The sequence below is a fragment of the Mauremys mutica genome, chromosome 4 (assembly GCF_020497125.1).
Source record: "Mauremys mutica isolate MM-2020 ecotype Southern chromosome 4, ASM2049712v1, whole genome shotgun sequence".
Classification (NCBI taxonomy): Eukaryota; Metazoa; Chordata; order Testudines; family Geoemydidae; genus Mauremys; species Mauremys mutica.
In genome coordinates, this window is record NC_059075.1 from 78,647,329 (window position 1) to 78,719,417 (window position 72,089).

Sequence of the window (72,089 nt, forward strand, 5' to 3'; positions counted from 1 at the left end):
AATTCTGAAAAATCGAAAGGGGGGATTTGCAAACACATGGCATATGTCTACAAAGCAATTAAACACCAGCCGCTGGCATGTCAGCTGACTTGGATTCAGGGGGCTGTAAAACTCTGGTGTAGATATTTGGCCTCAGGGTGGAGCCTGAGTTCTGGGACCCCACAATGGGGAAGGGTGCCACAGCCCATATTCCAACCCAAGCCCAAACATCTGCAGCCTGAGCCCCATAAGCCCTTTGTCAGCTGACAAGCTGTGTTTAATTGCCCTGCTATATGTTGAGCTCAACTATGGCTTCAAGTACCTGTGCAATTGTCTATCGATCAAACAACTGGTTGATGGTTCCCAGTAATGCTTTCCAGTAAAACAGTATCCCATCTCAGCCTTGCTCCTCCTCTCAATAGATTTTGATGTGTTGACATCATGGATGACTTTTCTCTCAGACCAATAACATGTTGAGGGAAAGGGAGAAGAGGGGAACATGGGAGAAAGATGAGCATGGGGAGGGCACACAGCCCCGGGCATGGAGGGAGAATGGGGAGACCGGAGAATGGGAGGCATACAGAACCTCTGGTAGGGGGAGATTAGGGGACCCAGAGAGGTAGGGAGAGGGCACACAGAGCCCCAACACGGAGCTATGGTGGGAATGGGGGTTGCATACAGTATGGGAGTTGCAGTACAGGCATGAGTATGACAATGGGGGGCACTGGTATAGAGGGAGGGAATGGGGGTACATTGAACCCCTGGCAGGGGAAAATTTGGGGGGATTGCAGAGAGTCCCTGCAATAGATAAGGATAAGAGGTAGCATACATGGAGCTTGTGGGTTGGAATGAAGGAATTTAAGGAGCCTCTGGCGTGTATAATGAGTTTGTCCTACAGAAGCTACAAAGCATAAGATCCCCTATTTATATTAAACACTTGAATCCTCCCATAGCCAGAGACTACCTCAAGTGAATAGGAGCTGTGCAAAACAGCCAGAAGGAGTATGTTTTCTATGTGCTTGTGACATACCCAGTAGCACTACTGCAGCACTAAAGTTCACGATTTGCTAATGTCTAAGAAGTCTTGTAAAAAAAGTTGCTGGCTTATGATTAACAGAGAAGCAGCTTTTGCAAGGTGAAATGTGCTTTTTAGGACAAAATTGTGGTTCCATTTAAGTCAAAAAGAGTTTTGCTATTAACTTCAAGGAAATCAAGATTTGGCTCTCAATCTTTTGAGCGATTACTACTTCTATGGTTTAGACCGATGAATTGCCACATGCTGTGAAGGTTCATTGGAGTTATTCTGATCTGATGATATTCAGGAAGCATCTTAGAAACCTAAATTGAAAGCGAAGTAGGCCACCTTAAAAAAATAAATTTGATCTGTAGCATGATATATGAGATGTATATTTTAAAATGTGAATTTAGTTAACTTATTTCACACCCTGAGATTTATTTTGTGTGTCTGCATCATAAATGATTCTTGTTTATTATGCAACAGATTATGGCTTGCAAAAAGCATACATTCCACATTGTTGTACATGTCTAAATAAAAGTGTCTTGGCACATTTGGAGCCTCTCCAATATCACAGTTTAATAATAATAATAATAAAATTATATTTGATTTATATAGCAGTTTCTATACTAAAGGATTCCAATTTTTTTTACGAAGTATGCACCCAGAACTGAAGTCCTTACTCAGACAAGTGGTCCCATTAACTTATTGGCCCATGTGAGTGATGGCTGAAGGACATATCATATATAACATATATGGAGTAATAGCTTGACTACAACAATGAATCATTGCAGGAGAAGAGGATGGTAGCCTGTCAGACAAGAAAAGCTTTGCAAACAGAAAAAAGAGGAGGGAAGTCCTGGGAGAAATCTCTACTATTAGCAAAATGCCACTTGGTCTTTGGGGCTAACAAGTCGGTTGGTGTTATTTAGCATAGTTGTACTGAAGTCAATGGAGTATCAAAAATTTACGTCACTAGAGGCTCTTGATTCTTATGCAAATTATGCAAAACTGACAGGGCATTGGCTTTTAAGGTTTCATAATCTGAACAAAACAAATGTACCTCAGAATACTGAAGGGCTGAGTTAACACAGCTAAGATTTGAGCTTTGTGCCTAGAAAACAGCTATACATGTCCATCCTAATGGTTTGGTCCCTAGAGCCATCTCTTCCAGCAGTAACTACTGCAATAGTGCTGGTCTTTGGGTAAATAGTCTACAAAAACATGTATGGTATGATGAAACATGGTTTATGCAAGTACACAGACACATTAAAAGTTTAAGCTCCTGACTCTGGTCTCACTTACACCTGCAGGAACTCCAGAGAAATCAAGGGTGTTAGCTGTCATAGCTTTTGAATGCCTCTTCTCTGGAGTGTTTTCTTAGGTGGAACCTCTGGGTCTTCATTGCTTTGCAGCTTTGTAATTGCTCTGTTCCTCTGCAGGACAGAGCAGCTTAGCTAGGAAGGGTGATAGATGGATCCTTTCAAAATAACAGAAATTAGTAGGTTCATATATTTCTCTCCCATGAGATTTCCAGCCTATTTTTACAGGCCCATGAGATCTGCACAACACTTCAGAGAAGCAACTGAAATTTTGGAGACATATTTGAACAAACCAACCTCTGAACCTTTTGAGGTTTGTTATTCCTTAATGCGTGATCTCATTTTCAGTTAAGTTATGGTTACTGCTGCTAGACTGCAGTTTCCTTATATTTTATCATGGCCTCTAGGAAAGAAGATTCTCTCAATGATTTCTGAACAGACTAATCCAGTTGAAAGAGCAGAAGTGGAAAAATTAGCAGTGTGGAGAGCAGCACTGCTGAATTTGAGATGTTATAGATATGTTGGGTCAGATCCTCAGCTGATTCCAATGCCTTTATTTATTGATTCCAGTTTAGTTATGTTGTGTTACACCCACTTTGGCTCAGGAGATGTACGTACTATGTACTCATATCAGAACTTGAGGTCCAAATGGCTCTGAGCTTGGGGGAAATTTGTTCCACTTCCAAACTTCATCTAATATGTGAATCAAACCCAAGATCCACACCCCAACTCTGAAGAAGTCTGTATCTAGATCTTAACTCAGAGACTTAGGTTCCCCACTGATACTGCTATCTTCTGCTTTACAAATGCACACCCTTTTTTTCCCTTTCAGCTGATTAATGTATAGGGTTTCATTAATATCAGCCCTTTGTAATGACTCACTTATTCAACTGAAATGGAGTATGAAAAAATAAGCCAAGAGGATACTCTAAAAGGACTGGACTCAAATTATGTCTATTAGCCATTGGTTCTCATTTGGGCCAATGTAGAGCCACATTTGGGGGGGGGAAGCGATTAGAGAGATTTTGCCTAAAATGGAGCAATCCCTTAAGAAGCAGAGCTATAAGGATTATATTCAGTTTCTATGCAGAAGGAACAAGTATAGAGGAGACTTCATGGGCCCTCTGCTTTCCCTTGTATATCTGAGAAAGAGCCAACTGACCTGGCAACAGTGGTAGAGTATCTATTTTCTTCTTGAAGGCAGAACTCTTTGGGGAATCCTAAAGGTATACAATGTGTAATTGAACACAAGCATTTCCCCAAGTATTTTTCTTATAACTCCTGAATTCCGACTGAAATCACATCATTACTCCATGCATGGCAGAAGCCACTCTATATTCTTACCAAATCCCGCTCAGAGTGCCAATCAAAATGCATTCACGCTGTGTCTGAGAGTACAGTACCTCTGTCTAATTAAATGGGTAACTTAGGAGAAACATGCTCCTGCAAAATGGGAGCACTGCTTTTTCAGCAGATGTCACTGTATTTCTCTGTGGAGCAAACACTCTGATGTGTGTTCAGACTATTAAGCTACCTGTGTAAGGAAGAAAATAGAGACAAAAATCTGCTTACTACTGCAGTGTTCCACTCCTGCAGTAGCTGTTAGGCTGAAGATCTTGTTGTGTCCTCAGAAATGCATGTCACCTTCCAGTTCTCTTGTTTGTACACTGTTGCCGTAACACAAAACTTCAATGAGCACTCATGCTGCAACTTCAAGTCTGATGACTTAGTTTCCCTTACTGATCATCATAAAATGTACATAGAGACTAGCAGTCAAAGCTGGTCAGTGATTTAGAGAAGTATCCCTTTCTTAAATTCAGCTTTGTTAAATTAATATTATAATATGTATGTTTTATAGTTAGAACAAGCGTGTTAGGGTATGTCATCACTGCAGAGTTAACCCAGGCTCCTATTCGGCTGTTGCCCCAACAACCCTCCCATAAACACACACACAAAACACTCTCACCGAAGTTTGTTGGTGCTTTAAACCTGGGCTAACTGGCCCAGATGGGAGTATAGGCTAGAGTCCAGGTGTTGCATTCACCTGGGCTGGTAACCTGCCAGCCTTGCAACGAGGATGCATGCTAAATCACTCAAGTGCTGATAGTCTTCCAGTGTCGTCTCACAATTCCCCCCATACACCCAGGAGGACAGACAAGTTCTCACACAATTTTCTGGGAAAGAAATTTGCTGGTTCAACCTATTACAGCAGAAAGAAACATGGGATATGCCCCCAGAAGTCCTAGCAACACACGTGGGTGAGTGTAAAGCCAGTGAAGATTCAGTAATTTGAGCGTGGCTTTGAAATCTGGCTGCGGACACCCAGACTAGGGTAATCTGGGGGTTTAGACATAGGTGCTGATCTCCTGGGTTAATTCTGCAGAGAATACACACCCTTAACTATTAAAGCAGACAGGTAGGAGTGAGGATGTGGGCTCTGTTCCCATTGCTTCATAGCAGTGTTATGAGGTTTAATCAACTAATGTCTGCAAAGCACTTTTAATCCTCTTCTTGGACCTACTAGGCAATATGTAACTGAGAACTGATGTTTTTTTTAACAATTGATTTTTAAAGTCATTAATGTATTACTGCTCTTTATGTAATTGATCATTAAGACTTTAAAATTTGATCTTGCAGTCCTTACTCAGACAACTCTCCCATGGAGATCAATACAGAACTGGGCAGTCCAACTCATCATTCTTCACATTTGATTAGCACTGCAGAGAGGTGAAAAAACTTACCCTTAAAGGGGTTCCTTTCTCTTCCCATTTAGGATAATTATGAAAGTCATCATTAAAATCTATTTATATTTCACACTCTATTGATCTCCCACTGCATAGCCAATCATTTAAAGCATTCTGGCAAATATATTAAAGACTTCATAACCGAGCAGTGTATATAGAAAACAGAGGGTGACAAGACTTTGTTCTGAATATTTAAAACCCTATTTCAAAGGAAGCTTTTTTCAATACTTGTGTTTTATTGCTTTCAAGGCATCCAGCCTTGGACATTCCATAGTCAGTTGTTATTAACATAGGACCAGATCACTTCTTCTGCCTTTGTAGGCAGAGAGGATGAAAACTCAGCAAATCGCTATTTGGGGCACCTGGAATGGAGACATTCTGCCTCATTCGTATCATTCCTCCCTGACATCCAGGGAAGATGTGGTCACCCAACCTCCGTCATTCTTGTTAGCCAGAAAGTTTGTTTTTCTTCTCCAAATTCCTTGATGCCAGTACCTTCAATTTGGGAAGGGACCTAGTTATTATATGTCACCCAGGAAAACTTATACAGAAATAAAATTCTAGTATTCATAATACAGATCCCCCTTCTTTGTGGCTTCAGAGAGACCAAGATGCAAGAGAACTCATGAGTTGTGTACTTAATTGCTAACTAACTGTTCTCATATTTGGCTGTAGAATTGAGGTTTGACATTTGTTACTTTGTTTGACTAGTATTTCTGGAGGATCTCTTCACAAGAGCATTGATTTGGAGCAGGGAAGGGTTAGGGAAGAAACGGGATCAGGGCAGATCTATCATCTATTGGTATTATCAGCTACAGAGAAACTCTGCTTTTGTTCCACATCCTGTGGTGGAGGATTCCTTTCCTACAGACACGGGATTAAAAAAACAACAACACCATTTAAAGCAAAGTTAACTCAATTGAGTTAGCTTAATTTGATTACTAATTAATTAATTTGAAACTCCCCTTAACACCCGTCGTTCAGTAGCACAAATTGGAGGGTCCTGGGAAGGGATGAATGCGCCCTCACCCAAGGGTTTTTCACTTGTTTGAAGTTCTATAGGCCATGGAGCTGGGGGACAATGGTCCAACCACCTTTAAGCAGTGGTCCCACACTAAATCAGGTTCTGTACTAAACTATCTTGCAACACATCTGCAATTTGTCCCATCCACCCCTCCATACAGATGGAGGGGAAGCCAGGCAAAACTTCAGTGAGTTGTGTTTCAAGCTGGCACATGGGGAGTCCATTCCTGTACAGCAGAGCACAGGAGAGTCCTCAGAGAATTTGATTTCTGGTGGCATCAGCTCACGCACTATATGGGTAAAAGAAAGTGGAGGTGCACCAGCTGAGTGAGGCCTAGGATCCCTGTGGGAGGAGCAAGGGGATCAGAATACACCTGAATGTGGTCTCTGCTGTGGGGGTGGGGACCAGAATTTGCTCCTTCCCAAGCAATACCTGAATTGGCACCACTTCATCATCTATAATATGACCAGCTAATATGATCATTAGTATTAATCTGAGCCTAACTTGGGTATTAAGGATTGTTTCCAATTGTATCATATCATCATAGGACTATAAGGGACCTTGAGAGATCATCTACTCCAATCCCCTTCACTCATGGCACGGCTAAGTATTATCTAGACAATCCCTGACTAGTGATTGTCTAACCTGCTCTTAAAAATCTGTAATAATGGAAGTTCCACAACCTCCCTGGGAAATTTATTCCAGTGTTTAACTACCCTGACAGTTAGGAAGCTTTTTCTTAATGTCAAACGTAAACCACCCTTGCAGCAATTTAAGCCTGTTGTTTCTTGTCCTATCCTCAGAGCCTAAGGAGAATATTTTTCTCCCGCCTCCTTGTAACAACCTTTTATGTTCTTGAAAGCCGTCATCATGTCCCCCCTCTAGACTAAACAAACCCATTTTTTCAATCTTTCCTCATAGGTCATGTTTTCTAGACCGTCAATCAATTTTGTAGCTTTTCTCTGGACTTTCTCCAATTTGTCCACATCTTTTCTAAAATGTGGTACCCAGAACTGGACACAATTCTCCAGATGAGGCCTAATAAGCATAGAGTAGACCAGAAGAATTACTTCTCTCATCTTGCTTACAACACTCCTGCTAATACATCCCAGAAAGATGTTTGCTTTTTCTTCAACAGTGTTACACTGTTGACTCATGTTTAGCTTGTGACCCACTATGACCCCCAATCCCTTTCCAGAGTACTCCTTCCTAAGCAGTCATTTCCCATTTTGTATGTGTGCAACTGATTGTTCCTTCCTAAGTGGAGTACTTTGCATTTGTCCTTATTGAATTTCATCCTATTTACTTCAGACCTTTTCTCCATTTTTACCAGATCATTTTGAATTATAATCATATCCTCCAAAGCACTTGCAACCCCTCCCAGGTTGGTATCATCCACAAACTTTATAAGTTTGTTTATAACTTTATAACTCTATGCCATTAGAATATTATCATTTTAATTTGATTGAGCTAGCTCAGCTGTTCCATCGTGTAGGCAGAGCCTCAGGAGCTTGTGGGACCCAAAACACATAGCTAAAACAGTTGCAGAGTGATATTCATGTCAATCATTATGTTGACTAACACTCTTGGAACCTGAACATACATAAGATTCATTGTAGCACATGCCGTATTCACAATGAAAAATGAAATCAGCTATTCAGCTCGGTCAGAGCTTGCAACCTTGAAGAAAAGTTCACTGTATCTCCATTTGTATCTATAAAAACTAATTACCAGAGAGTTTGTTCAAGTAGTTTCATAATGGAAAATGGAAAAACTATCCAGATATCTTACATAACCCATTTCAGCTGTATATCTTTTAAGCAAGTACAAAATATTCAAACAAACAAATGCTCAAATGGCTGACCTTTCAAGAAATTAGGCTCGCCTTTCCTTCTCTGCTTTCCCTTCAAGTGACTATCTTTCCGATGCAATGAAAACTGATAATCTGAAATCAGAAGGAAGATGTTTAAGAGCTCTGAGAATAAATTCAATTTCCGGACTGGCTTTAAGGGTCAAGATATTTCTCAGAAGACTCTTAAAACCCTGATCCCAGATAGCAATATTCAATGAAAATCATCATGAAATAGAAAATGCTGTAGATTTTTATGGAAGATTAATATCCTTCATTCGTGGACCAAAATGCAAGATATTAATAACTAAACTGTCTTGAGACTGTGCAGGTATTGAAAATCACAAGACTGTATACTGGATCATCCCTGCTGTTTAATTTGACTAGGACACAATATATTGGCTCCTTTGATTTACAAAATTAGCTCTTTGAACAGCTTTCAGCTTTCACAATAAACTTTATTGCCTCATAATAGGCTATTAAGCCTGTGGACTCTGTACAAGCATCCAAGGATCTTCTGTTGAGTCATCTGGTCAGTTGTTAAAGCCCTATATAGAAAAAAGTAGAGTGATTTCTGATGATTCATACTGACAGGTGGATCTTATTGATAGTGCTTGTTGGGAATTTTTCATTTTTCCATGGGAAAATTTCAATTTTCTCTTAGGAAAATTTAAACAAAATATTTTGGGGGGGGTTAGCGCATGATGCACCATAGCCATAGATTCTTCTGACTCCTACCTACCCTCAACAAGCTGGGAGAAAGTGGTGCATTATGGAAGATGTAGTCTAACTAGAGAACCCAAACCATAGATGAGAATGGGAGCATATGGCACCCAAACTACAACTTCAATGAGGCCGCAGCCTGATTGTGAATTGAAATATTTCATTTTTGTCCAAAATATTTGGATTTTCAATATTTTTCCAAAAAAGTCAAGATCTTCCACGACGGACGGGTGAAAAATGCATTTTCCAACCAGTTCTATGTATTATAAAGTTAGGAGCCATATGAAAATTTGGATCTGAAAATGGGTTTGGAGAGGGTATCTCTTGGAAATTCAACTTGTGCATTCATGTATATATGCTTACACTAGGTATCTACAAATACTTGCACTAACACTATTAATAAGATAACTCCTGTGATGGTGAGTTTTAGAATCACACCTTAGTCCCTACAATGGGATTTGTGGCTGCAAATTCTAGAGTTTCCATGTGCAGGTGTTTATTATTTTCAATAGTCTGAGAGAGCATCAGAATTTGCACAGAACAAATCTGAATGCATATATTTAAGTGTGCAAATTTGTGTACATGCACGAGGGGGCTGATCTTTGCTAATTTGCCCCATAATGTAACAAGTGGAAATAATAAATACATACAGATTACACATGGTATTTCCATCAGTGTCATGCCAGGTATTTGCCACATATGTCGCTGTACATCAGGCAGGAAAGGCAATCTGAATTTAGGAAAAACAGAGCAAAACTAAGATTAAACTGTCTATCAGGAAGTTTAGACTTGAAATTAGATGAAGGTTTCTAACCATCAGAGGAGTGAAGTTCTGGAACAGCCTTCCAAGGGGAGTAGTGGGAGCAAAAGACATATCTGGCTTCAAGATTAAGCTTGATAAATTTATGGAGGGGATGGTATAATGGGATAGCCTAATTTTGGCAATTAATTCGTCTTTGACTACTAGCAGTAAATATGCCTAATGGCTTGTGATGGGATGTTAGATGGGGTGGGATCTGATTTACTACAGAAAATTCTTTCCTGGGTGTCTGGCTGGTGAGTCTTGCCCACATGTTCAGGGTTTAGCTGATTGCCATATTTGGGGTCGGGAAGGAATTTTCCTCCAGGGCAGATTGGCAGAAGCCCTGGGGTTTTTTCGCCTTCCTCTGTAGCGTGGGGCACGGGTCACTTGCTGGCAGGTTCTCTGCACCTTGAAGTCTTTAAACCATGATTTGAGGACTTCAGTGGCTCATACACAAGTTTGATACAGGAGTGGGTGGGTGGGTGGGTGCATTGTGCAGGAGGTCAGACTAGATGATCATAATGGTCCCTTCTGACCTTAAAATCTATGATTCTATGAAAGAACCGGGGTCCAGCACCAAGAGTCTGAGGGCTAATAAATACAAAAGCAGGATCAGCAGGAGAAAACATAGACAAAAAATAGACATTGTGACAAAAGACAAGAACCTCAGGCACATAACTAGCAGAGACAGTGACTTAGGCCCCGGTGATGTATTGGATCTACTAGCAGCCACAAACAGATATTAGAGTCAATACCAACGAGAAAAAGAAAATATAGTGAATGATAAACTAGTTTGGTGGCTTCTAGGTACTAACACACAAGGAGAAGGAATCATTCTGGAAAGAAAACCACAGCATGGAGATTTGGCATAGTATTTTTTAATGTATAATTTTGGAGTTTGTTGTTCTGTCATAAGTAAATAAATATTTAAGAATAATTGAAGGCAAATATATACTGTATACAATATTTATTTTCTTTATGGCCCAAATTTTCATCTGATCACCTTTTCTGTCAGCACAATTTATGATTCAGCTAGGTAGTAGGAAGTGCAGAAACTCAGGCTATGTCTACACTACCACAGTAAGTCGACCTACGCTATGCAACTCCAGCTATGTGAATAACGTAGCTGGAGTCGACGTACCTGAGGTCGAGTTACCGCTGGGGTCTACACCGCGGGGGGTTGATGGGAGAAAATCTCTTGTCGAGTTACCCTACTCTTCTCATTGGAGGTAGAGTACAGGGGTTGACTGAAGAGCGATCTGCAGTCGGTTTGGCAGGTCTTTAGTAGACCTGCTAAATCAACCAACAGTGGATCGATCTCAGAGCATTGATCCTGGCTGTAGTGTAGACTTGCCCTCAGATTTGCACCTGCAATTCAGACATAGGTGCCAATCTAGTGGTACAAACTACTCCTGCCAAAGGGATGCCACCCTTTTGAAAAATTGGCATCTATGTTGCTTGCATAGAAGTACCTATCAGATCATAGGAATGTGAAACAACATTCCTATTATTATACTTTATTTTATATACATAGGGTCAAGTCATTTTGAAAACAGTGAATGAATGAGTGAATGAATGAATTCCATTAACATGTGTCAACTGGTATGTTGTGAAAATATGGAAGGGGAGAGAAACTGTATAGGATTAATTTATATCTCTCTCTCATTATTCCTGTGGGATCCTGTAGTCTGGTTTCTCCAAAAAATATATTCTAGCAAACTCACTAATATCAATAACTCTTATATGTGGCCTACCTTTATTATAGCCTTCCCATGACTCCATTGTTGTCATTTGTTTTGTTTTATTTTTTGCTAGAGTGCTGTGTTGATTTATATATTTGAATTTGATTTTTAATGTGCACTTTCCACAGAGTTTAGGCACATGTAAAAACAATTTTAAACATACATGCAAAATTATAGAGACATTGAAAACAAGGTTATATGCTCCCACTCAACTCATAATTCCACCCCATTCCTCTCTCTAACACAAAGGAAAACAACCCTCTCAATTTAATCTACCCTCCTCATTGTGAATTGAAATATTTCATTTTTGTCAAAATATTTGGATTTTCAATATTTCATTTTTGGCAAATAGTACATGAGAAGTGTCCTGCAACCCCTACAATCAGCTTCAGTTAGCACACTGAAGTTTCCACAACAAAGCAGTGCCACCATTTGTCCAAATTAGGGCTTGATTTTCAGAGCTGCTAAGCACCAGTAACTCCAGATGAAGCCAGTTGGAGCTGCAGGTGCTCAGAACCTCTGGAAATCAGATCTGTATTGTATAAAAGAAGCCCAAGATTAGAGAAGTAAAGAAACACTTTCAGTTAAAGTACAAGATTTCTTCTTTCATCAAGAACATTTTTCAATCCCTTTAAATTGCTGTGTGGTGTAATATGTTATAATACATAATTCCCTCAATTTTATCTGGTTTCCAGATCCCTTAGGGCAGTGGTCCTCAACCTTTTCAGACTACTGTTCAGAAGTCTGATTTGTCTTGCATACCCCCAAGTTTCACCTCAGTTAAAATCTACTTGCTTACAAAATCAGGCTTAAAAATACAAAAGTATCACAGCACAATATTACTGAAAGATTGCTTACTTTCTCATTTTTACCATATCATTTATAAAATAAATCAACTGGAATACATATATTCTACTTACATTTCAGTGTGTAGTATATAGTGCAGTATAAACAAGTCATTGTCTGTATGAAATTTTAGTTTGTACTGACTTCACTAGTGCTTTTTAGGTAGCCTGTTGTACAACTAGGCAAATATCTAGATGAGCTGATGTACGCCCTGGAAGATTTGCAAACCCCTAGAGATCTGCAAACCCTGGTTGAGAATCACTGCCTTAAGGAGTGGCTTTGCTGTTTATCTTTTTCGTTGATTTTTATCAATTGATTTTCCAAATCCAGTCCAAACTGGCAGAGGCCAAAAGTCATTTTCATTGATAGCCATCTATCTTCACAATTAGCACTAACTGATGTTCTTATTTGCAGAAACCAAAGATTGCATGGGTCTTGGTAACCAAGCACCCTCTTCACTTCCAGGTGTAGTATGGTTTGAGGTTGTGCTAGATTAGGAGACATCTGTACTGTTGATGGTCATGCCAGATCTTTTCAATTTAGCGAGGACTTCATTCTACTAAATTGTCAAATTAGCACCATTCAGCATAAAATATGGAAATATTTTGCTAATTTGTGTCGATTTAGCCAAAATATTTTGGTTAAAAAAATAAAAATGTTTAATTTTGACATTTTCAAAGCTAAATGTTTCAACTTTTTGGTTCAAAATTTATTTTGTTTTATTATAAAAAAAAATCCAAAGCATTTAAAAAATGCTTGAAGTCAAAACAAAACACTTCATTTCAGGTAAAAAATAAAGTTATTCTTGACCCTAAATGTTTTGTTCTGTTTTGTTTTTTACTTTTTGATTCTTAGAAATTAAAAAAACAAACAAACAAACAAACAATTTTATATTTGGGAACTGCCACTTAACCAAAAAGTCTGTTATTAACCCAGCTCCAATGTAGGCCTTGGTTTCTCTGTGGAGGCTGCTGAAAAAGATGTCCATTAGTATCAAACAAAACTGCTTTGTTTTGTGATGTGAACGTCTATGGAAAAAATTTCAAGCTGAGATTCCTAAAGTTCAGCCCCTAAATCAGTGGTGAGCAAACTTTTTGGCCTGAGGGCCACATTGGGTTTCGTAAATTGTATGGCAAGTCAGTTAGGGGAGGGGGTCGTGGCCCGGCCCCTGCCTCCTATCTGCCCCCCACAAGTACTCCTTCCCCATCCAAACCCCCTGTTCCCTGATGCCCCCTCTCAGACCCCTGCCCCATCCACCCCCCCCCGCTCCCTGTCCCCTGACCGCCCCCGGATCTCTGCTGCCCATCCAACCCCTCCTCTCATTCCTGATGCCGCCCCCCGAGACCCCTGCCCCATCCAACCACCCCTTCTCCCTGTCCCCTGACTGCCCCTGGAACCCCTGCCCCCATTCAACCCACTGTTCCCCCCAACCACCCCGACCCCTATCCGCACCTCCGCCCCCTGACCACCACTCTGATCTCCCCTGCCCTTTATCCAAAACCCCTGCTCCTTGCCCCCTTACCATGCTGCCTGGAGCACTGGTGGCTGGCGGCGCTACAGCGGCACTGCCCAGCTGGAGCTGGGCCATGCCGCTGCTGCCACCACACAGCACAGCACTGCGCTGCCCCAGGAGCTCACAGCCCCACCGCCCAGAGCATTGCACCGGCAGAGGAGCAAGTGAGCTGAGGCTGTGGAGGGAGGGGAGACAGCATAGGAGGAGCCAATGGTGAGTCTCCTAGGCCAGGATCTCGAGGGCCGGGCAGGACGGTCCCGTGGGTTGGATGTAGCCCACGGTCCGTAGTTTGCCCACCTCTGCCCTAAATCCATATTTAGACCTTTCATTGACCTTTGGTCTGATTTTTGAGGTGCTGAAGCCCCTGAGTTCCTCTTGAATATAGCGGGAGGTCTGGGCTCAGTACCTCAAAAAATCAGACCACCAACTTGAAAAAATTGACTTTATAGGCTACGAAAGCTGTTGGTCATTACTAATTTGGCGAGGAGTTGAACTAGTGATCCACAGGAGACGTGAAAGGCCCCATCATGGCTACTGTGATGTTGCCAATAATTGCAGAAGTGAACTGATGGCCTGATCCTTCAATATCCGGAGCACCTGAGACAGATGCTGATCACTCTCAAGGAGTCGAGAGCACTCAGCATTTTACTGGATCAGTCCCTAATTGCTGGTATATACTTACCTAATGATTCTCTTACTTGCTCATAATCCTCCTGTTGTTGTACTTCGCTTATACAACTGCCTGTTTTTGTGTTTGTTTGTTTGTTTGTATGATCAGTGCCTGATGCCTTCTGCCATCTCCTTCTGAGATGGCCTTCCTTTCTCTCAGTTCCTTGCTCTTTCCCTTTGCTTGGTTGGCTCTGCCTCCTGCTGCCACTAGCCAGCTTAGCTAACTAGTAATATTATATCTGCAGTACAATTCTGTCCTCTTTCATGACTCAAGTGCTTAGCTTGTCTATCTCTGATACATGAGATTGGCTTTACTGTGCCAACTTACATCCTTCTCAGATCTTTCTTCCAAATACTAAATCTGCCTATGAGAGTTTGGAATCTAAATCAGTTTAGACCACAACTTCCTTTCATCCTCTTCAGTTCCCTGTGGCTTTTGTAAGGGGAAGAAAATGTTTGTATTATACTTAGAGCAAGGAAATTGAAATAAGGAGACCTGGAATCTATTCCTGGCTCTGCCACTGACTCACTTTTGTGACTTTGGGCAACTTAATTAACTGTCCACTCGTTTTAGGTAACCTCAATTTCTGGGCATTCTTATTTGCACACCTCCTGTATGCAACTAAAATAATTGGACACTTGAAAATGTAGGATTTAGCTTCTCTATACCTCAGTTCCTGATTTAGAAAATAAAGTCACTTCAGTAACTCAGGCAGAGGTCAGGGTCCTATTACAGGAGTAGGAAGGTGAGGTTCTGTGGCCTGCAATGTACAGGAGGTCAGACTAGATTATGATGGTCTCTTCGGGCCTTAAAGTCTAAGAGGCTATGAGTTAGTAGCACTGCTTATCCCTCTTTCAGGAAAAATGTGAAGCTAAATTCATTAATGTTTAATGAGCTTTAAGAGTCTTGGAAAGAGACTTCTATAGACATTTGCAGTATTAATTAATAATAAGTATATGATTATAAAAACTGCATACAAAACTATATTAAAAGAACATTATTATGATTGCAAAGTCAAGCACTAAAACGTTAGGAAATGCCAGAATTGAGGTTGCACTGGCAACATTAAATTTGCCTGCCCCCTTGTGCATATGCATTAGGATACAGTCTTTAATTACATGATCACATATATTTTCCACGGGACTCCTGCATCATTCAAATCCACAGATGAGCAGCTATTTCATATTTTGTTTTATCTTCATTGTTCAGTGTGGGGCTCCATGCCTTATGTACTGCATTCAGTTCAAACCCTGCTGTAAATACAGAATTATTAACTTCCTCGTTGGATTATCTGTGTTGCTCCCTAATGTAGCTTCTGGATGCTTTGCAAGCATGAACTAGGCTTCCTAACACCCCTCTGGGTGGAGTTGCATGTTTGGAGCACATCAGGAGCTTCACAATTTGCACTAGCTTCCAGTAAGTTTCCAGGTGGAAACCAAGGTGTTAGTTTTAAGCCATAAATCTCTAAATAATTTGGGACCTGGCAATCTGACAGATCACTTCTCTCCCCGTAATATACTGCCACAGTTGAGATCAGCAGAGATACTTGAGCTGCAACTCTCTCAATATAAATGAGAGAGAGCAGCTGGCCGGGTGTTCTCTGTGAGGATCTTCAGTTTTGGAAATCATTCCCCCACCACGTGATCCAGATTTGTTAAACTTTTGGGTGTGTTGCAAAGCCCATCCCCTTCCCTCCTCTTTCTTAAGGCCATTGAAGAGGATGGTGGGCTGTGGTGGATATATTTATGGGCTTCATTACTTCATTTTGTTATTTTAATGTATGACCATTAAACACTGAACATTGGTGAGGCACTGTTAGCTGTATTTTAGAAATGTGCAGAAAGAAATAAAATAAATACTGCTAATCTTGCAAATATTCATTCCAATTGTTTTTTGGGGGATTTTTTATATTGTTTTGACTATGTTTGCTGTCCTTTTGTGTTTGCTTTTTGTATATATTCTAGCAAGTATGTTTACAGGCAGGAATATTTGCTGAAACAGGGAATTGTAAGCAAATATTGCACAATATTTGTAGAAAACACTTTTCTAACTCATACTTTCACTGGAAACCTAATTGTGAGAGTTCCACTCATCCCATAATAGAACAGAAAAGTATGGGACCATGTGGTTCACAAGTCCAGTCAAAGAGCTTGAAGACTGATTCTCAAGTATTTGTAACTCACTGTATATGAAGAAGTTATAGACAGAGAATTATTCTCTGAAATTATTCAACCATTTTTAATTTGGCAAAAATCAAGAGACTCCCAATCTGTTCATAGCCAGGTAACAAACACACAAAAAAGGATGGCAGTCCTTGAATATATTTTTCTTTGGATATTATTTTCCCAGCTCTATTTAAAGTCCTCACTCCTTACCCCTTTTCTTCATGTAAAAGATTACCAGGGCTGCTATAATTTTGTAAAATATATTCACATATATTTGAATACTTTATTTTAATATTGTTCATAACTAAGAATGGAGAAACTAGATTTGGAAGAAATAATAATAAAACAGTCCTAAGCTTTGTCTAAAACTTGCAATGAAATGAACTTGTCACTGGCCCTCAGGCAGAGATGAGCCTATATGTCACAATGCAGCCCTTAGTCATCATCAATGCCAAATTAACTGGTCTAATTTATTGAAATGCCATATAGCACAAAAAAATGCTGGATGAGGGGGAAGAAGTGAATAAATGCATGCTTTGTATCTTTCATCTTGATGTACAGTAAAGTAACTGAGCTAACATAATGTCAGCTGTACGCTGGCTCTCAAGATAAACTTGACATATAACAGTGACAGCTCTGTGACTGTCCTTGGATGAACTTGGGAGTTAATGTTTTCTTCCTCTATGCTCATGAAAACTTGACCTCTGTGCTTATGACTGTGCAAGGTTGTTTATTTCCTCATACACTTTCTACTACAAGGTTCTTTTATAAGGAAAATAGAATTAAAGTAAAATTTTGCCGTAGAACTTTTTCATTATGATGGGATTACTCATGACTCTTTGATTAGCTCTTGTGGCTCAAGGTGGGGGTTACAGGCTGAGCTGAGTGAAGCAGACACTCTACACTATCATGCTAGCATATTGTGTATTGCCACTTAAAACAGTTCATGCATGATCATCATCAGGGTAGCTCCTGCTCTCAGGGCCACCAGAGGCTGAGATGAGGAATTCTGTGCCAGCCACAGAACAAGACCTGTTGCAGTATAACTCCTGTTATAAAGAGTATGCTTTTCAATATTTAATGCACTCAACTCTAAGACTGGGTAAATCCTAGTGTTCCTTTGTTCTAGTGAGTGGGGCCTGTTTATTAAAAGTAATCAAGATGTTACCCACATGCCGTGAGAAAATTTTGGACCCCAGTCACCTTCAATCGATCTATCTTAATCCAGGGCATCATGTGTAATGTGATTATATGTGGCTGCACAAATGACTAAATCATTTAATTGTATTACCAGTCACCATAAAATGCTGTTGTATTTTGTTCTTGAGTGACTCCAGCCAGTCTTTTACCATCCTTGCATCATCCCTTTCATCTATTTCTTTTGTTCTATATTTTGCTTCAAGGAAGAGCACAGTAAATGTCCTCAGTAGAGCTGGTCAGGAATTTTCTGGCAATGTTTTTTGTTATAAAATTCCAATTTGTCAAAACTATTCATAATTTAAGGTTGATTTCTGATTAAGCTCTTGACTTGAAAAAAAGTTGGGAAATATTTTGAAATTGTCAAAATGTATAATTTTGACCTTTCTGAAACAAAAACAGGTTTTTTCATTTGAAATGACTTGTCATTTAGAAAGTTAAATTAAATAGGTATAAAAGGTTAAAAAAGAAAAGGTTGAAATAAAAATAAAGTGTTTTGACAATTTCAAAATTACACATTTTGATTGACCTGAACTGAAGTTTGTTTTGGTTTTTCAGTTCACTATTATTTTTAAACGCCAATATTAATTTGAATTCTCAATAATATTGGAGGGACAGGAAAGCTGTTTGCCACCTGGCTCTATTCCTAATCTTGTTCCCATGCTCCTGCCCTTGAAGGGACAAAGAAGATTTTTCAAAACTAAGCATTGAGGACAGAGCAATCACCAGTTCATATGGAATTGCTCTGAGCAGGTCAACATGAATCTGCTGAACATTTTATGTTTGGCTCGTGGGGAGGGGAGACATGCAAAACATTCTAAGGCATGATTAAAATTGATTGAAACAGGAGGGACAGCTCAGAATAGCAGCCAAGAAGGAGGGGAGATGTGTGAGAGCACAACTTACTTCAACCAGGCAGAAGAGGGGGAGCTCCCCTTTTCTTTGAGCATAGAGGAGGTGGGAACTGTGCTACCTCTTCTCTGTCTAGCTCTAACTCCTGCTTCTGCATCACTTGACTTTGTCACAGGGGAGAATGCATGGCCCACTGGAGGAATGGAGGAGCAGGGGCAGCTAGTGACAAAAAAGGTCATAGTGTTTAAAAGGAGAAAAATACAAGGCACCTTTTGCCAGCTGCCAGTCAGGCTGTTCTATAACCCTGAGTTGTTTATTTTCTCTGACTTCTCTTACCTTTTTCTCTCAGTAAATCCTTCACCATACATAATTCTTATAGGTGCTAAATATGGCAGCCTCTTGCATTACATTATAATGCAAAAAGCAATTTGCTTTATCACAATATTGTTCTCTTCTTTTATGTGATGGGTGATAATAACTTGTTGTTTTTGGTCACCAGAAATAATTTTATAACAAGTTGGGTATTTAAAATAAATATGCCGTACAATCTTTTTTTATCTGTGGGTCTTTAGGGAAACCAAAAAAATATTTGGATAAACTGGTAGGGAAAGGAGTTGGATGATTTTAAAGGACGCAAGCCAGCTAATATGACCCCTTTAAAACTATCTGATGTGAAATGCCAGACAGCATCCTGTTTGCCAAACTACCAGACTACAGAATGCAGTCCCTGGCCCTGGAAAGCATCAGTGGTTCTTCACCATACTCCAAATTTTCAGGAACCCATAGGACAGTGATAACTATTGTACGGCCCTGTATGATGTAGCCAATTTTTGTTTATTCGGAGTTTTGGTTGTATAAGATCATACGGTGCAAAATATATGACTTTACCAATTCTAAAGAAATTAACACGTGCACTGGTGTCTCTTCATAAAGAACAGATACAGACAGCACTTCATTACCAGTTGTTCAAGATGAATATTTTATATCTTGTTAGTGCCTATGGCATACTGCAGGGAGAACAGAGGTTTAAAAAGCCCGCTCCTAAGCAACCAGAGAAGCTAGCAAACAGGAGCAGCTAACAGGGGAGTTTTGCAAGGGGGGGGTCCCGATGAAGAAGGAGCAACTACATGACCCTTGGAGCAAGTTTGTTGCTTTAGTGTGTGTATTCGTGTTTGCGGTGTGCTTGTTGCTTGACTGAAGTATATTGTGTTGTCTGTTTGTTTGGGGGATCATGTGCTAAGCCTAGCAGCCTGCTAGGCAGGGGCAGCTGTAGGTATTTTGCCGCCCCAAGCACGGCAGGCAGGCTGCCTTCAGCAGCTTGCCTGCGGGAGGTCCCTAGTCCCGTGGATTTGGCAGCACGCTAGGTAAGAGATTGAAGTCCAGGACCTCCATGGTAGCATTCTCTGAAATGCTTCCAGTTCTACGCATAGGGCCAGTTAGACAAGCAGAACTACAGGGTCTCAATGCGTGGATAAGATGATGTTATAGAGAGAAGGAGTTTAGATTTATTAGAAACTGGGGAAACTTTTGGGAAATGGGCAGCCTACACAGGAAGGATGGCCTCCATCTAAACCAAAATGGAACCAGATTGCTGGCACATAAAATTAAGAAGGTTATAGAGCAGTTTTTAAATGAAGAGCTAGGAGAAAGCCAACAGATGCAGAGGAGCATGTGGTTCAGACAGAGACATTGCTTAGGGGAAGATCTATTAATGGGGATTCTCTTTATCCTAATAAGGAGGAGAGGATGGAAAATGATAAAATACAGGTAGGATCTGATGAGAAAAAGTCAAATGAAAAAGAGTCCCATTCAATTACATCACATAATGGCAGACAGCTAAAAAGTGACAATTTTTTAAGGCTTATATACAGATGCTAGGAGTCTAAATGGTAAAATGGATGAACTTGAGTGCCTCATATTAAATGAGGATATTGGTATGATAGGCATCACAGAAACTTGGTGGAATGAGGATAATCTATGTGATACAGTTATAACCTGGGTACAAGATATATCGGAAGAACAAAATAGATCATACTGGTGGGGGAATGGCATTATACGTGAAAGAAAGCATAGAGTCAAATGAAGTAAAAATCTTAAATGAACAAAACAGTATCATAGAATCTCTATGGATAGTAATTCTGTGCTTAAATAATATGAATATAGCAGTAGGGATATACTACCGACCACCTGGCCAAGATGGTGATAGTGACTGAAATGATCAGGTTGATTAGAGAGACTATAAAAATAAAAAAAACCCTCAATAATAATGGAGGATTTCAACTATCTCCAGATTGACTAGGTACATGTCACCTCAGGACGGGATGCAGAGATAAACTTTCTTGACACCTTATATGGCTGCTTCTTGGAGTAGCTAGGCCTGGGTCCCACAGGACGAGAGGCAATTCTTGATTTAGTCCTAAGTGGAGCACAGGATCTGGTCCAAGAGGTGAATATAACCGAACCTCTTGGTAATAGTAACCATAACATAATAAAATTTAACATTCCTGGGGGAAGGGGACACCAAATCAGCCCACCATGGTAGCATTTAATTTCAGAAAGAAGAACTATACAAAAATGAAGAAGTTATTTAAACAGAAATTAAAAGGTACGATGCCAAAAGTGAAATCCTTGCAAGTTGGATGGAAAATTTAAAAAAAACCATAATAGAGGCTCAATTGAAATGTATATTCCAAATTAAAAAACCTAGTAAGAGGACCAAAAAAGTGCCACCAAGGCTAAACATCAAAGTAAAAGAAGCAGTTAGAGGCAAAAAGGCATCCTTTAAAAAGTAGAAGTTAAATCCTATTGAGGAAAATAGAAAGGAGCATAAACTCTGGAAAATTAAATGTAAAAATATAACTAGGAAGGACCAAAAAAAATGAATAACAGACAGCTAAAGACTCAAAAAGTAACAGCAAAAAAAAAAAAAATAAAATAAAAAAAAAAAAAATACATTAGAAGCAGGAAGGTTGCTAAACAACCAATGGGGCCACTGGACGGTTGAGATGCTAAAGAAGAACTCAAGGGAGATAGGGCCATTCTGGAGAAACTAAATTAATTCTTTGCATTGATCTTCATGGCTGAGGATCTGAGGGAGATTCCCAAAAATGAGCCAGTCTTTTTAGGTGACAAATCTGAGGAAATGTCCCAGATAGAGGTGTCATTAGAGGAAGTTTTGGAACAAATTGATAAATTAAAAAGTAACAAGTCACCCGGTCCAGATGATATTCACCCAAGAGTTCTGAAGGAGCTCAAATGTGAAATTGCATAACTACTAAGAGTGGTATGCAAACTAGCATTCAATCAGCTTCTGTGCCAGATGGCTGGAGAATAGCCAATGTGATGCCAATTTTTAACAAAAGGCGCCAGAGGCAATCCTGGCAATTAGAAGCCAGTAAGCCTAACTTCAGTACTACACAAATGGTTGAAACTATAGTAAAGGACAGAATTATCAGACACATAGATCAACATGATTTGTGGGGGAAGAGTCAACATGGTTTTTTTTAAGGGAAATCATGCTTCACCAATCTACTAGAATTCTTTGAAGAGGTCAACAAGCATGTGAACAACAGGGATCCAGTCGATATAGTGTACTTAGATTTTCAGAAAATCTTTGACAAGGTCCCTCACCAAAGGTTCTTAAGCAAAGTAAGCGGTTACAGGATAAGAGGGAAGGTCCTTTCATGGATCAGTAACTGGTTAAAAGATAGGAAACAAAGGGTAACACTAAATGGTCAGTTTTCAAAATGGAGAGCGGTAAATAGTGGTGTCCCCCAGGGGTCTGTACTGGGACAAGTACTGTTCAGCATATTCATAAATTATCTGGAAAAAGGGGCTAACAGTGAAGTGGCAAAATTTGCAGACAATACAAAGCTACTAAAGATAGTTAAGTCCAAAGCAGACTGCAAAGAGTTACAAAGAGATCTCACTTAACTGGGTGACTGTACAACAAAATGGCAGATGAAGTTCAGTGTTGATAAATGCACATTAATGCACATTGGAAAACATAATCCCAACTATACATATAAAAGAATGGGATCTAAATTAGTTGTTACCACTCAAGAAAAAGATCTTGGAGTCATTGTGCATAATTCTCTGAAAACATTCATTCAGTGTGCAGCGGTAGTCAAAAAAGCTAATAGAATGTTGGGAATCATTAGGAAAGGGATAGATAATAAGAAAAAATTATCATATTGCCTCTATATAAAACCATGGTACACCCACATCTTGAATACAGCATGTAGATCTGGTCGTCAAAAAATCTCAAAAAATATATATTGGGATTGGAAAAGGTACAGAAGAGGGAAACACAAATTATTAGGCTTCCATATGAAAAGAGATTAATAAAACAGAGATTTTTCAGTCTGGAAAGAGACAACTAAGTGAGATCTATAAAATCATGACTGGTGTGGAGAAAGTAAATAAGGAAGTGTTATTTAATCCTTCTAATAACACAAGAACTAGGGGTCATCCAATGAAATTAATAGGCAACAAGTTTAAAATGAACAAAAGGAAGTATTTCTTCATATAGCTCACAATCAACCTGTGGAACTCTTTTCCAGAGTATGTTGTGAAGGCCAAGACTATAATGGGGTTCAAAAAAGAACTAGATAAGTTCATGGATAGGTCCATCAGTGACTATTACCCAGGATGTGCAAGGATGCAAAACCATGCTCTGAAGTGTCCCTAGACTCTGTTTGCCAGAAATTGGGAATGGGCCACAGGAGATGGATTACCTATTCTGTTCATTGTACTTAATTACCTGTTCTGTTCATTCCTTCTGAAGCACCTGATATTGGCCACTGTCAGAAGACAGGATACTGGGCTAGATGGACTATTGGTCTGATGCAGTATGGCTATTCTTATATTCTTATACATATTGATGATATATTGGTATTTTAACATTTGCTATACAAATTAATGAATTCCTGTAGCAAACACCCAGAAGGAATGGGGTGATTTTTTACTCAGTATCTTCCCCAATTTGCTGTCTTCCCAGGGCTATGCATTACCAATAACAAATGGAATCAGTGCTGCTTAACATGTATTAGCTGTAGCAGAAGAAGCCTTATGGTTCATTAGGGTCAGTTCAGCAGAACCTTGATCTCTTCAGATAATGTGGGGGTTTTTTTAATTGTAGTGAATTAGGGTATCTAAAAAAAATCAAGTTGTTTAATAGTCACTTTTAATTTCTGATAAGTGGTAAAAGAGAGTCAACCAATTCCAAACTGTCAATACCACTTTAGTGCCCATCTCTGAAAAATAGCACCACGTCAAGACCATATATCACATCTGTGAGTTACCTTCTCGAATAGTGCAATTTAGAATTGCATTACGTCCAATGTCTGTGATACTGCTGGTCCCAATGAGATTTCTGATTTCTGGGGCTACTCACACTTTTCTCACAGGAGGCAGGCTGGGAACATCCTGCTTTATTCAACTGAATTGCAACAGAAGAGGGAAAAGCTCCCTCATACAAAACAGGAAATAAGGGATCAGTGAAGCATAATACTCATAGTACTCTGGGTCACCCAGTTAACCCTATCATGGTCATTTTACTATTGTAATAGTAATACTACATGTTCAAGGGTTCATTGCACTAGGCTGCACATAAACATAGCAGGACAGGCCCTCAAATAGCTTACAGACTAAATGGGCCAAATAGACACAGAGTGCAGGGTGATATGCCTTTCCCTACATCACACAGCAGATCAGTGGTAGCTGGGAATAGAATCCACATCACCTGAATCATTGTCCAGTGTTCTACTTAAAAATCCCTTTGAGGACAGCTTGGCGGGGGAAACATTCTTAACACTGCTCTCCTTTATCCCTGAATGGTCAGACTTGTATTTACAAGAGCCTTGATTTGCACTGATTTATAAATTAATAATATTTAGTCAGCAAGAACAATGTTTAGACTTATAAAAACATAAGAATGTCCATACTGGGTCAGATCAGTGGTCCATCTAGCCCAATATCCTGTCTTCCTATCCTCCATGAACTTATCTAATTCTTTTTTAACTCAGTTAAACTTTTGCCCTTCATGACATCCTCTGCTAACAAGTTCCACTGGTTGACTATGTGCTATGTCTGCTCATCCAGGGACAAAGACTGAAGCAAGCATGCCCGCTTATACCAATCAGTTGTCAAGCTACCTATGAAAAGAAAATCAACGACACAGTCAAACAAAGCAGTTTGGCATAGCTTTACTCTCAGCTTGATTGATTGTTTTATAGACTGCTTACGGCTAATGAAGATTTTTTTAATCATAGATGTTACTATTTAATGTGATGCCTTTGTTCAGTATATCTGATTCTCCATATTCTAGAGACTTATTTTATTCAGCTAAACATTTTCAAAGCTCATTGGCACATTGCTGTAGATATAATTACAATTTCAGTTGGCACAGCATTTTGCTGTTGATTGCAGGGTAGAAAATGGTTCCCTTTGGTCCCTTTCTCTCTCATGTGGAGCACAGAACCTAACTGCTGTGACCACTTATGTGACAAATTTGGCAGATACAAGACCCCAGATGGAACACTTTCAAATTTGTGTTTCCAGCAGTAGCATCTGGGTCTTTGATTGGCTTCCTGGCTGGCTCCTTATAAAATCTCTTTAGTATCTTCACCACATTTTCCAGTTATGGCAGCTGCAGAGCAACCTGTAGAATTCGGTCAACATTAGATTATAGATGGGTCTTCTTGACATACATTGTAAATGTCATCAATAGGGAAGAATTTGTTCATTATTGTTATAACTCTACTTTAAAAAAAAAAGACTCTGTACAATGTTCTTATAGTGTCATATTGACCAAGAAGTTGGTTTGCTCCTATATCCCCACAAATGCTGGCCCACTCTGTTGGGAAAGGATTATGTACTAAGTGGCTAAAGCAGTGGACTGAGAGCCAAGACTCTTGGGTTCTATTTCCAGTTCTGCCTTTGCATTACACAGAGTTAATATTTATAATGTGCACTGAGATTCTCAGATGAAAGGCACTAGGGAAGTGCAAGGATTTTATTATTATGTGCATGCACTTACTATGGAAATAAACTGTAGGGCTAAAATGCCTTATTTACTTTGTGTGCTTAGACTTCTTTCTGCCTTCCATAAGCTTGTTTAAAAGTTTCTGTATATTCTTATTGGAAATAATAGGATATTTAAGGGGAACAGCTTTAGGACCATATCAGTTTCATTAAAGTTTGTGGCAAATTTCCCTATTGTTATAAAATGGACCAGGATTTAGTCATTAGGGCATGCATTCTATAATGGACTACATGTAAAGCAGTAAAATTTTCTTTGCTACAACATACATTTATGTTCAAGTCATGTTGAAATTCTTGACTGTATCTCTAAAAGATTTTGCTTTTACAAAATATGACCCAGATTACATGTACTTTACATGTAGTTCAGAAAAAAAAATCTGTAAACAAGTTGACATTTGTTTTAAAAGTCTCTCTCTCCTTCCTTCTCCTTACTTTGAATTCCCTACTATTTATTTTTGCAGTTCAATGCCATTTTGTGGTGGAACTGTATTCCAGTCAACCTGGCCATTAATACAGTATGTGGCTTTAAGTAGAGATAAAGACAATTAAGTAGCTCTTGCTTCCTCACATCACGTGATGAAAGTATAATTCAGTGGGGTCAGTGGCAGCTTGTAATTTATGAGTTCTTTTCCAAAGTCTTGTCTATCTAGACAATTATATGTCTGAGGTTGAAGTGTCTTTCAGGACAAGTGGTTCCACACTGAGTCTGTGTTCATGTAACCTGAAGATTCAGCCAGCACTGAAAATATGATGACGTACAATGATTTAAACACAGCTTCATTATTCATTGTTATAGAGCTAAGCCATAAAAGAATAGTAAAAGTTAGAGATGGAAATTGGGCATATTAATTCAAGAAGGATTGCAGATGGCTTATCACAATATATTTTCTAATGCTTTGTCTAGTCACCTTTCTGAAGATGTGTTCCTATCTGTGATTCTTTACCATTGTCACATGATAATTTTAAAAGTCTCAAGTGACAGAGCTTCTACCATCTAATTTGGGGGACTATTTCACATGTCATTGTTGTGAAGTTTTTCCTATTTAGTCTATTTTTAATTTTCTTAATTTCATCCTCATTACCCTGGTCACCATGTTAAATAATTCCTCTCCTTCCTTCTTGTTAACACACTCTCAAAAAGTTGTAGACATGCTACCCAGGTTATACATATAGTGTTTGCCCAGTGTAATGATGCATTTGGTCCACGTACAATATACAGTCCTTACATTTGCTTCAACAGCTACAGTGTTTTATTGAATCTCTCTAAGTTTGGTTGGCTTTTTTTATCTTTTACAAAATAAGGAAATATAAAGGAGCAAAATCATTTTTAAATCAAGGCAATTTGTAATCAAATCTCTCACTCCAGACCAGAATGAGGAATGTATATTTATAGAACTTGGAGACTTGTGGGCAATCATACACACTGCCCTGGTACGATGAACAGACATGCAGAGGTAACAAAAACATGAAATTTACTTCTGTCCATTATGAAGGGGAAAAAAAAGGCCCACAAAAATTACCTCATGTAAGTAATAAAAGCATTATCCAGACAGTAATGCTGAGCAAATCACTAATCAGTTCACAATCCTTTTGTTTTCAGTATTAAACATCAAAATCAGTGACTGTCTGATAATCATGGGATAATTTCAACAAGATTGCTATAGTAAGCTTGATTTGAAGTCTTATTGTATTCTTTCTTAACTTTATGTAGTTCAGTTATCATCCATGCTTTGCCTTCCTGGTGTTCTATAGCTAGAGAAGTTTCTAAAATACTAGGATTTGAAAGAAACAGCAATTTTCTTGACATCAGGTTTACTTCAACCTCTTCTTCCTCTCAATCCTCCCCTCCTCCCACCCCAAGCTATAAAATAAAACAGTTTTACTGGCTGGCAATATGGGTGAACTTGTTATAAAAAAAGTGAACCAATGAGAGGCATCCTAGGTGGTAAGATATACTGTGCTCTTAAAATAATGGAGAACATATTGTGCTGACATTGGAAGTTAATTCATTATTTAATATTTCAACCTAATGAAATATAGTCAGAAAGTCAGATACTGGTGTCATTTATAGTTATATAAATCCAGAGAAACTTCACAGAGGCTACAGGAGTTACTCCACATTTACATCAGTATAACTGATTAGAGTCTGGCCCTGTATCTAATCCAGCTTTTCTTTACTTCTTCCATAAATGTTTGACATTTTGTCCATGTCAGTGAATAACTGGTTATTAAATATTATGCATGCCTTGTGAGGCACAACTGGGTCAATGCTCCAACATGGTATTAAAGGCCACTGTTCTGCTGGAGGTTCTATCATGCAGCTAAGATTTAAACTGAAGTTCTCTCCCAGGTTTGTACTCATTAAAGATCCCATGGCACGGTTTTGCCAGAGTAATGTGTTAGGACCAGTTTCTTGGATAAAGTGAACTTTGCTTAATTACATTTTACCTTCTTAAATTCCTTCCTTTGTGTCAGTTAGTCAAGGTATTTTTCACTTTCTGTCCTAAGCTATTGTGTAATGCTGTTTTGTGCTGTTAAACAGCTGCTGAGTTCCACCCCAGTGGTGACTGCAATTCACCGGTAGTGAAGTTGATTGCTGTGTGCCTGGTTTATGAAGCACTTTGGGATCCTTTGGGATGAATATAAATGCAAGATATTTAAACAAATCACCAAGGACTTCACAGCAGTCACTATACTGCACACCATGGCAATTGGGAACTTCACAAAGGCAGAGGTGATAGAACTCAGATTCTTCTCCTGAATTACAGGCTTCTGGCACCTGAACTAAAGTCACTGTTAAAAGCATAGGGCCTATAATATACAATTGAGTCATTTTCATCCTGTCCCTCAGAGGTCAGTGGTACACACTACACTAGCTAATTCTACAATGACATAGATCATCTTCTAGATGAGGAGGTAGTGTACACATTTATCCATTTTCACATGGAAGGAGGCTATGAAAATTCTTTGTCAATGCCCCTGTCCCCTTAAACAATGTCAGTGCCTTCCACAAGTGCCCCACAGTAAGTGCTCTGGTCATTTCTTGGGAAGGGGGTTTGAGTAGGTGGAGTTAGGGCTGGAACGGTGTTGTGTTCAATGATCACTCACACTATGGCCATTAAAAACAAGAGCTTCACAGAGCCCTGACCAGATGCTCTTTCATGATTGGGACATGGGCAGTCAGGCTGAGTCAGGTATCAGGAGGTCAGAGTCCAAGCCAGAGACAGGCCAGTGGGCTAACCAAGAGTCAGGAGTCAGGCAGGGGCAGGTTACCTGGAGGTCAGAGTCTGAGACAGGCCAGAGAGCAAACTGAGAGTCTGGCTTCTGGAGGCAGGCAGTTAGTTTCTTAAATTGGCAGATCAAGTGCCAGCTCAGGCCTCACTGAACACTTACAAATGTATAGCTGGTAACTTGTCTTGCTTACCTGTGTGTTAGCATTATCAAAATAGAGGTTAGAGTTATAAGAATGTGTTTAGACTTTATGGAACGCTTGTAAGATGCTGCATAATCCTTCTTATAATATCTGCATCACATGTATAAGATTGTTTAAATGTTTGATCTGTAACTATAAAAATCTTTGTTAAGACTGTAAATTCCCAGCAGTCAGGGGAGAAACATTACCAAGTGTGAACTATTAGTTTACCCCAAGATGTGTTGTCTCCTGCCCATTAGGAAGGACTATTGAATCCAAATAAAGCCTTTGTCGATTGCTCCCTGTAGCAGGGTGCTGCTGCAAGGGCACCCTAATTAGCCCCTGCTCAGCCAGCCCCAATCAGGGGAAATAGATTGGGGCTGGGGAGAAGTCCGGTGCCTGGCCTCTGGAACTGGCTGCACCTGTGGGCCTGCCGGTTGAAGAGCCATAAAGGCTGGCTGGCAGCCAGAGCAAAGGGGTATGGCCAGGGAAAGGGCAGTCTCCAGCCTGGGGGAGACTCCCTGTAAAAGAGGAGACAGTAAGACCTGTAAGGCTCTGTAAATAGTATCGCTGGTGGTGGGAACTTTGTGTGAATAAAAGCTACAGGTGCTGCATCAAGAAAAGGCTCACAGTGCTTTATTGGAACAGCAAAGAGCTTGGGAGGGGGGCTGAGGAAAGGACCCGGTTGCATGTGGGGGCTTGTCCGGGATCCTTGCCATAGACGCAGTGTGGCGGCCCGGGCATGGAGAGCACCCTGCAATGGCTCGCTGAACAACAGACTGAAATGCAAAAGACGCTACAGTCCTTCCAGGAGTCCCACCAGTTGGAGCAGCAGGCTCTCCTTGTTTGGCAGACAGAGCAGCAGAAAGCCCTCCAGGACTTCATCAAAGAGCAGTCGACTGTACAGCAACCGCTCCTGCAGAGATCGGTGAGTCCTGCTGTGGGGGATGGTACCCGGACTCCAGGCCTCAGCCTTTGTAAAATGGCCCCCGCCGATGACCCCGATGCCTTTTTGGGTACCTTTGAGCGGGTGGCCCTGGGTGCCGGTTGGGACCAGACCACCTGGGCCGTGCGGCTGGGCCCTTATCTCACCGGGGAGGCGCAGGCCGCGTATATAGCCCTGACGGACACCCAAGCCAGGGATTACGATGCGGTGAAGGTGGCAATCTTGGACCGCCTCGGGTTGTCGGACGAGAAATATCGCCAGAAGCTTCGGGCAGCCCGGTGGACAGGGCGCGTACAACCCTGGGCCTTTGCGCAAAAGTTAACGGACTGGGCAACCCAGTGGTTGAGGCCCGATGCCCACATGGTGGGCCAGATAATGGACCAGGTGGTCCTTGAACAGTTTCTACAGGGCCTCCCTGACAGTGTGTGGGTTTGGGTCCGGCGACATCAGCCGGCCACTCTGGAAGCGGCCGTGCAAAGGACCGAGGAGTATGCAGAGACTGACTTCCCAGCGAGGGAGCATCGAGTCCTGCGGGACCCAGAGGGGGGCAGGAAACCCCGTGAGCACGGTGGGGTGAAGCTGCCAGACAAGCGACGGGAGGAGTCCAAGGGGACCCCTAGCCGCCCGGGGCAGCATGTGTGTTGGCAGTGTGGTCAACTGGGACACAAAAGTCGGGACTGCCCGGTGATGGAGTGTGGGGCGGCGGACTTTTGTGGATGGACTAGGAGTGGGGCGTGGGAAAGGAGGCGTGGGTTGGCCACCATCCCGGTGCAGGTAGGGAAAAGACCCCAGAGGGGTCTGGTGGACACAGCCTCCGCCCACTCCTTTGTACAGCGGCGCTTGGTGAAGCTGTACTGGCTTATCCCTGGGGGACGAATGTGTGTGGAATGCATCCACAGGGATAGGGAATATTGTCCTGTGGCCCAGGTACCTCTCGAAGTGGACGGGCGGTTTACCTGGAAGCGGGTGGGGGTAATTGAAGAGTTATCTTACCCCGTGGTCCTAGGGCAGGACTGGTGCTTTCCCCTGAGGGGAAAGGCGGCCGTGGGGAAGCGACCAGGAAAGAGAGGAAAGAGAACCCTGGAAAGGGAGGGCAAGGCCCTGGGGGAGGCAGATCCGGAGCAAGGGAAGGCCTCACAACCTCCAGGGGGAAAATTAGAACAGCCTAGACAACTGAGCCAAATTAGCAAACGGGGGAATGACTGAGAAGCCCAGGGAGCTCCCGGGGCAGGACCACCTGGGGGAGGGAGCCCTCGGGGAGGTAGAAGACGCTCAGCAGGGGAAGGCCCTGCAGCACAGGGGTGGAGGGCCTGGACCGGAACCAGGGGGGCCAACTCGGAGCAGAGGGCTCTGAGTCAAAACCCCCAGCGAAGTAGGAGGAGGAGCCTCGGGAGCCTCGGGAGCAGCCGGCCCAGCCGTGTGAATGGTGTGAGGACCTCTGGGTGAGCGTGGACCTGTGAGACTGGGGAGAAGTCTGGTGCCTGGCCTCTGGAACTGGCTGCACCTGTGGGCCTGCCGGTTGAAGAGCCATAAAGGCTGGCTGGCAGCCAGAGCAAAGGGGAATGGCCAGGGAAAGGGCAGTCTCCAGGCTGGGGGAGACTCCCTGTAAAAGAGGAGACAGTAAGACCTGTAAGGCTCTGTAAATAGTATCACTGGTGGTGGGAACTTTGTGTGAATAAAAGCCCTGGGTGCTGCATTAAGAAAAGGCTCACAGTGCTTTATTGGAACAGTAAAGATCTCGGTGGGGGGGACGAGGAAAGGACCCGGTTACACTCCCCCAGCCCAACCATGAAGAGTTACATGTTGGTGCCATCAGCTTGGATTCTGGGGAGATGGGGAATAAAAATCCCGGGCAAGGGGAAACTGGATCTTTTATGCTGTCTGGACTCTGAGGGTCAAAGATTCCTAAACTTAAGCAACTGATTCCCAATGCTGCTTGGCATGGGGCAGCCCTATATGACATAAAGAGATGCTTATTAAAGAAGTTTATATTACCTTTTTAAAATCTAAGAGTACATCTATACTACCCGCCAGATCGGCGGGTAGTGTTCGATGTATCGGGGATCGATTTATCACATCTTGTCTCGATGCAATAAATCGATCCCCAAATCGATGCCTGTACTCCACTTCGGCAGGAGGAGTAAGCATAGTCGACGGGGGAGCCACGGCAGTCGACTCGCTGCCATGAGGACGGCCAGGTAAGTCGAACTAAGATACTTTGACTTCAGCTATGCAAATAGCGTAGTTGAAGTTGCGTATCTTAGTTCGAATCCCCCAGCTAGTGTAGCCCAGGCCTAAGACTGTAACTCATTTGTGTGTGTATGTTTCCTGTTTTAACCTTGTAAATAACTCTCTCATTTCTTTGTTAATAAACCTTTAGTTATTTTATTATAGGGCTGGTTATAAGCATTGTCTTTGTTTTGAGATCTGAGTACAATTGACTTGGGTAAGGGTCTAGTAATTTGGACTGGGAGGAACCTTAATATTGTTGAGATTTTTGTGTAAAGTGATCATCTATTACATAGTCCAGCTTGCCTGCATGGCAAGATAGACTGGAATTCCCGACTGGAATGCTTGAGGAGACTGGCTGTGACTCTATGGTAGCATTGTTATAATGCTTTAGAGTTCACACTTGTTACTGGGTTGATGAAATCTAATTATAGAACCTACAATCAGTTTGGGATTTCTGCTTTTCTTTGTGACAGTCTGCCCTGAGATTGTCACTCATGGTTTTGAGCCATTCCAGCCAGCGTGACATAGGTTAGCAGGAGATCAGGGTCAGGCACAGGGCCAGTGCAAGGAAGTTTTACGCCCTAGGCGAAACTTCCACCTTGCACCCCCCACCCAGCTAATCCCGCCCCCCGCACAGCAGCTAACTCAGCCCCCCACCTGGGGAGCCCCCCCACAGCAGCTATCCCCCCCACCACGACAGTTAATCCCTCTCCCCCCCGTTCCCCCCACGACAGCTAATCCCGCCTGGGGAGACTTCCTCCCCCCCCGCCATGGCAGCTAACCCTGCCTGGGGAGACTTTCCCCCCTCTCACCCTCCCCCGCCACGGCAGCTAACCCTGCCTGGGTAGCCTGCCCCAGCTCACCTCGGCTCCGCCTCCTCCACTGAGCATGCCAGCGCTGCTCTAATTCTCCTCCCTGCCCAGGCTTGCGGCGCTGATTGGAGGAGACTTAGAGCTGGGCTGTGTGCTCAGCGGAGGAGGCAGAGTGGAGGTAAGCTGGGGTGGGGAGCTGTTCCCCTGTGTGCCCCCCCCCATTACTGCGGGCAGCCCTCCCCGCGCGCCCCCCCCACCCAACTCACCTCCACTCCACCTCCTCGCCTGAGAGGACCTTTAGGCGCCCCCAACCACTAGGCGCCCTAGGCGGCCGCCTAGTTTGCCTAAATGGTTGCACCGGCCCTGGTCAGGCAGCAATCAGATAGTGAAGTTGAGGACAAACCAGGGTCGGAAGCTGGAGTCTAAGGTCTATCACAAGCAGGGTCTGGAGCAGAGATGAGCAGGCAGTGTGTGTTGTTACTCAGGCCTGGTCTACACTAAGGGGGGGGGGTCGAACTAAGGTACACAAGTTCAGCTACGCGAATAGCGTAACTTGAACTCCAAGTACCTTAGTTCGAAGTACTCACCCGTCCAGATGCCGCGGGATCGAAGTCCGCGGCTCCCCCGTCGACTCCGCCACCGCCGTTCGCAGTGGTGGAGTTCTGGAGTCAACGGGAGCGCGTTCGGAGTTCGATTATCGCGTCTAATCTAGACGCGATATATCGAACTCCGAGAAGTCGATCGCTAGCCACCGACCCGGACGGTAAGTATAGACGTACCCTCAGACAGCTCCCCTTCATGGCTTCCTCATTTAAATATTTGTATGGGCCAATCAGTAGGCTGTACAGGGCTGCCACTCAGTTCCTACTGGGCTGTATGTCCTGCTGACCCCAGCCAGGGTCCTCCCATGGGAACCTAGCCTAAGCCTCTTGTGACGATGCAGTGGCATCAGCAACACAGAACTCCTGCAGGTTCCAACCCTGCAGGTTCTAATATTCTAATACTTACAAAGATAAGCCCTTAAAGACACAGACACTAGTACCATGGTCTGCCATAGCCCCATCCCCTGCTCGTCAGTTGGGTTTTCCATATGGAAGAGAGGTAATACATCTCAGAGTGGTTACAACTGTCACTTGGTGCTTATCACTGACTGTTGCAGCTTTCCAGCTCCAAAACGTGAACAGCCACACCCAGTCCCTTGAAGGAGGTTTATTTCTTAAACAGAGGTTATCAATCAACCAAAGAGAAAATAGTCTTAACTCAGTCCTTGACCCGAGGTTTCAAGGCCACCCTTCCCAGGGTCTCTGGCACTCCAACTCCTTCCAGCCCCAGTCAGCTCTGCTCCCCTCCTGGAGCAGCAGCCACAAGACCACTCACTCCAGTGACCCCCCACAGGTCCTTGCTCCACCCCAGTGTGGATTTCCATACCCAGATCTCAGCCTGTCTCAGTATTTCCTTCCCCCAGCTGCCTACTAGCAACCCTTTTATAGTCCCTGGTGTAGCTGGATTGGGCTCAACTCCTGTCCAAGGGAACTGGGCTTAGTCTATCCACAGAAGGGTGACCAGACAGCAAGTGTGAAAAATTGAGAGAGGGGGTGGGGGGTAATAGGAGCCTATATAAGAAAAAGACCCACAAATCAGGACTGTCCCTATAAAATCAGGACATCTGGTCACCCTAATCCACAGGGACCAGCTACTCTGTGACAGTGTCCTACGTGAGTGCTACCAGCCATTGTAGGGGGACTGAGCCAATAGCAGCACAGCTGTGCTGCCTGGGGTGAAGGGCAGTCGAAAGGCAGCTGTGACTGCAAGGAGATTGCTTTGGTACATACCCTTGAGATCTGCAGTATACACTTCAGACTGTATACACTTCTCCCCTCCTATTACTGTCCCATTGGTTGTCTGATTTATATAAAGCTTTATATACATAATCAATACAAGTAATTCTATCTATTGGTTCAAGGATGGTAGTCCATCTTCTTGTAATAAAAAAGAAATATTGTTGTTGGCTACTTCTATCTTAAGTCTTCTGATGTGTAGTCTGCTTTATCTCCCCATTCATAATAGGGTAGCAGCAGGAAAACTCCATTAGTTGAATCTCCAGCTTTAGCTCATTCTCTGGGGTTTTCAATGTGTGAGAGGAAAATGACTATATTTTTTATTGTCATCAGCATCATCTCTTTTTATTATTATGTACAGTATAGTAGCACCTATGAGCATCAGTAAATATCATGGCCTTATTGTACAAGTTGCTGTGCAAACACACTGTGATATACCCAGGGTACAATCTGGACTGATGAACAGGTGTATTCCCTCAATTCTCCAATCTGGGGTGCCTTTTACACTGCTTTGCTGTGAGAGCTATGACTCCTGGTCCGTCCACACACACACACACACACACACACACACACACACACACACACACACACACACACACACACACACACACACACACACACACACACTGTAACTTACTTTCAGTTATAGTGTATGAATGCTACAGCCACCCACCCTTGAATTACACTGCAAAGTGACACCAGCAAACTCCCAGTCTCAGACATTCCCTAGAAATGTTCATCTTGTACTGCTCAGTTCTCTCCTGGACAATACATGCTCATATACCGTCCATCATTTTATTAGTACCAAATGATATGCACAAATTCTATTATCCTAAATGGAGTTTCCCAAACACTTCAACCACCCAGTCTAGATAAAACTATAAAACAAGTTTATTAACTGATAAGAGAGGGATTTTAAATGAATACAAATAATGAGATATGAGTCAGAATAAGTTACAAGAAAAATAAAAGTAAAATGCATCTAATGCCTAATTTAACAAGCATAGTGTTTTCAAAGCAAAGTCTGTCTCAGCACCACATGTTTCAGCAATCTTACTAGCTAAATTTATTTCAGTCAGAATCCTTCCCCCAGTTCAGTGCTGCTCCCTTTGTTCTTCAGGTGTTGTGGATGCCGTGGGCAGAGAGAAAGGGAGGAATCATTTGGGGTATCTGCTCTCACTTCTTATAGTTCTCTCTCTCTGGGGAACTTGGAACAGCCCTTAGAAATACTATACTGAGGAATCTTATAACTTTACAAACATATTTTACCTCGACAATAATGAACAGCAAATTATGAATTTTCAAATGATACCTCACAAAGCATATTTTATACAAAATTTATCATAATCCCATGAAACAGGTGGACATAAGGGCAAGACTGTCAGACACATACAAAGCCATGCCTATGGCTTCACATTTTACTATAATGATTTTACAGGAAATGATATACACTATGGAAATAAAATTTAGATCCAAGAAACACTCTAAAATCTTTTTTGTCTTGTTAAATAAATTATTCCAATAATTAGTGTTGTCTCAAAGTTCTTTTCAAATCACAAAGATGTTTAATATGGAGTAAAATATGACACAACTTTGTTTTTAACTGGAAACCAAGTCACTTTGGAAATTCAAAGTTCACTTTTATCATGAAAAATAGGGTCACTTTTAAGATGATGATTTTTTTTTTGGAATGTCTTAGATCTACAGAAAGGACACAGCCCAGAATAGATACTGTACAAGCAACCTAAGCTTCTGTTAAATAAAACATGTGCACTGGAGAAAAGGAGAAATATATATATATTATATATATAAAGTCCACTCTGTATTAGTGACTGTAGTTCATAAAATTCTATTGCTGCCCACTGAAATTTTGAGCAGCCTTGCTGCTGATGTGATTAAATTATAAATGAGAAACTTAATTTCAGCTGCTTCAGTAAATATTCCATCTTCCTTAAATCAAATCATAAATTAATTTCACTCTGCCAGCAGACTCTCGAGCCTAGAGTATGGTACTGGTAACTCTACATATATATGCAATATCATTATGGCTCTATAAAATAATGTGTCAGGTGAGATCCAAAGAGAAAATAATGAAAGCTCAACCAAGTGCTGGAATGCCAATGAGATCAGGTCTCGTTGTTCGTATTAGTGAGAGGATACTGTTATTAAAATCTTCATCAAAACAGTACACTGGATGCTACACAGAACTCTGAGACAATGAGTGTCAAAGAGACCATTAGTAAATCAAAAGGATAACTTAACTATAAAAGGAAAAAAAAAGTCTTAGGGTGTGAGGTACTCCTTTGTTCCCAAGTCACCATGAAGCTAATTTTTAACGCAGAACAGAAGAATTAAGTCCACTATTTTATTACAGCAAACATTTTTTCTTGTGTCTGGTGCAATAAAATTGTGCATTTAAATATATGTGATGATATAATATTCTGTAAATGTATAATGCATCAATGAGATTCTAGAGACAGTATGTTGCTCAAAATGCAACACAGTTTAAGGGTTCTCTGTTCTTTTTGTCATTGTGTGTAAAAAATGAAGTCCTGGGAACTTGCAGAGGGGAAGAATTCTTTATTCTGTACTCTTCCCCCTCCCCTTCTTTAAATATACTGGCTGATATCATACTACTTTGAAGAACAATAGTTTATGGAACAATCTACATTTCATTTGGCATAGCAGGACTGTACTTTATTTATAATTAAATATTGAGCAAGGAGGATGAGTTTGGAAGTTTTGAAACAGAAACTTATTTGTACCATTTGGATCTCTTAAGTCTCCATAGTTAGGCCAGAAATCTTGAATTAACAGTTTTTCTTGTGACTTTTCTGGTAATTTCAGGCTGGAAATATCACAAGAATAGCCTATGTCATCCTATCTCTGACTGACTTGGAACATGATTCTGCACTCTTTAGTCAAATTGATCATTACTTACTCAAGACAGTCATATAGGGCTCTATTTTTTTGTAAAGCAAAACCCCAGTCTCCCAGAGTTCCTGGGGGTAGCCCTATTTTGAAGCGTAACTCAGACTTCTGTGCTAAACAGGTCTTCCATTGACACTCTGCAAACAGGTGAATTTCACCCAGGAAGGTCCTGATCCATCTCCAATTAAAAAAAAATGGCAAAAAGAGAGAGTTTACACACAAACATAACCCAGGAGGTTCAAACAAAAAGACCTTTTAATGCAGTCTTCAGTAATCCCATTGCCTGCAGCACAACTGGATTTTGACAGATCATTTTCGGGTATGTGCCACTGCTGTGATTCATAAAACACAGTCCACCATACTCACCATCTTTTCTTTCTCTCTCTGGATACTTGGGCATACAGCATAACTGCACAATGTGCAAGCTACCAGATGAGCGCAGTTCTATATTCTGGTTTCTCTTAAAGGGTCTCTATCTTGTTTGCTGCAGCAACTTAAGCATGCATTTTTGCTATATCTTGCACATACAGGGCCTCCTAGACCAAAGTCCATTGACCAAAACCCACTCGTGAAAAGGGTCTGAACACAAATTCCACAGCATACACCAAGTTAGTTACTGCATGTTAAAAGCTGCACACTGGAAGCCATTTGGTGTGCACAATAACAAATTTATTCTGACCAGAGCTCAGAATTTCTGTTCCACAGGAAATTTCAACATTTTGAAAATTCCTGTTATCTTCAATCTGAATACAAAGTTGAAATTTCAAAATTTTCCATAAAACAATTTTTTTTCCAAATCTAGCAAAACAAACTTATTTAAGTAATTCATTTTGATAGGGTCAAAAGAAGCACTTTGTTTTTATATATTTTAATAAAACAGTCAAAATAAGCACATTGATCTCACCAAACAAACAAACAGCAACGTTTGAGCCAAAAAAGTCAACAAAATAAATATGTTCCTTTTGAACACTTTCATTTTGTCAAATCAGAATTTTATGAGAGAAAACTGTTCTATGGGGAAACTGTTGACAAGATCTACTACTGATTTATACACAATTCTACATATTCTTATATATCAAAAGATGACTCTCTTTCTATTAACCATTTACATACATAAGTACAAATCTTTCTTAAACAGCACACCAAACAACTTTAATGGGTTTTGAATCAGGCCAATAATTATCTTAATTTTTAAATGAATAGTAATTTTTTCCTATAGTTTCACCTCGGAGAGTGCGCTCTGAGCTTATGGTGTGCCTCACATCTGCTACTGTGTGTATTTTAGCTTAATAGCTAAATGGCTTTGGTTTTATTTGATCACTTCTTTCAATAAAAAAAATGAATTATGAAATGTATTCCTGAAAGATTTTTTTTTAAAGTGAAAAGCTTCCTTCTTTATTTATTTTCTTATGTGATGTGTTCTCAGGCACCTAAATGCAGCAAGAAGTCATTTCAAAACTGTTTATCCTTTTAATATTAAAACTAGCAGGGTTTAATTTGATGTCTAGGAAATTAAATCACAGTTGATGATAAAAACATGTAAAATTCATTGGTTAAGAAAACAGAAGATGTTCTGCAAAGGTCAGCATGCATAATGTAAAATTATTTGTGTGTGAATTAATGGAATATTGGCTAACAAATGCTTTGTGATACAAGACTGTGGCTCCAGGCTTAAACACTCTGTCAAAGGCAATTTTTCAAAGTCATCCCATAACCAGTAGTTTATTTTTAATAAATGGAACTAAGCAAGATAACCAATGAATATTTCTGGAATTAGTTAAGAGGTGAGGCTGCTCAGATTTCTAATCACAGAGAATACATTGTTCAGAAGAGTGGCACATGCAAATATAATTGTTTTTCTTTCTGTGCCCCACACCATTTTTGAAAAACTAGATGTGAATGTGCATTAGCTAATTACAAACACATAGGGAAGGCCCTGTTTCCTCCTCCCTTAGCGGTCTCCCCAATCCACTCTTTGCTTTAGCTCATCATTTTCTAGACCTCATACTTCCATAGAAAAGCATGAAAATGTAACTCAGGTGCACCCTAAAGATCTGAAAAACAGAAAGCAAAGAGAAAGACTTTATTTATTTAGTAATCTTAGTATTTTTAAGCCAATCTCTTGATTTTGGGAGCCTGACTCATGCTTTTTGTATGCTTGGGGGTTACAACACTGGAAAACATTGCTCATCTCTCATAACTCCCCCATGTGTTCTGCCTATTCTTCTTCATCTTTTGTTCCTTGTGTCTCTTTCTGCCACTTTCACAACTGTCTTTTTTTCCACTCTGCTGCTTACTTTTAGAAGAACTTCCCATTTCCTGTGCATCAACCATACTCTTCTCCTTCAAATCCCTCCTCTAAACCCTCTTTGTCTTCGCTTTACACATATAACCTCCACTTCTATGTTTTGTAGTCCTCCCCACTCCTTTTCCCTACCTCATTTGCAACAGTTCAGTAAAATAGCAGGATTTACCTATAAGGCTTACCCAGAATACTACAGAACATCATTATCCCTTCTATCCTTATCTGTTGTCTGTCTATCTATCTTAGGCCTGGTCTACACTAGGGGGAGGGATCAATCTAAGTTACGCAACTTCAGCTACATGAATAACATAGCTGAAGTCGACATACTTAGATCGACTTACTGTGGTGTCTTCACCGTGATGAGTCAATTCCTGCCATCTCCCGTCAACTCTGCCTGCGCCTCTCACAGCGGTGGAGTAAAGGAGTTGACAGGAGAGTGCTTGGGAATCAATCTGTCACATCTAGACTAGACATGATAAATCAAACTCCGCTGGATCGATCAATGCCCTCCGACCTGGCGGGTAGTGTAGACATATCCTTGGAGTTTAACATTTTGTCCATCTCCATAATATCTAAGGCCTGGGGAGGCAGGTATCCAAATACCTTTGAGAGTCTAGATCTAAGTGCTTATTTTCATTTCCCATGTTTGTCTGATGTCACTGGCAAGTTCTTTACCCTAAAAAGTTATGGTGCTATCTAAATATTAATAGCAAAGTTTCATTTCCCCTTGCCCTGATCCTACTTCTGACCCTACTCCAAACCTGAACATCTATCTCAATGGATTTCATCACTGATCTCCCCAATTCTCATGGCTGCACAACTATACTGTTCATCATCAACTTCCTCAACAAAATGGAACATTTTGTCCCTTGTTAGAAACTCTGACCACAGAAGGGATAGTTCATTTGTTTTTCAACCACATCTTCCAGCTCCATGGGTTACCAGACAACATTACATGTGATCATGGGCCATAATTTGACTCCCAGTTTTTGAAGAGAATTGTTCAGACTCCTGGAAGTAACCCTACACATTTCCTTTGCTTTCTCCCCCCAGACAATCAGAACAGCTAAATCAATTTCTAGAACCATATCTCCACTGCTTTGTCACCTGCCATGAAGATGATTGGTTCTAACTTTTACCTTTTGGGCTGAATTTGCTTGCAATAACTCCAATCACAGATAAACCCACCAAAGTCCCTTCTATGCCAATTATGGGCTCCACCCCCATTCTATCTATCTCTACCACCGATCTTCTACATCTCCACAGCCTCTGATTTGGTTCAACACCTCCACTACATCAAGAGGAATTGAAATCACACTTAAACTCAGCCAAGGAGGACTACAAATGATATGCTGATCTCCATCAACAGGACATTCCTCTTGTGGCAGTCAGAGACAAGGTATTGCCCTCAGTTCAACACTTGGATACCTCCTGACCCTTAAGGAAACTAGATCACAATTAATTTGGCCCATTCTGGATCATTTAACAGATCAACCTATGGCCTTCAAGCTCCACTTACCCCACACCATGAAGATACATCCAATATTCCAAGTTTCCGTCTTCAAGTAATATGTGGATAACTCCTTTCCTGGTTGCACACAACCACCATTTCCCCTGACCCCCACCCATTGCTCAGTGTCAGGAAAAATATCTGGTGAGATAGAGTCTGGATTCTAAGCTCCTTAGAGCATGTCTCATGTACCTCATGGACTGGGAATGGTATGGCCCAGCTGACAATTGGTGGGAACTGGCCAATAACATACATTCACCCAACCTCCTTTGAGACTTCTATCAAACTCACCCTGACAAGCTGGGCCCAACAACTCTGGGGAAGCATCCTTTGGGGCTGGAAGGGTGGGCAGGAGGTTGATGTGAGTAAGGTCATCCCTGAACTCGAGACTGATTAACCCAGATGTGGTGATGACTCATTCTTGTGTTTGGCTTCAGTCAATCCACGATCCACAAACTGGTCTCTAACTTTCAGGGCAGGTATATAAGCCTCAGAGGAGAACCAGCAGCTCAGTCTGCAAAATGTCATTTCATGGCTTGGAAGTCTCCCCTGCTTGATAGTGGTGACAGACTCCACAGACCTTAGCGTGCTCCAGCACAGCTCTGATTCCAAGCTTGTTCCTAGTCCTGCTACAGCCTTGCCCTTGCTCCAGCATAGCTTCCAGCCATACTCTTGCCTTGTTCCAACCTGCTCTTGATTCCTGACTCCATCTCCAACCCCTCACTCCAGTACCTGGCCAGATGCCACTGCACCAACCACTAGTCCTGGCCGCCACTGCTCCAACCACAAAGTCTGATCCTCCAAGTATCATTTTTTGACAGTTTCACTATCATGGCTGCCACCTCCACCATCTCCTGGGAAACTGGGATCCTCTGTGACACTACTGGGCCTTCATCAGCTCAATTCTGGGGGTTGTCCTGATTAGATTGGGCCAAGAGAGGGACTCAGATGACATCATCATATCCACCAACTCTGGCTAAATCAACTATCTGGGATGTGAGACTTTGTTATCTACCCCAGCCCTCTTGTGTACCCTTTTCCTCTCACCTCATTTCTTCTCTTTTCTATCCCTCTCCTTTTGTTTTCTTGTAATGAACATCTAGCTCAGTTGGCCAAGACTGTGTATTTTACAACATTGCTGAAAGCCTGTGACCAAAGAGGCAACTAACAGCAATATCCTAAACATTCCTATGTTGGTACGAATTTACCAGGTCTCAGAGTGGCTGATAAGACTTTGTGCCTGTGTTTCTCCAGCAGCGAGATTGCAAGTAAAAGTCAACACCAAAAAACTGCTTTTTCATCTTTGCTGTTCTTTTCTTTCCCACTGGTGTGCACTTGTCTTCTAGAAAACAAGATGGGACTGTAACACCACCACCACCAAGAGCAACAGCTCCAGCCCATCTCAAATAAATTCTTGTTTCCCCCAAAAAAACAGTTATTACCATCTTTAACACCATCTAAAAGAATGTCAGGGAGGGAGGGGAGAGGGCATTCCTTTTAAAAAGTCTCTCCAGCTAAAGGGAAAGGGAACAAGGAATGTTATTAAAATGAAAGTCTTACATAATAGTTTACATTTGAAATACCTTAATCTTTTTTTTTAAATTCTCTACTGTGTCTTTAATAAAAGATTAAAAAGATGTTTAATCTTTTGCCAAGGTACTAAGAAGGCTGATGTCTCTATATACCAAACCCCAAATCTTGGTTAACCCTGTTTAATGTTGGACAGTGACATTAACACCTCTGACTCTTTGGGCCCATTTATTCCATCAAAATTAATACAACAGAGTATTCTCCATTCTTTCACACTATAATGACTGTTTGAGAAAGATTCAGTTCTCTTTCAGCAGAGATCGTTGTTTGATTTGCATTATTATTAATTATTGTTATTCTGAATAATAATTTATCACATCTCCCTCCTTTTCTTTTTTTAAAGATATAACATAGGGCAGAGCTAAAAATCTGCATAGACATTCAGGATCAATATAGATACAATAAAGAAGAGTTACTGTATATCACACAGAGGGAGGTAATATCTCTAGAATGTTTGACCAACACACTCCTGGCTTATAATTTACTCCAAAGCTTCATTGTTGGTAAATAAAAAATATAGTGGGGACTATAAAGAGATTCCTGAGGGTAAGCAGATGGAAAATAAAGAAACTTTCAAAATCCCTCTGCGGAGTACACTGGAAATAATTGTATTCTTTGGTGCTCACATAAAGCAGCCTCATGCATCAACCAACTGTCTAGCCTGGGTCCAGCAGCAAGTAGGCAGACACTCACTGCATAGTGGGAGATAAACATGGGAGTGTGATGTGAGGCTCTGCAAGAAACTGAATCTTTACACATGATAATAATCATCCAGAAGATGAATAATAACAAACTTGTTCAATGACAATATTGAGGCATTCATAAGCACGAAGATGACACAGTCCCATAGATCTGCTGGATTTCTTGTGCCAGTTTGAAATTTCCTCTGTCATTATTTCATCCTCTCAGCCATCTTATTACCCATGTAACAAAATGGGCAGAGTCTACTCCAGAAAATTCCACAGAAACTACAGGCATTCTTCAGTAAACCCAGGAAGAAAAAATCCCCAAAGTATTAAAAAATATAAAATAAAATTATTTTGAATTGATGTGAAAACATCTTAATATTAAGACACAATTCATATGTGAAGAGTCAAACTTGTATCATTTTTAATTGGCTACATTTTTTATTTTATTTCCTTATGAGGTGGCTTGTTGGGTGTCACCATTTTAGGCCTCATCAGGAGGATGTGCAAAGTGGAGGTGGAAGGTATTGTTATGCATGCCATGAAACCCTGTTATGGGTTGAGTTAAAACCCCATTGAGATTGATAGGTGTGAACTCACATTTCAATTAACATAACCTTAATCATAAATCCGGACAGAAGACAAAAGGTGTGTGAACCTGCCCAGGAGCCTCTAGCTAAATTTTGTTTTGGATGGGGTTGATGGTAAGAAGAAAGATTACATAGAAACTAAGAACCATCAGGGGGGGGAAGAGAGAGAGGTAGACAGGCAGGCAAGAAAGCTAAGCAGGAGCCTGTAAGCTCAGTGTGACCTTGGAAAAATATAGAGAGAGGCGAGAGCTTTTGTGTTGGTGTTGTAGTTTGGGGGCTGTAAGTTAAGACACTGCTCCTTGCTTTCTTCTGTGAACAAAGACTCAGGTGTTTGTACATTCCTTATAAATAAACAAGATTGCATCAAAGAAAATAGACTCCATCAATTTTCTTCTTCCAGCTGGAACATCCCCAGGACCCTGAACGTTGAATTAGTACTTGGGTCAAGCTCAGGATTCAAGCCTTGTACTCCAGGGGCCTCCAGACTTAACACACACAGGCAGAGCAGCAGGCAGTGGCACAGTGCTCAGCTAATTGCTGCTGGCCAGCAGCCAGCTGGGATTGACTGGGATGCTTTGCTTGGAAGGAAGATCAAGGCCAAGGGTTCAAGAGTGAAAAGGAGCCAAGAATCCAGCAGATAGGTGGGGAGGGTTGGGGATTAGAAATGCTAGTGAATATGGTCTCCGTTTAGCCTCATAATCATTCTTCATCAGAGTCCGTAGACTCCATAAAATCAGTAAGCAGCAGATCACTAGTTACAAATGAAAAAAATAATACAAAATATGGATAATACTGAAAAGAAAATTACTAGCCATAAGAAGCTGTACATCACTGCTTTATGCTTTGCAGAGTATGCTTGTAGAACCAGACAGAATGAAATTATTATGAAGTTAACCATGATAAATATATAAAAAAACAAGAAGCGAGGGAAGAAGAGAAATCACCCATATGCAAAATTGCTTTAAAAGCTTTGGAGATTTGGATAAGCATCCAGTAGATCTGCTACTTAACTAAACCTCTTGGACAGGCCTGTATAAACATTTGCATTGAATTTCAAACGCATTTGAAATGAGCCTTGTGCTGGAGGTTTTATGTGTTTGTCAGCCTCAATCTACAGTCATAAAATTGCACTAATGCAAGCAATGAGGATGGTCACACAGCAGGGAAACTTGTGAAACTCCCTTTCTGCACTACCCCTCTAATAACTGCTCTTTGCTCTTTTCATGCAACAAATCCTAAGAATCTTAGATTCCTGAGGTGTATAGAGTGTCCCTGACTGCTTGAAGGCTGGACTAGTTGGATGGGGTTGCAGATTTGGGCTAATTTTGGGATGAGCTCTGCAGACTTCACATATCTAGAAAGCAGGCTAAATTCCTTATGAAATTTCTCGTATTTTCTGGTGCTAGTTGTACAATATTTCGGTGCTTCTAGTGCTTGCTGAGACCAGGAAGAAGATAAGTTCATGCACAAATGAAAAAACCATTAGTTCTTAATTTTGATACCTCAAAAAAAGCTCACATTAATGGCCTGAGTCAGAATTATTTTATTAATTTTGTCACTCTGGGGAACAGTTCTGTGGTGTGTTATGCATCATGGGAGCAGTTTGATGGTTCATGGCCTAAGGGAAGGGGCTTTAGATTTACTATTGATTAAATTGTGGAATTCATTTCCACAGAATTTTGTTGAAGCCCGGAATTTAACAAGACAAAAAAGGGATTAGACAGTTATATGGATAAAAGAATAGCCAGAGCTATAACAGTAACTTTTTTTTGTTACAAATATAAAAATCTTATGCTTCATAACTTCAGTTAACCTCTAACTTTTGGAGATTAGAAGGAGGCTTCCCTTGGGATCAAATTATCCCACAGTTTTCCATTGCACAGTTTTTTGCATCTTCCACTGAAGCAGCTGGTACTGAACACTGTTGGAGAGATGATACTGGATTAGATGTACTGTGACTCTTATCCAGTAGCAATACTTGTGTTCCTGTGTGATCAGAAAAGCAGACTACACCTAGGTCAAGATTTCTAAAAATAGGTAGTAATTTTGGATGCCCAGCTTCAGACACTTTAAAGGGAATACTTCTCAGAAAATGCTGAGCATGTGTCATCTAAAAGTCAGGCTTCTTTAACATGTCTCAGTTTGGGCACCCAAAATCTCTAGTCCTGTTTGGAAAATCTTGGCTCTAGCACTTAACCTGATTTGTATCCACATAAAGTCCCCACTCCTAGGTCAACGTACTGCACAAGTATGTGTAGGATCAACACCTTCATCAGCAAAATAAATAATAATAATAATACATAATTAATAAAATTAATCCAGCATGAGGTTGAAGATTATTTGATAATATGACAAGATTGATCTTGCTTCCATTTAAGTCAGGATCAGGTTCAAACTTTGTAGGAACATCATGACTGTGACCTTGGAGAACATCTTGAATAATGTGCAGAAGACTGCAATGGACCTAGAAGAGGGATCAGTGGAGTTCAAGACTTTACATAGGATTTACTGGGCTCTTATAATCCAAAGAACCAGGCCCATGCAGGTCACAAAATAGGACCAGGGCTGGTAGAATAAAAAAAATGAAGATAATATTTGTTTGTATGATGGAAATACGAGAGAGCACATTCCTTCTAAGATGATGCTATCCCTAATACTACCTAGACTATCACTATCAGTTTTAGGGGATAGCACCGATTTTAGCAAAAAGAATGGTCCTTAATAGCTATGGCTGTGGTTGACAGATTAATATTTCAAATATATTTTATTTTATTAATTTTATTACGGTAGAGCTAGTGACACCAACCAAGATCATCTGCATTTTAGAAACTATATTGTGTGGGTCCAGAATCCAGCCCTTATACGATAGTCATCTACAAGAAATCACAAAGTATGAAAGTAGAGCAATTAAGCCAGGCCAATATTCTGATCTATGGCAACCTTGCATAGAGTTTTACATAATGTGAATGTAAAATATTGAGATATGAGAGATTTCAGTAATGTCTCAAGGAAAATTAATTATAATAATTTAATAGATGAAGATGGGCTATTAATTGATCTCCAAGATTTAGTGACTAATTCCATCTCTCCTTTCATAATTGATGTTGAAATATTTTATGTGAGGTATTTTCTCTTAGAATTTATGATAAATATTATTTTGATTATATTTATTTTTCTTTTGGGAGTCTTAGTGGATGATTGGGCAGTGCACAGGGACAATAATTAAACCTTGTTCAGAGTCACCCCAAGTCCTTACCCCAGGGATGTAGAAGAATTGAATAGGTGGCACCAGAGACATCATTTGCCACTGAATGCAGTGTGCACATAGTAACTCCACAGGTGTTTAAGTACAGGAATTTACAGGCTTTCCTGTTGAAGCAGGAGGATATTGTAAACTCAGTGGGCAGTGGTGGTGCTTATAAATATAGCAAGAAGCTTAACTCCAAAGCAGTGAGTTTACATCACTTTGGTAACTCCAGAACAAGGAGATGACAAGCTCTGTTGATAATACCAGAAGAATTTGTTTGCTGGAGACACACGAAACTTCTGCCTGATCGTTCATGCTGCTGGGCACCCTCACTGATATTCAGCACCTCACAGGTCAGGTCATGAGTGAATTTTATCTTTCTGATATTCTAGCCATGTAAAATATAAACACACACATGATCAGTCAGTTTTAGGGCAAAATAATGGCATTAAATTTAATTCTTATCTCCAGAGTACTTTAACTGGAAATTAACAACACTGGACTTGATCCTGCAAGGTACTGAGTACCCTCAGATTCCATTTACTCCAGTTGAGGGTACTCTGCAGCTTTTATTTTAGATCCCAAGGTATCAGAATGTTTTTCTAGTCTAGCAGAGGAACAGTTTTTCAGAGTAATGGAAACATTGCCAGTTACCTCACTGCAGTATGACAGAATGGCTTCTCATCAGTTTGTGAACAAATTATTATGGACTATTAACAAACATAAAGAGAACAGTATGTTTCTGTCTGTCGACCTTGGAAGTACTTCTGTTGTTCTATCACTGAGTTCTTTACCACACCATGACAGGAGATACAGTGACAGCAAAGTAGTGATGGGAAGTGCTGCGAGCACTTGAGAATATGAATTAAAATATTCTCTCATCTTGCTCTGAGCTGCAAGATCGATTCCTGTTGCTATTCCTCACACTCTGTATTTTAAAGCACAGCTGACTGCTGGCATGTGTTTGCCTTTGTTTCAAATCTCTCTGGATAACACAAGTTTAAAATGCATTTTTTAGCCTGATGTTATTTAGTACTGTATGTAAATTCTGGTCCCATACTACATCAAACATTGGTCCCTATACACTCAGATTTTTGTTGCCTTTGGATGTTGTGGTTTATGAATATTATACAAAAATGTATACATTTCAACAAACTGCAAGGCAGCTAAAATTATTTTAGAGAACTTTTCATTAGAAGCCATTGAAGCTATTTATAAACATTAAGTAATTAATGAAACAAGTGAGATAATGATATTTTCCCCATTTTACAGATGATTAAACATGGGGATATATATGTTAGGTGACTTGTTTAGAGTGATGAATTGAGTTAGTAGCAGAATCAGTAATAGATCCCAGGAATTTTGATTCCCCCACCCATGTCTATTTTCTCAAGCACTCTGCCTCTCCAAGAGACTAAAAACAAATAAAACTAGTTGAAGTTGTCTATGAGAAATATTTACAGCAAAACTGAAAAATGGTGCTGAATTACACCAAAGTTCACAAATTCCCATCAGTTTGTACATTCCCTGGTTGTTTTCCTGATATAGGTTCAATTTGCTGGAGAAAATTATTTTCCCCTTAAGGCAAACAAACAAACAAACAAACAAAAAACCCCATGAAACTGCTGAGGATAGAAATAAGCAGAATTTTGATTACCATCTGGGAAGCCAAAGTGACAAGTCAAAATGCACTCATTTCAGTACATGTGCAAAAGTTTCACATCGTTTTGGCAATAATGTACAATGATCCCAATTTCTTTCTACTAAGGCTGGGTCTTCAGTAGGAGAAAGGGATCATGTTAAAATCCTAGAGTGGACAAGACATATTATAGTTTTAATATATTTAGCTGATTATGGTAAATCCTATGGAGACACTTTGTAGTGCAGCACAGCTGGGCTCCGCTAGCTTATGTGCCTGCTCTCCTCAAAAACTGGTCAGGGATGCCTCAGGTTCATGCAGTCACCAATGCACTTTATTTGTAGCTATTTCCCCCACCTTGCAAACTATATACAGGTTTGTTTCACAGCCAGACTTTACAAGCAGCACAGCAAACCGATCCCTCTTAACCTCTACCCTCGCTCCAGCTTCCTTCCTACTTTCCTTCCTTCCTTCCTCCCAGCCCTTTTATAGTCCCTGGATAATTAGGCTGGCACCTGTTAGTTGCCAGGCAGGCACAGGCCTATTCAACCTGCTCCAACTTCCCTCAAATTGGAACTGGCATAGCAGAGGGCTGATTAAGCACTCCTTGCCCAGCACCCTGTCACACACCTAAATTGGGTAAGAACATAACAACATAAGAATGGCAATACTGGGTCAGACCAATCATCCATAAAACCCAGTATCCTGTCTTTTGACAGTAGTTAGTGCCAGAGGCTTCAGAGGGAATGAATAGAATAGGACAATTATCAGGTGATCCATCCCCTGTCATCCAGTCCCAGCTTCTGGCAGTCAGCGGTTTAGGGACACCCAGACCTTGGTTTGTGTCCCTGAACATGTTATCTAATGGCCATTGATAAACCTATCGTCCATGAACATATCTAATTCTTTTGTGAACCTACTTATACTTTTGGCCTTCAAAACATCCCCTGGTTTGACAATCCATAGGTTGACTGTACTCTTTTATATCTGCTTTTAACCTGATGCCTATTAATTTCATTGGTTCTTATGTGATGTGAAGGTCATTTCATGTAAGGAAAGAGAGTGAATGTCAACAGAGGAGTGGAAGAACTGAGCTGTTATTTATAGTTTTCTCACTAACTCCCTCTATGAAGGGGTTATGGGGTAAATAACATCTCCTTTTACCTTCTACACACCAGTCATGATTTTATAGACCTCTATCTTAGCCCTCCTTAGTTGTCTCTTTACTAAGATGAACAGTTCCAGTCTTTTTAATCTCTCCTCATATGGAAGCTGTTCCATATCCCTAATCATTTTTGTGTCTCTTCTCTGTACTTTTTCCAATTCTAATATATCTTTCTTGAGATGGTGTGACCAAAACTGCATGCAGAATTCAAGGTGTGGGCCTGTGCTCTGTGTCCACTCCAAACAGGACTGGAAGGAGTTAAGGTGGTCAGGTAGGCCAGTTAACTCCACTGGCTGCCCCTGGAGGGAGAACCAAGAAGCAGGGAATGGATTGCAAGTAGGCTCAGCTGGACAGGAACAAGTGGGGCCCATAAAGCTGGCAACAAACAGGGCTGCTGGGAAAGGGCAATTGCTCCCCGAGAAAAGAGAGAGCGAGAGTGTGCATGAGCAAGCGTGTACATACAGAACTGCTTGGAGTAGGGTCTGTGGGCTGGAGCCCAGAGTAGTCAGTGGGCATGGCATAGACCAGGCATGGGATACTGAACTGGAAATCTCCCTGGATCACTGAAAACAACAGAGAATTTGAAGGACTGCACCTCAGAACAAAGGAAACACAGATAGTGACCTAGCTGGAGAACCAAGTCATGAAGAGAATGCTGTGGTTCCTGGAGCAAGAGAGGGGCTGCAGACCAGCGAGAGAGAGAGTGACAGCATGCAACCATGGGATGAGGTGTTGACCTCATGAGCTAATCCCTAGAGTGACCAGGAGGAGGCACCAGACTAACAGTGAATGGCGCACCCTGTGACAGGATGTACCATGCATTTATATAGTGGTGGTATGGTATTTTCTTTCCCTTTCCTAATGGTTCGTAACATTCAGTTAGGGGTTTTATTTTTTTTTTTGACTGCCACTGCACATAGATTAGATGTGTTCAGAGAACTATCCACAATGACTTCAAGACCTCTTTCTTGAATGGTAACAGCTAAATTAGGCCCCATCATTTTGTATGTATAGTTGGGATTATGTTTTACAATTTATTTTAATTTGCCATTATCAACACTAAATTTTGTCTGTCATTTTGTTGCCCAGTCACACAATTTTATAAGATCACTTTGTATATTACAGTTCTTCTGTAGGGTTAACCTCAGCCCTATATCTGTTAAAACTATAACTGCCTTGTCAAATCTATGATTTTAACATGTGGTAGTTAACAAGTATTAGCTAACACATTTTAAATACACAATTTTTTTCCTAGTGTGGACAATGTCCTAGACTACTATCAAAACACAAACAAGGGCTTTATAATATATTTCTTATCCTGCAATGATAGATTAAGACAGAACAAATGGCTGTACAGATAAACTTGATCTGTCAAATCAGTGTGGATGCATTGCAATGTATGATCATGGGACCACGTTGACCGCTAGAGTCTGTCTGCAGCCTGCAGACAGGATAAAAGTCATGCTCTTACTGATGGAGTGCTAGCTGATGGAGACTTCCCATTAGCTGAAGTCACAGAGACCTGTATTTTTTGAATGGAAGGTCCTAATGCTACATGACTGGTTTAGTTGGCAATTGTTGGTACTCATAGCTTTGTTACAGTAGGACATAGGATCAGTTTAAAAACAGACTGTTTTGGTCTTTACACAGTACCTGTGCAAAGTGTTGAATTACTGGGCACAAATTTAATGTTAGAAAAGAGAGAGAGGGGTGCTGCCTGCTGGTCTCTGTCAACAGAAAGGGGTGGAAGCCAAGAATTCAGCTGTAACTATAGTTTTGTCACTAACTCCCTCTGTGATCTTGGACAAATCACCTAATATCTCTGTTTTGACTTCATCTGTAAATGTAGATAATCAGTCCCTACATAGAGCTAAATAGTGCACATTACACAGATTAAGGGATAGGGAGGAGCTGTGTCTCCTGTGAGAGCCTGGGGAGGAATTCTGCTACAGAATATCTTGTATGTAAAGGTGAGATCTATGTAATAAGTTTCAGAACTATTGGAGAGCTACCCCATACAAAATAAGTGCATTGACAGAATGTGACAGTTGCTAATAAACAGTCAAAATTCAGGAAATTGTAAAAGTGCAACCGTAACTCTGACTCCTGCTGCATTCACATCACAAAAATCTCTAATGGTCACACACTAGTTTTCCAATGATGCTTCACCTTAATCAGTGTATACAATATGTGATGCTCAATTAATGAGGCAGTTGTTGATTATTGTGCTTTACCCCCATTGTTCAGTGTGTGTGTCCAGGCCTCCTTTACTGCACAGCATCCAAAGCCTTCCTTGAATAAGGACTTTTCTTCCTTTATATGTTTTTTTTTGCATATGTTTTATCACTGTCACATCTGACTGGCAAGTCATAAAAGGATAAGCATATCTGTCATACATAGCGATGTTTGGAAGATGTCAACACACTGTCATTGTAATTGGCTGCATTTTACTAGATGGTCCATAGTGTCTTTTAATGTACTCCAAAATGCATCTTATTTTGATGTTAAATCTGCAATTCTTTTACACTGTATAGAAGATGGAAAACAAATTTTGTAAATCTCTTGTCATTTAAATAGAGTGAACCTTCTATTCAGGTAGTTTACCACCACTGCAATGATTTATTCTGGGGCATATATAGAAAAACTGAGAGGGAAATTTAAGACAAAGAAAAGGAAGGAAATAGAAACAATTTGAAAAATTCCATCTGGTGGCTGTTGGTCTGGTTTATTCTTCATCCCTCTGCTGTGTTTCGATGGTATCCATGAAGACAGCAGCTTTCATGGGTATGAGATTAGCAAATTCATTTGATTCTTCATACTCTGGTGCCAACTCTTTCTCCAGCAATAATCCCAGGCAATTCTAAAAATTATGCACTAGTTCAATCAGAAATTACTGGGAGTGATGCAGGAATCAGTTGGTGAAATTCTATGGCATGTATTATGCAAGAGGTCAGACAAGGTGATTCCAATGGTCCAATTTGGCCTTAAAAATCTATGAGTCAATATATTATTACAAAGTTCTGTTGTCCTTAAAAAATGCCAGGCATATTATTTTGAGTGTAGTCTTTCAGTAACATCATTAAAAGCAGATGGCTAGGTGTTTCAAATATCTGGCTACAGGAGACTGTTGTAGCATTTCTAGGCTGCATGCCTGGTTTCTTTTGTCAAGAGGAAAATTAGAAAACCTGTCCAAGAGAATGGGAAGAATGTCAAGAAACACCGCTGAGGATGGAAAGTTAAAAGTAACAGAGAGATAAAAACAAAGATGGATGGGCCATTCTGCAGAAATATAGAGCAACCTTATACCAGTTATTTACACAACTTGAGGCAGATCATAAACTTTGTCACCTTGTTGTACCACTCATCTACTAAGAATCCTTTTAATGAAAGACTCTTTTCTTCTTAACTGACATAAATTGAATCTGTTAGCATGCCCGTTTCATCACAATGCCCTCATGCACAGCAAGGCTTCTTTAGAAATGGTCCCACCTATTATCGAAGATGTGGACAAACTGGACAGAGTCTGAGAAAAATAAGAAAAAAGATGAAAGGTCTAGAAAAATTGACTTATAGGTATACCTAGTGTTGAGAAAAGAAGATATAGTGAGTATGTGATAAGTCTTTGAATATGTAAAGGATAATTATAAAGAGGATAGTGATTCTCCATGTCCACTGAAGGTAGGACAAGAAGTAATGGACTTAATCTGCAACAAGGGAAATTTAGGTTAGATATTAGGGGAAAAAAACTTTCTAACTATAAGGGTAGTTAAGCTTTGGAATAGGTTTCCAAGGAAAGATGGGCAATCCCTATCAAGAACAGGTTAGACAAACACCTGTCAGGAATGGTGTAGGTTTACCTGGTCCTGACTCAGCATACAGTATTGCACTAGATGACCTTTCAAAGTCTCTTCCAGCTCCTCATTTCTGTGCTTCTATGATTGCATGGAGAGCCTGGATCTCCAATGCCTTGCACTTAGTACAGTCAATGACATGTGTGCAAAGAGAGCATAACACACTACTGTTCTGATTTGCTAGCATTTTATACTCATTTTGCTCACTCCATCTGAGGGTTGGGCTAGTGTGCCCAGCAAACCAGCTCTGCTCATTCTCAACTTGTGCATGTCCCATACTTAGCCCTCATACCCAAGGTCAGGGGATATAAAGGCAACTTTGCAGCATCCAAGAATCCTATCTGAGGCTGCTTTAAGTCCCCTTGTAGAGCAGCACAAAGAAGTTAGGTACAAGAATCTGTCCCTTCTTGTTGCCTACACAATATTTCTATTGAATTCAATCTCATAGAGGTGGTCAGGTTACCCCTACTTCCTGATGGATATTAAGCACATGATGGCCACCTAACATTTAAAAATGTTCCCCTTAGGGTCTAACCTGAGAGCATACAGGTTTTTTTTCAGGTTTTTGTGTTATTAATAGTTTTTCACTGTATACCTAACTGTTCTTAGCATCCCTCTTAAAATATAACTAGGCTCTTTCAGAATCTATTATGCATCTAAGATTATCAAGTACCAGTCCCTGAAAACAAGACCATTACATCAGCCAGCCTGTGTAATGTTCTAAAAGGAAAAGAACCCTTGCTAGAATAGCATCTGGGAGAATTAAATGATGCTCATTATCCAAACCTTGGTCCACTGGAGCAGATCTAGCTGATTTAAAAGTAAATGCTGTAAGGGAAGAGACATTGTATAATTTAACTCTTCAGTAAAACAGCCCTAGGCAGATATTATACAAAGCTTTCCATGCTTTTTCAAAACTAAGAGGAAACTAAGCAAAATCTACTAAAAAAGAGATGTGAGGTTTCACAACTTGCTTGAAGTAGACATCTTGCTCCACAGAGATTTAAAACTCCTGAAAGTCATTCTCAGCCTTCTTTTTCAGAGCAACCTTATACCAGTGCTTCAGCCACTTAGAAACCCTATTTTTTTCCACTTGCCTAAAGCCAATTCTGACAAGCAAAGTTTCAGCTTTTAATATAAATTGGAGAATACCTTCCATCCCAAAAAGATGCCTCTCCCCAATCCTCCTTTTAAATGCAGAGCCTCAAGTCATCCTGTTAGCTTGCCAACAAGTTAAGCAACTGTGACTGCGTTTTAAACACTGATTTGGAAAATACTGTCCAGCTAGTAAGCAAGCCAGTGACTCTGTACATACAGGGCCCAATCCTGCCCTGCTGAAGTTATTTGAAGTTTTTCCATGCACTTCAATGGGAGAAAGTGTAACCTCAACATTATAAAGGGTGCTAGATAAGCAGAACTCCCCTGACCATTTAGAGCTAGCTGCCTTATCCTAGGCTGACCATTTTAACCAGACATACCTTTATAACATTTTAATGTGCTGAAGATAAGTGCATAAGCCCAGCTGGCCAAGGAGAAGCTGCCCCTACCACCACTACATAGTTCTCAACAGGAGTACAATTAAATGTCAAGGAGTTTAGAAGCTCTGCAGCACTGAAAAGCCCACTCCTGAGGAGCTTATAACTGGCCTTCAGTTAAGATAGAACTTTGGTTAACTTGAATTCAATAAATTGGGGTTGAATAGTCTTTTCTTTATTTATTTTTTCCTCATAGAAACTGAAATAATAATAAATCATTGCAAATAAAAGACACAGCATTTTCCATACCCAAATGGACCCATTAATAATCTACTCCTAAAACAGATTTTGAAAATGTCAAGTGCTGAATGCCTTAAAGAGAGGCAAAATAACCCTCTCCTATTGCACCTTATTGTGCAACATTTGAACAATTCACTCTTCCAAGTTGTTCAGTGCCAGCTGGCAAAAATATCCCCCTTTTTGAACCCCGTTGGGCTAATAACTGGAAATGAGTAAATTGCATTTTCTAACAAGGAAGAAATTACAAAGCATTGCCTTGAGCTATTTACCATATTATCATCAGATAACGCAGTAGTGTTGCTGAAAGTAATTGTTCTATTGCCACTGTTTCCAGTAGAGTAAACATGTAGTTACTGCATAAGTGTTGTAAAATCCCATGTGCTATTTCTGTGGTAGTAAATAACTCTTCTAAAAGGATATCTAGGATTCACTTTGCTACGGGAACAAAAGTGTCTTGGAAACTGGGATTCAGAAGTGAAACTGCACTCTTTAGTGAATAACTATCAGAGCAGTCATGTATATGCGAATGGCCTTTTCATTGGAAATGTGTTTTTGCATTTACAGACATCCTCCTCGCATACAAATCTTTTCAATTGATCATTGTGGGTCTGATTAAGACACAGAATTTCTAAGAGAGAGTGTAATTATAAGAATAATCAGCATGCTTTATCCTGTGTGATGCTCAGCATTCAGAACTGAGTTGGGAATGTTTTACACCTTGCAGGATGAATCTACACATTTGCCTGTGAGTGGCTTTGGTTATCATATGTTTTGGACAGCATCCATACTAAAATTATTTTTGTTATTTCTCAAAAAAAAAATTTTTTTTTGCCTGATCCAAAGCCCAACAATGACTTTGATAATGGAGTGGAGAGTATGCTTGTAAAAGTCTCAGATGACACCACCTGAAAGGTGTTACTAGCACTTTGGAGGATAGGATAAGAATTCAAAATGACCTTGACTAATTGGTCTGAAATCAACACAATGAAATTCAGTAAAGATAAGTGAAAAGTATTTCACTTAAGAAGGAAAAATCAAGTGCAAAACTACAAACTGGGGAATAACTGGCTAGGTGACAGTACTGTTAGAAAAGGATCTGAGGTTATAGTGCATCACAGATTGAATATGATTCAGGACAGCGGCGGCTCCAGGCCCCAGCATGCCAAAGCGTGTGCTTGGGGTGGCATGCCGCGGGGGGCGCTCTGCCGGTCGCCGTGAGGGTGGCAGGCTGCTTCGGTGGACCTCCCGCAGGCATGCCTGCGGAGGGTCCGGTGGTCCCGCAGCTCTGGTGGACCACCAAAGCCATGGAACCAGTGGACCGTGGAGCCAATGGACCCTCCGCCGTGCTTGGGGCAGCAAAATGTCTAGAGCCGCCCCTGATTCAGGAGGTAACTGTCCTAATCTACTTAGCACTCATGAGAACTCAGCTGGCGTATTGTGGAAAGATGTAGACAAATTGGAGAGGGTCCAGAGGAGAGCAACAGAAATGATAAAAGTTAGAAAACCTGACCTATGGGTTAAAAAAATTGGTCATGTTTAGTCTTGAGAAAAGAAGACAGAGGGAATATGATAAGTCTTCAAATATATTAAGGGCTGTTATTAAGAGGATGGTGATCAGTTATTCTCTTTCCAGTGAAGGTAGGACAAGAAGTAATGGACTTAATCTGCAGCAAGGGAGATTAGGTTATATATTAGAAAGAAAGGAAAAAAAACTTAGCTATAAGAGTAGTTACGATCTGGAAAAGGTTTGCAATGGAGGTTGTGGAATCTTCACCATTAGTAGTTTTTAAGAACAGGTTAGACCAACACCTGTCAGGTATGGTCTAGGAATACTTGGATGTCCCTCAGTACAGGGGGCTAGATTTGATGACGTCTCCAGATCCCTTGCAGCCCTACATTTGGATGTGGGAAAGACTTAATTGTGTTTCAGATCAGGGCCTATTTTCTCTCTCTTCCCCCCTTCCCTCCCCCGACAAAAGTTTATGCAGGCATTAGTGATATTCAGGGATTTATTGTAGCAGCAGCAGGAAAATCAGAATGAGAGCAGTCAGAGACTGTGATTTTCCACTGAAATCAATCTATCTCAGGATTATATACTGCCACCCATCACCATAGCATTCGAACGCCTTGCAGTTAAATTAAATAAAAATTAGCAAAATCCCCAATTCTCTTTTTTGATCTTAGAGTGGGATGTGTGTGTTTGAGTGTATGTGTGTGTATATAATATATACAGTCTAGTGGGGTTTAGGGGTCAAAGGGAGTGTCATATTTGTGGTATAAAGGCATTTTCAAAGAGGAAGGTTTTGCAGCCTTTCCAGGTTCTGAATTTGCCTGATCACCTTTGGAAGTTATTCTATAGCTGGTTCCCCCTTCACTGAGAATACTTTGTTCTCAGCTCTCAAGTGTTTCCTTCTGGACTTTTTGATCTGCGTTCTCCCCCTGGAGCACACTAGGGACGAGGGAGGATCTTGGAGAATTTACAGTCAATAAGTGAAGGCAGCAAAGGAAGAGAACAGGGAGTTTTGGGTGGCAAAAGGGCACAGATGGGAAAAGCAAGCATCTGTTTAATGTACAATAGTTCTAGGAGTAAGATCTATGGATTAATTACAAATAAAAAACCCAAACAGGGACATTTAGAATTAAAAACATGAGGCTTTAACTTAACCTCAGGGTTCTGGTGACTACAGAAACCAGAGGAATTTTGCTTTTGTGGTTTAACATCTCAAGAACACTTTCTTGGAATTTTAGCCCCATAATCCAGTTGCTTCTTATTTATTCACTACTCCATGAGAGGTTTTCATTGTTGATATTAACATAAGCATTACAGGCAAAAAAAAAAGTCTTTTTTTTTTTTTAAGTTTTTCTCTTTTTTTTCCTCAAGCAAATATATGTTATTTACCAGTGAGCTAAATTTCACATAATGATGCAGGCATATGCTAAAATACCATGAACTAGTGATTAGGGGATAGCTGTGCCAGAGGCAAATTTTGCTTGACTATGCTGTAAAAAGGAACGGGGGGCGGGGGGGAACTGATAAGGCCCACTGAAGCAAAAGAAGCATCTGATGAAGATTAATGTAAATCATAAATAACATTTCTAATGTTTGTTTTTCAATAGAAGAAAGGATCAGTAATCGGAGTTCAAAACTTAGATGTGTTTGTAAAGTTTCAGGCATTACCTTATCACCTCCTCGTGGCCCAATTTAGCACTGCAGGTGTGCATCACTTTAATTTCTCCAAATAGAGCAGGAACTGATTCACTTTAACTGCCCAGTGCAAGAAGGACACATTTTTAACACAATTCTATCCTCCCCCAGAAACCTGATTAAAAGGGGACAATCATTGTAACAAACAGTTCATCAGGACTCTGGTTCAGGGCTCCTAAGCTTATAGTCCACTCCAACCCTCTGAGGGGTATGACTGAATAGCAACTAGACACCCATGCCTGGCCCGTGCCAGCCGACTCAGGCTCATGGGGCTCAGCCTGTGGGGCTGTTTCTTTGCTGTGTAGACTTCTGGGCTTGAGATTGGGAGCCTGGGATTGGACTGGAGCCTGGGATTGGGAGCCTGGGATTGGACTGGAGCCTAGGCTCTAGAACCCTGTCATAGACTCATAGACTTTAAGGTCAGAAGGGACCATTATGATCAGCTAGTCTGGCTTCCTGCACAATGCAGACCACAGAATCTCACCCACCTACTCCTGTAATAAACCCCTAACCTATGTCTGAGCTATTGAAGTCCTCAAATCATGGTTTAAAGACTTCAAGGTGCAGAGAATCCTCCACTAAGAGACCCATGCCCCACGCTGCAGAGGAAGGTGAAAACCCCCCAGGGCCTCTGCCAATCTGCCCTGGAAGAAAATTCCTTCCTGACCCCAGATGGCGATCAGCTAAACCCTGAGCATGTGGGCAAGACTCACCAGCCAGCACCCAGGAAAGAATTCTCTGTAGTAACTCAGATCCCACCCCATTTAACATCCCATCTCTAAGCCTGGGCTCCAGCCCAAGCCCAGAAGTCTAAACAGCAATGAAAGAGCCCTGCAGCGCAAGCTCTGCAAGCCTTAGCTGTCTGACCTGGGTAAACCGCAAGTGTCTAGTGGCTGGGTCACTGTGTCAGTTTAGGTTTCTGTCTTGCTGCTTAAGAGAACAACTACCACCTTCTGCAGCTTTCCAGATTTCTATTATTTCTACTCTTCCCTGTGTCTCCCTGCACTGTTTCCCGGTCCTGTTTATGTGGCTCAGCCCCCAGCATGAGACAGGACCTCCTGATTAGCCCTAGGCCACAGGCTTCAGACTGTCCCTTAGTATACTCCCTCCCCACCCCCATACTTCTTTACATAGGCATGTTGATATTTGCCTCAGAAAATTGTTAAAAAGAGCAGTTGGCACTGCTATAGCTGAGATAAAAGAGAATACAACCTGTGACAGACCCAGACCAGTAGGGTACAGGAATCTGGTCGAGGGCAAATATACTGGTTACTGGATGAGTAGTTTTCTGTTCCCTGAATGACCAGAGCAGGGGCTGCACTAGAGTAATCAGGAACCTGCTAGAACCAATTAAGGTAGACAGGATGATTAGAACACCTGCAGCCAATCAAGGCAGGCTAATCAGGGCACCTGGGTTTAAAAAGAAGCTCACTTTATTTAGTGGTGTGCATGTGAGGAGCTAGGAGCAGAGTGGGAGTGCTGTAGGACTAAGGAGTACAAGTGTTATCAGACACCAGGAAGAAGGTCCTGTGGTGAGGATAAAGGTGTTTGGAGGAGGCCATGGGGAAGTATCCCAGGGAGTTGTAGCTGTCATGCAGCTGTTACAGGAGGCACTATAGACAGCTGCAATCCACAGGGCCCTGGGCTAGAACCTGGAGTAGAGGTCTGGCCTGGGTTCCCCTCCCAACTCCTGATCAGACACAGGATGAGTTGACCCAGACTGTGGGTTCCACCAGAAGGGAAGATCACTGAGGTGAACAAATCTGCCAATAAGTGCAGGACCCACCAAGGTAGAGGAGAAACTTTGGCACAAACCTTATTTTGCATAGCATCAGTCATACAAACTGTATCCCAAACTGATTACAGAATCAAATAGTCCACTTACAGATGTAGGATGAAATTTTCAAAAGAGCCAAAGGGGGTTAGGTGCCCAGTGCTCACTGAATTTCAATAGGATTTATACACCTTACTCCCTTAGGTTACTTTGAACATTAAATAAGATCTATGAAAGAGAAATTGCAGGCAAGGTAGATAAAATGAGCCAAATGCAGCCCAGAATAAGTGGTGCATCTTCCATGGAAGTCTCAGACAGCCGGAGCTGTGGAAGAAAAAGCCCCCCCGGCCCCGACAGTAGTAATAAGAATCTGTGAATAGATAGAAGGAAGGCTAGTACAAGATGGATAGCAAGTGTGTAGACAGAAATAAGGAGCCAAATAAGGGTCACATCAGGATCAATGAGAAAAATTCTATTGACTTCAGTGTGACCATATTTTTGGTCCAAGGACTCTGAAAAAAGATTAGGACTGAAAAAAGTCCATGGAGGGTTTAAAAATCAAAGAAGACAATTTAGAAGTGGATAAGAGAAATATCTCAAAGCAGTTAGATTGCAGGACTTGGAACTTCTGAAAGTCTAAGAGACAAAAAGAGATTTCAGTGGATGGTTTGAACAGAAAAGCAATGACTTTCATGTGCTTACATACTCATCTATTTGTATGATAAAATTGAGGAATAGAAACATAAGAGTCAGAAAGACATCTATATGTATCATTAATGAGTGGTGAGGATTCAAAAGGTAACTTACAAATATGTATGCATGAGTCTTTATCAAGTTACAAAGATAATAAAAAATAACTATAAATCTATATAGTGATGCTGCTAGAGGTACCCTTGGTGTTACCAATAGACTAATCTGGTATAGGTTTTTTGGGTACAATTCTGCAACTGTTCTGCATAAAGCTCTCCACTGATTTCAATGGGAGTTCTGCATGGGGAGTGTCTGCAAACTCTATCCCCGTATGTATGTAGCCTTTTTTATATGGTACAGGTTTCTTTAGATTATTGCATATATTCTGGGGTAAGAAGGGAGAGGGATGAAGCAGGATTGCATGAGACTTCACAATGATTCATTAATTAAGTTACATCATGCTTGTACTTGTGGACAGATGAAGATGAGGGAATTTGGGAAGGAGGGAGGGAGGAAGTTCCAGGGACTGTCAAGGAATACAATAAGACAGGTCCCTGTTAAGTGGAAGTTCATAGGCAGAAAGGAATCTCAAGATTGTAATTTGGGAAGGAGGGAGGCAATCTAGTCAGACTGAGAGGAATGCTCGGTTGGGATCATCAGAATGAAAATAGACCTCAAAGCTTCAAATAATTTCAGACAAATGTCCAAACCTGTTGATGCTTATCCAAACTGAGACTAACCACTTATCCTAACTGAGCCTAATAGTGAAATTTCCACAGCAGTAGGAAAAAGAGGATTATTTTGACTAGCTCCACACTGTTTTTCTTTCATCTGCCTTCCATCCACAACACCATTCTCCCATACATATATGAATATGTTCATGCACTGCAGTAGGAGATGCATGGAAATGTGTTTTGTTGTGGATGGGTCATATTGCTATTTAGGGTCGCAAAGCTCTGAATCTGTGGTGTTTTCATACCTCGTTTAAGAAATTAAGGAAAGAACCAACCCCTTTCCACACTCCAAAAAAGTAGTTTGGCACAAGTTGGTATCCTATATATTACATACTGCCTAGCTATCTGCTCATAATTAATTATTATGTTGTTTGAATTTTTTATCTCTCTTCTCTTGCCTCTTTTTTCACAGTTCCTTCTCTATAGAATGTGAAACCCATCAGCATTGTAGTTCACATCATAGTTTTTGACACTATAGGTCTAGTTTGCTGAAAATTAGTCAGTGATTTTGCCTATCCCCAGTGGGAACTTTGTTCATCGTGTATAGTTTTTAAATATTATAGGCCAAATTTGATTGGTAACAGATCTGGAATTTGCCATATTTTTAAATCACTTTTTTTTCTTAAAAATCATGTCTCCAAATAAATTGTGAGGTGTTAAATTCATTCTTACCAGCAAATGTTAGGATTTTATTCAATCTCTCAAAGCAGCTACTCTATTAAAATAAATAATAGTTCTACTGTTATTAAGGTAATGTGACACTGGCTTTCTTGGAAAAAATATATAAATGTGCTCACACACCTTCTTGTGCCAAGTTTCCCCAGGCATTTAATGATATTTTTTTCTTATTTCCAAATAGTCATTTGACTTATGATTAATGGAGAAGGTTAAAGTAAAAACCTCAAATACTAAGATGCCTGAAATTTGGGGGCTGTGTCAAAATTCCTGTCTGGATCTAGATTTTGTGTCATGGGCCCATCACTAATGGATGAGTCAGGGTGACTGAAAAGCTCTGTGAAAAGTAACAGAGTTTAAAGACTTTTGTTGTTGTTGTTGTTGTTTCCTACAGGCTACAAAGATTATGTTGCATGTAGATTGGCATTTTATTGAGGTTTGTTAGGGAGCTGGGAGCTTGGCCAATTCCAGAGTCAGCATTTGAAATCAAATAGAAAAAAACATGCTGAAAAGATACATGAGGGTGAAGAAGGGAGTGGTGGCAGGCATGAAGGGACTATATCATGGCAGACCCAGTATTTGACAAATGAAGAGGGATATTAAAACTGAAATTGTTAGATAAGCATTCCTTTACTGGAATTGTTTTTGCCAAATTAGAGACTGTTTATTGACTAGGCTTTATGAGAGTTATATCTAGCACTGAGCCCTAATAAAGCAGACTACAAACCTCAGCCAGCCAGCCTGGGATACTTCCTCTTCAGACTGTAGGCTAATGCACTAAAAGCAGACATTAAAAAACAAGGGAAGAGCAAACTTAAATTATTGCTTCCCTTTAATGTCTGGAAAAAATGGTGAAGTTATTGTCAGTCGTGCAAATATGCCATTTTTGGCACACATTCTCTTTCCAGGTGACTGGTCCAGGTGATAATCAAGTTTAATGACCTATTCAGATAAATATGATTGCAGGATTCAGAGGTTTGCAGGGCCTTTTTTTTTTCTCTTACGTGTGTGTGCGTATACACTTAATGCCAATGACAATTGCCAGAAACAAAACATTAGATTCATAGAACCATTGTGCTCATCTAATCTGACCTTCTGTATAACACAGGCCATAAAACTTCCCCAAAACTTCCCCAAAATAATTTCTACAGCATATCTTTAAAATAATCCAATCTTGATTTAAAAATTGTCAGTGATGGAGAATCCAATGTGACCCATGGTAAATTTTTCCAGTCATTAATTACTGTCACCCTTAAAAATGTATACCTTAGTTCCAGTCTAAATTTGTCTAGCTTCAACTTCCAGTCATTGCACTGTGTTATGCCCTTCTCTGCTGGATTAAAAAAAGCCCATTATTAAATATTTGTTTTCCATGTAGATGCTTATAGACTGTAATCTAGCCTTCTCTTTGTTAAACAAAATACTTTGAGCTGAGTTGATCACTATATGGCATGTTTTCTAATCCTTTAATCATTCTCATGGCTCTCCTCTGAACCCTCTCCAATTTACCAACATCCTTCTTGAATTGTGAGCATTGGAACTGGACACAGTATTCCAGCAGCAATTGCACCAGTGCCAAAAAAGAAGGTAAAGTAACATCTCTTCCTCCTCCTCCAAATTCATCTGTTTATGCATCCCAGGATCACATTCGCTTTTTTGACCACAACATCACATTAGAAGCTTTTGTTTAGCTCATTTTATACCACAACCCCAAAAACTTTTTTTCAAAGCCTCTTCCCAGGATAGAGTACATGCATCCGACGAAGTGGGTATTCACCCACGAAAGCTCATGCTCCAAAACATCTGTTAGTCTATAAGGTGCCACAAGACTCTTTGCTGCTTTTATCTATCCTGTAAGTATGGCTACATTCTTTGTTCCTAGTTGTATACATTTGCATTTAGATACTGAAGATCTCTGTCCACAAAACATATACACCTTGCCTCACACCAATATACCTCTACTCTCAGCTCCAGGGGTTTACGTGGAGTTGATATGGTAAACGAGGGTGCAAATCCGTGCCTATTCTGGAGATAACTTTATTCTTAACAGTATACGTGGATTTACTTTTGGTGTAACTGAAATCAGTATCAGGTTCATCATTCTAAAATGTTTTCACTGACCTCTGATGTGCATCAAATTATGATTTCATTCACCTCCTGTTTTTAGGAATTTTAAATTGTTTTTTAATCACATTGGAGATTCCTTAATACACAGAGGAAGATTCTCCAGGGGGTTTCTCCAGGCAATTTAAGTTCACATTGCATTGTGTAAGGAGACTCAAAAATCTGGTCTTTGTACTTCAGTTTCCCCACCTGTTAAATGATTATAAAAATAGTGATGTTACCTAAGTTTAAATGAATAAAGTTTGTAAAGTGCCAGTTGCTCTTTGTGGAGAAGGCACTATACAGAGGGGCAAAGTTTTATTGTTAAGAGGCTAAAAGAAATCCTTGAAAGTCTCTTTCCCTGCACTGAAAAGTTCAAATTAGTTACCAGTTTATCCACACCTGTTTCATGTACACAACTGGGCAGAAGTTACTATCAGAGAAGATTTTTTTTTCCAAAGATTTTTACTATTTCCCATTTAGTCCAGAAAAAAAACAAGAATGACTCTTCTTATGGTAGTCAACTTTTCTCCTTCTGGCCCTTGCTGGAAATTGGGGCCAGATTCTGAACTCAGCTACACTGGTTGCTTGAGTGGAGTTCAGTAGAGTTTTTCCAGGTTTACACTGAGCTAGCAGAGATCAGAACGTGGCTTATGAAGTGCAGAATGAGGGCAGTTGATGCAACTTCTTTGAACCCAGCAAAGGATTTTGATTCTGTTTACTTTTAGAGTGACATTTCAAAGGTGGGGATCTAAAATGGTTCCTTCTATTTTTATCTAGTTCTTATATGGCCCTAATCACTGTAATAGCTAATCCACAAATAAATCCTATCTCTTTCTTCCCAGTATGTAAGAGAAAAAAAAACTTGAAAGGTCGATGACTTTTTTCCACTTCTTCTTAGTTATTATCAGGGTATTGTTGATCGTTTCTTGAAGTTCTTACAGTTCCTGACAGTTACCTTTCCCGTGCATAAACTGATGCATTTCCAGTTTCCAATTTAGAAAGCCTACTGATTCAAGATCCATTTTTTTAATCTATTCATGTGAGGAGTTCATATAAATCCTGTATGTGTAACCAGGCCCGTTGACAGGGGTGAGGGGCAGGGGCAGCTCTAGACATTTCGCCACCCCAAGCACGGCGTCATACTGCGGGTGCCCTCTGCCACTTGCCGGTCCCGCGGCTCCGGTGGACCTCCTGCAGGCGTGCCGCGGGACCAGCGGACCCTCCGCAGGCACGTCTGTGGGAGGTCCACCAGAGCCGCGGAACCAGCGGACCCTCCGCAGGCATGTCGCTGAAGGCACCCTGCCTGCCGCCCTCCTGCAGCATGCCGCCTGTAGCCTGGTGAGGGCCCTTTTAAATCACCCAGGTGGATCACAGGGCTCCTAGGTGTGTGTGACTGCTCCAGGCCCTGCACTTTGGGGATCCCCGCAGGCCAGCACAATTGGCCAGCACGGTCAGTCCCAGAAGTGACGAGCAGTCCCAGAAGTGATGGATTCATCACTTCTGCCCTAGGCCCTGCCCCTCCCCCCTTCCAGGGACTGCCCTGGCCTTGGGATCTGGAATTGCTATCGGTGGGCCTGTGTGCAACTGTATGAATTGTGTGAGCAATTTTGATAGACAGCTTTGACAGTTTGGATCAGGTTGTTAATTTCAACAGATGTAACATTTTTATTCTATGTGTAATGTTTATTCTCCACTCCTACTATGCCTCCCGACAGTGCAGAGGTTTTTACAGAAGGCTGGCAAACTGGTTTTCCTTTGTAGACAATTGGCAGCATATTTGATCTCTGTGTATAATATATTTGTGCTGGCATTATTCCATCCACCCGCTTAGAAAAGAAGAAAAAAAACCCCACCCATCTCATTCAGTCTTTTGAGGACTGTTATGTCCAGCTTTCTTAATTGTGAAAGATGTCCTGGGATTTAGAGCTGGGGATAGTTAAATTAGCAGTGACATTTTGCTTTGCAGTATTCAGATTTAAACTTAAATGGTTACTTAGCCTTTTCCTCACATGGAAATAACAGAAGAGATCCATACTGGGACATTGCACCATACCTGGGAAACAAGAGCAAAGGAATCAGTTTTCCTCTGTAGTTATTTTTGTTTTAAATCTCCTATTTTTCTTTCTTTCTTTGAAGTATATTGAAAGAATTGTCTGATCCTCAGAAATTCTTGACAGCCATCAGTCTACTCTGCTTGGCCTGAGTTCTTTCCCAGAAGCTGTGCTGCGCTAACTAAATTCTTTTGACATAAAATTTGTGCAATTATTCCACTTTCATCTAATGGTAATAATAAATATTGGGTCTATTCTTTGAATACAATTATAGCTGATGGGCAATTTTCAAATGGTGAATGCTAGCCTATTTTATTGGATTGTGGAGCATAACATTTTTTGCATATCATTCAATCTATATCATAACCCCCAGAATCAAGTTCCTCTCTCACTTATACTGGCTCAATTTCATTGACTTCTATAACTAAGATCAGCACTTCCTCCCATTGAACTCCTCTCTCCTCCATGGTAGTTTGAAAGTTCTGTATTCTTCAACAAAGCTTTTTATCCCCCCCTTGCCCTCTCGTTTGCAGCACTGATAATCTTATTCATTTATTAAAAATTGCAGAGCTCAGGGTGAGTTTGTGAAAATCTGTCTAGGGAGACAGATGACTTATTAAAACAGGAGAGCTGTAATTGTGCTGCATACTCACATCTAGATTGAAAGACAGTAAGATCTATGGAGAAAAATAAATAATAGCCATAAATACTGGAATAGGTTAACTATACAAATGTCTATAAATGAAAATGAAATAACTGCTAATTTGGTGTAAAATATAGCAGAAATCTCATGAAAGAATTGTCATGAGATTTCTAGTCCTAGTTGGCAGATTGCTATAAAAACAGAAATTTAGGGCTATGCATGCAACGCAAAATGAACATAAGAACTTTTTCAGGCTTGCCTTTCACTGGTGTATCTCATTATGGATAGAGACTTCTTTAATGTTTTTAATGAAGTAGATACTAATGGGAATTGTGTAACCATAGGAGACTTTAACTTCCCAGATATAGGCTGGAGGATAAGTGCTAGTAATAATAATAGGGATCAGATTTTCCTGGATGCGATAGCTGATGGATTCCTTCACCAAGAAGTTGCTGAACCAACAAGAGGGGATGCCATTTTAGATTTGGTTTTGGTGAGTAGTGACAACCTCATGGAAGAAATGGTTGTAGGGGACAACCTTGGTTCAAGTGATCATGAGCTAATTCCATTTAAACTAAATGGAAGGATAAACAAAAATAGATCTGTGAATAGGGTTTTTTTATTTCAGAAGTGTTAACTTCAAAAAATTAAGGAAATTAGTTAGGGAAGTGGATTGGACTGAAGAATTTGTGAATCTAAAGGTGGAGAAGGCCTGAAATTATTTCAAGTCAAAGTTGCAGAAGTTGTGATGTTTCAGTGGTGATTTGAAGACACTACTCCTTTGCCCTGAGGATCTCATGTGTGGTGTGAGTCATGACAAGTCTGCTCAATACATGGATGAAACCGTAAGGGAGACTATCAGAAGCCTGCATCCCAAGAAGGGGGAAAACATTCATAGGCAGGAATTGTAGACCAAGCTGGATGAGCAAGCATCTCAGAGAGGTGATTAAGAAAAAGCAGAAAGCCTGCAATGAGTGGAAGATGGGAGTGATCTGCAAGGAAAGCTACCTTATTGAGGTAAGAACATGTAGGGATAAAGTGAGAAAGGCCAAAAGCCATGTAGAGTTGGACCTTGCAAAGGGAATTAAAACCAATAGTAAAAGGTTCTATAGCCCATAAATAAGAAGAAAACAAAGAAAGAAGTGGGACCACTAAACAATGAGGATGGAGTGGAGGTTAAGGATAATCTAGGCATGGCCCAATATCTAAACAAATACTTTGCCTCAGTCTTTAATGAGGCTAATGAGGAGTTTAGGGATTATGGTAAAATGACAAATGGGAATGAGGATATGGAGGTAGATATTACCACATTGAAGGCAGAAGCAAAACTCAATCAGCTTAATGGGACTAAATTGGGGGACCAAGATAATCTTCATCCAAGAATATTAAAGGAACTGGCACATGAAATTGCAAGCCCATTAGCAAGAATTTCTAATGAATCTGTAAAGTCAGGGGTCGTACCGTATGACTGGAGAATTGCTAACATAGTTCCTATTTTTAAGAAAGGGGAAAAAAGTGATCCTAGTAACTACAGGTCTGTTAGTTTGACATCTGTAGTATGCAAGGTCTTGAGGGGAAAAAAATTGAAGGAGAAAATAGTTAAGGACATTGAGGTTAATGGTAATTGGGACAAAATACAACATGGTTTTAAAAAAGGTAGATCATGCCAAAACAACCTGATCTTCTTTGAGAAGGTAACAGATTTTTTAGACAAGGTGGACTGTCATGCTGGAGGGAGGTTACTAGTGGAGTTCTTCAGGGATCGATTTTGGGACCAATCTTATTTAATCTTTTTATTACTGACCTTGACACAAAAAGTGGAAATGTGCTAATAAAGTTTGTGGATGACGCAAAGCTGGGAGGTATTGCCAACACAGAGAAAGACAGTGATATTATACAGGAAGATCTGAATGACCTTGCACATTGGAGTAACAGTAATATTAGAAATTTAATAGTGAAAAATGCAAGGCCATCCATTTAGGGAATAATAACAAGAATTTTTGTTATAAGCTGGGGACACATCAGTTGGAAGTAACAGAGGAGGAGAAGGACCTCGGAGTATTGGTTGATCACAGTCTGACTATGAACTGCCAATGTGATATGGCTGTGAAAAAAGCTAATGCGGTCTTGGGATGTATCAGGCGAGGTATTTCCAGTAGAGATAAGGAGGTGTTAGTATCATTATACAAGGCACTGGTGAGACTTCATCTGGAATACTGTGTGCAGTTCTGGTCTCCCATGTTTAAAAAGGATGAATTCAAACTGGCACAGGTACATAAAAGGGCTGGAATGGAAAACCTGTCTTATGAAAGGAGATTCAGAGCGCTTGGCTTCTTTAGCCTAATCAAAAGAAGGCTGAGGGGACATATGATTGCTCTCTATAAATATATCAGAGGAATAAATACCAGGGAGGGAGAGGAATTATTTAAACTCAGTACCAATGTGGACACAAGAACAAATGGATATATATTAGCCATCAGGAAATTAGACTTGAAATTAGATGAAGGTTTCAGAAGAATGAAGTTCTGGAACAGCCTTCCAAGGGGAGAAGTGGGGGCAAAAGACATATCTGGCTTCAAGAATAAGCTTGATAAGTTTATGGAGCTATGGTATGATCGGATAACCTAATTTTGGCAATTAATTGATCTTTGACTATTAGCGGTAAATATGACCAATGGCTTGTGATGGGATGTTAGATGGGGTGGGATCTAAGTTACTACAGAGAATGCTTTCCTGGGTGTTCGGCTGGTGAGTCTTGCCCACATGCTCAAGGTTTAGCTGATCATCATATTTGGGGTCGGGAAGGAATTTTCCTCCAGGGCAGATTGTCAGAGGCCCTGGGGGGGGTGGGGTTCATCTTCCTCTGCAGCATGGGGCAAAAGTCACTTGCAGGAGGATTTTCTGCTTCTTTAAACAACAATTTGAGGACTTCAATAGCTCAGACATAGGTTAGGGGTTTGATACAGGAGTGAGTGGGTGAGATTCTGTGGCCTGTGTTGTGCAGGAGGCCAGACTAACTTATCATAATTGTCCCTTCTGACCTTCAAGTCTAGATTCTATGATTATGAAATAAATGCCATACACAAGGCCAAATTCTTATCTGCACCCTGTATTTGATGGGCACAGAGGAGAAGGGGAGGAAGGGCAAAAAGGCATCAGTTTTCACTCCCTGATTCTGGGGTTAGTTCTTCACTAACAGTGACATCTAGCCTTGTGGCAATTCTAACCTATGACAACAGGCTGTGTTTCATCACCCCTAAATGGTTGTCCATCAGCAGGGAATAGCCTAGACTATGATTCTGTCCCCAACATGATCACTATACTGGGGTCTGCATGGGGGCTGTCTACACTAACTTGACTATACGTCAGGACTCCCCCAGTCCTGGGTAATCCCAAATTGGGGAGATTCAATTGTATTTGGCACAAAGAAAGTGGAACACATAAGAGAATTTGGCCAATTATTTCTCTCTTTTTTTTTATTGAAAGTAACTCACTTAAAAACTGAAATGTATTAAAAGACAGATGCTAAGGCCAACCTCTAATTAAGCTTTAACCACACAACCATAACATTTACCTCCTTATTCCTCACATTTGCAGTGTTTCACATAAGAAAATTAACTTTAATCAAAACGAAGCAAATTTGGAGGACAACCCTTTGATTACGTATTAGAGAAAAAACTTACCTGAATGGACTAGTTCATCCTCAGACTCAGATACTAGGCTGGGCTGAGATACATTGACAGTGACAGGTCTGGTGTTTGCCCATGCTGTGCAGGATAAATAGAGGAATTCAGTCCCTAGGGTTGTTAATCAAGCACCTTTCACTAAAAATATGTACACTAAAAATATTTTTAAAAAAGAGAGATCTGACAAAATGATGCAACAATCTCTGGTAGAAGCTTTGATGGGACTTGAGTGCCTGCCAGGGTGGAACTGGGTGGAGTTCAATGGAACTCTTTTTCCCTACTTCCTTCCTGTATTGTTCATATATAGTAGTCTCACTTCACAATTACAAAAATTGACTCATTATTTATGACATTAAGAGGCTGATTTTAATGTGTGTCATACCATATTCTCATTAATAACAATGTCCACTTCAGACATCTGTTCAATGACCATAACTTTACAGGGAGAAATCTAATAGAGTAATAACAAATCTTTCCAATACATTAATTTTACAGATGTTTTGTTAGAT

The 72,089-nt window shown here is 40.7% G+C and overlaps 1 long non-coding RNA gene across 1 annotated transcript; it reads right to left on the reverse strand.

Moving 5' to 3' along the window:
- Positions 1-5,358: 5,358 nt before the first annotated feature.
- Positions 5,359-59,541, reverse strand: LOC123370008. Its single transcript, XR_006579238.1, has 5 exons — positions 59,195-59,541; positions 55,028-55,069; positions 9,307-9,386; positions 7,949-8,029; positions 5,359-5,555 (listed from the first exon to the last, which is right to left on the reverse strand). It is a non-coding gene; the product is annotated as an uncharacterized LOC123370008 (long non-coding RNA).
- Positions 59,542-72,089: the final 12,548 nt, after the last annotated feature.